General features: G+C 35.5%; 5 protein-coding genes and 1 long non-coding RNA gene across 6 annotated transcripts; 2 read left to right on the top strand and 4 right to left on the bottom strand.

Moving 5' to 3' along the window:
* Positions 1-16,077: 16,077 nt before the first annotated feature.
* Positions 16,078-16,842, bottom strand: LOC115956440. The gene has a single exon (XM_031074819.1). It carries the CDS (start codon positions 16,840-16,842, stop codon positions 16,078-16,080), a length of 765 nt encoding a protein of 254 aa, XP_030930679.1.
* Positions 16,843-29,511: 12,669 nt separating this feature from the next.
* Positions 29,512-38,757, top strand: LOC115954988. Its single transcript, XM_031073001.1, has 3 exons — positions 29,512-29,701; positions 29,953-30,161; positions 38,390-38,757. The coding sequence occupies exons 1-3, from the start codon at positions 29,603-29,605 to the stop codon at positions 38,610-38,612; spliced, it is 531 nt and encodes a 176-aa protein (XP_030928861.1). The 5' UTR covers positions 29,512-29,602; the 3' UTR covers positions 38,613-38,757.
* A 6,110-nt stretch (positions 38,758-44,867) lies between these two features.
* Positions 44,868-46,155, bottom strand: LOC115954768. Its single transcript, XR_004083953.1, has 3 exons — positions 45,721-46,155; positions 45,561-45,613; positions 44,868-45,433 (listed from the first exon to the last, which is right to left on the bottom strand). It is a non-coding gene; the product is annotated as an uncharacterized LOC115954768 (long non-coding RNA).
* A 4,107-nt stretch (positions 46,156-50,262) lies between these two features.
* LOC115957836 (probable histone H2A.3) lies at positions 50,263-51,565 on the top strand. The gene is made up of 2 exons (XM_031076166.1): positions 50,263-50,586; positions 51,009-51,565. The coding sequence occupies exons 1-2, from the start codon at positions 50,398-50,400 to the stop codon at positions 51,222-51,224; spliced, it is 405 nt and encodes a 134-aa protein (XP_030932026.1). The 5' UTR covers positions 50,263-50,397; the 3' UTR covers positions 51,225-51,565.
* A 10,652-nt stretch (positions 51,566-62,217) lies between these two features.
* On the bottom strand, positions 62,218-63,458 carry LOC115954757 (F-box/kelch-repeat protein At3g23880-like). The gene has a single exon (XM_031072687.1). It carries the CDS (start codon positions 63,453-63,455, stop codon positions 62,256-62,258), a length of 1,200 nt encoding a protein of 399 aa, XP_030928547.1. The 5' UTR covers positions 63,456-63,458; the 3' UTR covers positions 62,218-62,255.
* Positions 63,459-67,175: 3,717 nt separating this feature from the next.
* LOC115956439 (probable transcription factor At1g61730) lies at positions 67,176-68,048 on the bottom strand. The gene has a single exon (XM_031074818.1). The coding sequence runs from the start codon at positions 68,046-68,048 to the stop codon at positions 67,176-67,178; it is 873 nt and encodes a 290-aa protein (XP_030930678.1).
* Between the last annotated feature and the right edge of the window lie 4,041 nt (positions 68,049-72,089).

Raw genomic sequence — 72,089 nt, 5'->3', positions numbered from 1 at the left:
AATGATGTTCCTTATAGTTTAATTTGATTAATTTTGTGATTTTTAAAAAATTGGAAATTCTAGGTTTTTGAATTTGATCCGAATTGGAGATTTTGTCTAATTGGGTGAAATTGATGATATTGGCTTATCAAATTGATGTATTTGGTCATTATTTTTGTTATTATATCATGTATAATGATCAATTCGTCAATATTTTTCAAATTGATCAAGTGGTTTTCCAAATTTTGAGGTTTTTGTGTTAAAACCTTAATGTTCAAGCCAATTTTGTAAATTTGAACCTTTTGGACTTAATTCACTGCATTAGAACATGCATCATGTCACTTCACTTGTTCATGCATCATATAGATTTTTATTCTATATTCTGTTTTTGTGCTAACTTGTAGTCTGCCCTTGGTTTTGGTTTTGTGTTTTTGTTCTTGTGCTCTGTGTTTTGGTCCTTATCTTAGCACCATGCCTAGGAAAACTAGAGCCAATAGGACCCCTTCCTCTTCCTCTGTGTCTCCCTCTAAGGTTGAGAAGTCTAGGAATGAGAAGTGTCGTGAGGTCTATGAGACTTTGAACCGTAAGCGTAAGATATGGTTTGAGCGAGCTGTTGTGTTGGATGAGCTTGATCCGGCTATTAGGGCCAATTTTGAGTCTAGAGGTTGGTTGCCTCTCTTAGAGATAGATCATTCACCCCCGACCGCCCTGATTAGAGAGTTCTTCTCGAACCTCTCTTGCCACATCTATGATTCCAACACCCTTATTAGGAGTTGGATACGAGGTGTAGAGTTCACCATTATCCCTCGGGTAGTGGCTGAGGCTCTTGGGGTGCCAGTTGTTCGGGATGCTGACTATCCCTATGATGAGTCACCTTCATTAGATGTTGTCATGTCTTACATCACTGGGTCATCTATCCAGTGGGGTTTTGATCCTCGGATCACGTTCGCTAAGCTTACCAAGACGGCCTATCTCTTCTTTAGGATAGCGTGTCATTCCTTGTGGCCTATCTCTCACTTCCACACCATCCCTTTAGAGCAATGTGTGTTTTTGTATGCCTTTGTTTCTGGAGCGTCTATCAATTTTCATCACTTGTTCCTTCGTTCTTTGAACGAGGTTTATAGGAGTTCTGCCGTAGGGCATGCGCTGATTCATTCTATTTTCATTCATAGGATTTTGCTCTTCTTAGTCTAGATGGTTTTCCGTCTGGTGAGCCTGTTCATATGATTACTCCCATAAGTGCCACCTTTCTTCGTCAGAGGGCTGCTCAGTTGAGAGTTGCTCCTTCTCGTCCTAGAGGTGCGTCATCTAGTGGTGTTCCCCCTCCTCCCTTTTCTACAGGTACAACTGCTGCTGAGACGTCAGGTGCTGCTGCTGATGCTGATGTTCCTCCACCGACTGCTTTGGATGATTCAGACATTCGTCGCACGTTGGATCATGTCTTGACCGTTTAGGCGGCTCAAGGACAGATTTTGGTGGACGTGCTCGATGAGATCCGTGCCTTGCGTGCGGAGTTGGCGCAGTTTAGACCACCTCCCTTTTGATGATGGTTATCTTGTTTGCCCTTTGGCATTCCGTCACAAAAAGGGGGAGTACTATGTAGAGTTTTGCTTTCAAGGGGAGTTTATTTGTTTTTGGTTGGAGCTTGTGGAGTTTAGATTGTATCTAGGTGCTTCACTTTGTACTTAATGTTTTTAGCTCTTACTTTGTTTTTGATGGGATATTCATGTTAGGGGGAGTTTTATGTTTTGTTGGTACTTTATTTGTTTCTTGTTTCAAACTGCTTATTGATTTCTATTTATGAGTTATTCATTGATATATGTCTTTATTTGTGTGTTGTTTGAAATCAAGAAATTATTTTGTTTACTTGTATTGTTTCCACACATGCGGTTATGTATTTTGTTTAGTGTTTCAGGAAATATACATGTTGATTCAATTGAGCTGCTGTCTACACTTGCAACTGATTGGATAGTAGTTAGGATTGAATTTGCTTTATGAGTATTATTTTGTAAATGGCTTTTTATTTTGTAAACTTTGAGCTTCTAGTTGTGTTTTGTCATAGATTGCCAAAGGGGGAGTTTGTTAGGTTCTAAAGTTTAGGATTTTATGTATTTAGAACTCTAATTTGTATTGTTGGCAAACCATGATCAAAACAATGTGTTTAGAAGTGTTTAAGTCTAGCTCAAAGTTGTGCGTCTATGTAAAGTTGGAATCGAGTTAAAGTAGGAAAGGATTGTGCCTTTCGGCCTGACTCGATCGATCGAAAGACAGGCTCGATCGATCGAAGCTCGGGCAGAATTTTTTTCTGCAGATTCGTCCAACTCAGCCCTAAGTGTTTTAAAACGTTTTTAGGGTTTCTTATTTTTCCTAAGTATAAAAGGCAAACCCTAGCCACGTTTTAGTGTTGCTCATATTTGCGGTTTGTGTAAATCTCTTATGAGATCTAGAGGAGCTTTCCTTTACATAAACTTAGGGTTTTCAAGGAGAAGATTTATCTACGCCTTGATGATCAATTCAATTGCTGCCATTAAAGCTTAAAGAAAATACAAGCGGGTGTGCTTGTAGCTGGTGGTGAATCCAAGAAAGAAGGAGTCCGTGGATTCGGAGCTTGCACGTGGTCGTGTCAGTAAGTTCTACTGGTTGGTAGAAATAAGAAGTCGAGCGTGGGGGCTTGTAAGTCTTATTGTATGAACTTCGATTCTTTCAAGATAGTGGATTCAAGTTTACCTTGAGGATAGCTAGGTCAAATCCTCCCCAGATTTTTACCGGTTTGGTTTCTTGGGTGATCATTTCTTGTGTTATTTATTTTCTACTGATTTGCATGATTTGATATTTTATATTATGATAACCTAGGCTTGTTTAATTGGACTAAGTAATAACTTGGCAAATTACCTAGGTTTAATCTATTGTTTAAGGGGTCTAAAAACTATCAAGATGAATTGATTTAATTGTTACCTTTTACACTTACTTAATCCTATAAATTAAATAAATAATGTATTCACTTACTTTAAAATTATGCATTGGTTTCCTTGTTTGTATAAAAGTCCTAGCAAAAATCAATATATACCATCCTACTACACACGAGGGTCGAAGAATTTTATTACAATTTTTATTCTTTTCTTCTTCTTTGATAATAAAACAAAAATGATGCTTATGAGTTTATATATGATGCGAATCTCAATTGACTCGCTTTGAGACCCAACAAATAGTATTGGAATATTTGCAAAGCTAAAATTTAGATTTTGATAGAAACCAAGACCCAACGTTTATGATTGAAACGCAAACTAAAGGTATAAGTAACAGATCTCGACCCAATGATTATAATTGAATCACGAATTGAAGGTATACAATTTGAACGCCACAAGGGAGAATCCCTAATAAGTTCACAGTTCTTGAAGAACCAAAAGAAGAAGCAAAACCTCACTTTTTTTTCTTCTTCTGATTTTTGTTCAATAATCCTCCATTACAATGAGTGTATGCTATTTATAAGACATTACTGAAAATAGGGAAAAAAAAAGTACTAAATAATAAAAGCTTAAATTAAAGTTGATTTGGTCTGAAAATAGCAGCTCCAGAATAGAAAAATTGCTAAAAAAACGTTCTAAATAATAGAAGCCTAAAATTAATGTGGATTTGGTCTAAAATTAGAAACTCCAGAATAGGAAAAATATCTATTAATTGGTATGGAGTTGGAAAATCAATCAGCCATTAATCCACACCATAAATTACGCCCAATCAAGCTAGATCAACTCTTAATAGCTTGGATTAAATTTATTACGCTTTCATCTTCTTTTGGGCCAAGCTTGGAATGTCTTGTGTTAGAAGTAGCCCAAATTTCCTGAATCAACCCATTAAGTACTTCTTTGATCTTCTTGGATCTTGCTCTAGTAATAGGCCCAACTGGAACATGCAATGAATCCTTTAATGCTTGTTGATTCTCATCAATATAAAAACTAGCATGTGCATTTAATAGTAAACAATTTTTGTTAATCCTAAAAATATCCACAATTGATTGAATTATTAGGAAAAATAAACATAATTAGATGCATTTTAAAATTCCTACCTAAGTTAAATATATTTATGATAATTTTTATGCTAATTTTTAATAAGATAGAAAGTGTGGTAATTTTTGTTGAGTAGATATATGATTGGTTTTTTTTTTTTTTAATATTTTACTAAAATTGGATTCTTAGTTTTTTGTACTCATTAATTCACTTGACACAAAAATTAAAAAAATTTGTTGGACACATGACACAAATTAGTCCACAATTGATATTTAATTTGACATCTAATTGAATTTTCTTTTAATTTTGAATTTAAATGTATATAGATTATTTTAAATTTCATAAAATATCGATTAATTAAAGTAAACAATTTTTGTTAATCCTAAAAATATCCACAATTGATTGAATTATTAGAAAAAAATAAACATAATTAGATGCATATTAAAATTCCTACCTAAGTTAAATATATTTATGATAATTTTTATGCTAATTTTTAATAAGATAGAAAGTGTGGTAATTTTTGTTGAGTAGATATATGATTGGGTTTTTTTTTTTTTTTTTTTTTTTTTTTTTTTTTTTTTTAAATATTATACTAAAATTGGATTCTTAGTATTTTGCACTCATTAATTCACTTGACACAAAAATTAAAAAAAATTATTGGACACATGACGCAAATTAGTCCACAATTGATATTTAATTTGACATCTAATTGAATTTTCTTTTAATTTTGAATTTAAATGTATATAGATTATTTTAAATTTCATAAAATATCGATTAATTTTCTATCCATTATTTAATAATTTGTATATATCAAAAAGTTCCATTCATAAATTGATTACTTTGAGTAAATACACACTGTCAACAACTATATAGCTTTTAGTTATTAGTGATGAAAATGTACTTTATAGAACACCAAAGTCAACATGGGAGGAGTGAGGACACATGATAAAACTTAAAAATTCAATAGCTACTTTAAACAAATATCCTTATAGTAAAGTTAGATTCAGAACCAAAATTTATGACAATACCTAATTTGCCTAATACCTCATACATGAGTTAATTAATGAAATTTAAATTATAGAATGTGGTGGCCCAAATGTGAGATAATAGACAATTATAAGGTGTTATATAGTAATTGCCAAGATCTTTGTAGCTTAACCAGATAGCACCTCCTGGTATTTCCTATAGAAACATCCACGGTTTAAATTTCCTCTCCTTCATTATAAGTACTATCAAATTATTAATAAATAAATAAAAAGAGCTGTAAGATAATTGCTGTGAATATTTTTTGACAACCCTAACTTTATTGATATCCTTATTATAATATGTGTATTTAGAGAGATCGCGAGCTTAGTTGGACTTTTTCTTTGGTCCAAGTTAAAACCCATATTAATGAGTGAGATCGTGTTAAGTGCCTCTCAAAATATGCAGTTCAAATAAGAGTCATTTGACCCACTAGATCAAAGGTTTTATACAGAGTTGTCACTTATTTTAATTAATATAAAATAAGAAAAGCTCAATTTAAAAATAAAAAAATCATTTTATTGATAGATAAATGTTTAATTTACATCTTATTGAATATAAAAATGATGGTTACACTTATACGTGCACGAAATGTTAATTTCAAGAATGGTTTTTGTTTGTTCGTTTGGACCCCTTAAACTAGATTGTTTAACCTAATTAATTAACCAAGTTGATTATTAGATTTATTATCCAGATCTAGGTTAAACAAGCATATATCATATCATGCACAAAAGCGGAAAAGTAAATAACACCACGAATGATGACCTAGGAAAACCGATGAAACGAACCGTTTTAAGGTAAAAACCTGAGGAAGATTTGACCTTACTATCCTCAAGGTAAAGTAAATCTACTATAAGAGAATTGAAGGTTTTACAACCCTAAATCTATTACTACTTCATATAGTAACTTACTGACACGACCACGTGCAAACTCCAAATTCACGGACTCCTTCTCTCTTTTGGATTTGCTTTGCACAAACTCCCATGTTTGTCACTTTGAGATCCCACTCAAAGATTTAGCAACACAAACTCTCCAGTTTGTGACTCCAAGACCACCCTTAAAAGTTTAGATCATTAGTAGTTGTTGATCTTGTTGTAGCAACTTCAGATCTATCGGATCTAATGATAAGAGAATGATTTCCGGCAGTGACTTTGAAAGAGGAAGGCACAATACTTTTTAGATCTCACAAGAGTACCTCCAAAGTCTCTTCAAAACGTGCCTTAGGGTTTCCTTTATATACTATGTGAAATATATCTGAAACCCTAATCACATAATGGGCCAATGGGTTGTAGGGCTTAATTAAAATTTTGCAGAATCTGATTTTCTGCGATTTTCAATCGATCGAATCTAATTTTTGTTCGATTGGGCTTCATAGAATTTGAATTCTTCTTTTTTGCAACTTGTATGTTCTTGTGTTCTAACTCATAACACCTTGAGCATTGTCTAATCAAACCTATAGATCTAGGAATCTATATCTTGACAAGTTTGTGCTCACAGTTTGCCAATTGTTCTAAACTTTTAGAACCTAACAGTTTTAAATGTTAAATAGGATTGAATAAATTTTATACCTACATGCAATGTTGATTTCAATAATAGTCTTAAATGTTCTAGAGGTTTTGGATCTTTGTGTTGTATGCATTTCCTTCAAGGTTGGAATATGGGCAATGATGAAACGTGACTTCGTCAGTCGAATTGGATGTGTTCAGATGGAACCAAATGCACGCCTGAGTATCTATGTAAGTGAGGAGGCTGCCCCTATGAGAGTGGTCACCAGTGTGGTGCCTGCCACAACGCCTCCGATACTTAAGTTAGAATAGGAAAACACTTTGTGAAATGAAAAAGACTAGCAAGATAATAATGAGTATTTCTTAGAGTGTGTATGTCCCTTCTGTTGGTAATGTGAGGGCTTTATATATGTGGCTTTGGCTGTTAGCCGTTGTGATCGTTAATACCTTTCTCAGTAACGCCTCCTGCCTAATAATGGGGCTTTTAATAGGCTCCCAACGATCTGCATGGCTGGTTTTGTAACTGCCCAAGTCATTGATTGACTATATTGAATGATTTCCATATCCTCATCAGTCGTGATCGGTTTCTTCGTCTGTCAAGATGATTCCGTCATGATTGCTGGCTTCGTCTAGGGGACGTAATCTCGTCATTCCCATCAGTTTACCCCCGAGGTTCTGTGGTCATTAAAACGTGTCATGAGGACCATAGAAGATGAAAAGTTTTCCTGAGCTGTCCATGACTCTTGGGGTTTTGCTCCAAATTTAATGCATAGTGGCGGTGCTACACGCGATGTGGCCACGTGGCGCGTGCTGATCAATGGAGTTAATAGCATGACCCTTGGGTTTCCCGTTGTTTTTCAGTTTTCTTAGGCCTTGGTTTTAAACTTTCCTCTCCTTCACTTTAATCATTTGCTCTGAGTTTCTTCTTTCATGTCCATTCTTGCGACCGTTCCGACTCTGTTCCGGTGAGATCCTTCGAATTTTTCTCGATTCAATCGTTCGTTCTTCAAGGTATGTTCCTCTTTTCTTCTCCTATTTCCCTTTCCTTCATAATCTATTACAAGTTCCTGATTTTTTCTTTGCCCTTTGCTTTGCTGTGGTTGTTTTTTATTTTTAGGCTTTTAGGATTTTATTCCCTTTTCATGGTCAGTGCCTCTGAGGTTAGGGTAGCTTGCCCCTCGGTATCTTTCTTTTTCGCTCACTTAGGGGCGGCTTTAGGTGTTTCTAGTGACTTCTTTCCCTTGGTTAGGGATTTTATTTTTGAAGGTTGTGGGTTAAGTGTGGTTTTAGTAGAGCTATCTCCAATATTAGGCCAATCGCTTACTTGGTTTGAGAGTGAAACGAAGAGGATGTCAGAGGTGAGATCTAGTGAGCTCGAGACTGGGTTGTCGTCTAGCTATGACCCAGTGGAGGGCGATATGGCCGTCTCTGCCCCTCGTTCAGTTAGGGCGTTTTACGCCCTCGAGGAGGTGTGCGGGCTGGACACTGATACTGTGGGTAGGTTCAAAGATAGATTTCAATTTCTGGAACGGGTTCGTGTTCGTCGGCCCAGTAGTGAGGACCGAGCTTGCCACTTCTTCCCTAGTTAGGTATGCTTCTACGAGGCTGCCTTCACTTGTGGGTTTAGGCTTCCCGTTCATCTATTTATAATGGAGCTTTTAGGTTACTTTGGTATTGCTCTTGGTCAGCTTATGCCCAATTCATGAAGGGTAGTGGTTAATTGTATGGAAATATGGTTGGCCGCTAACGGGGATATGATAAAGGTGAGTGAACTCGTCTATCTTTATCGTTTAAAGGAGTCAAAAGAGTATGGATATTATGAGTTAGTACCTTGGGCGAGGAGTACTAGGATTGTTAAGGGTTTACCTTCGTCATTCAGGTATTGGAAATCCCGTTTCTTTTTTGTGTCTGGGGATGATTTTGAGACCCCCTCTAGCGAGGCTTAGGGTGATATCCCAAGGTTGCTCCGTTGGTGGGGAACCCCGAAGTTAGGTGCGTCAATGTTTCTCCTCGTCTGTTAATTTTCATTCTGCTTATATGGCCGTCTCTAACTCTTTTAGTTGTTTCCTTGGCAGTTAAGAGACGACCCAAGTTAAAAAGCAAATACCAAGATTGTGTTGAAAAGGCGATAGAGTACGCCAGGACGATTGAAAGTTGGGAGGACCTTGTAGATCCGCGGACCCTTGCATTCTATTGCCTAGGCCCAAACCCATCTCCGTACGTCTTGTGCAACATTGAAATCGAGGGAAAAAAGAGTAAGTATTGACCTCGTCAGTATTAATTCTCTCGTGTACACTTGGATCCTTCTTTCTTCTCCTCTCTTTTTATTTTTTTATTAAGTGTTTTCTTCTTGTAGAAATGACGACCAAATTCAATAAGGATATGTATGCAAAGATGAGGTTCAAGAAGGACGAGCCTTTGTCGAATATTGGGAAGAAGGGGGCGCGTGTCACGGGGAGGGGTCCGTCCGTTGCTCCAGTTACAGATGCCACTCCCATTGTCCCCGGGGTTGAGAATGTAAGGACAGCTTCTCTGGCTACTTCGGTTGAAGAGATCCCTACTCCTTCTTTGAAAAGGCAGCGATTGTCAGGTAAGGAAAAGGAAAAGGCTGGTTCTTGCCCGCCCACAGTCTGGGACGACGAGGGTATGGCCGTGGAACGGGCACATGGGGTCGTGAATGCTGAGGACCTGAAGGTCTTTTCCGGGGTGTCACTCAACGTGGTTGCGAGTCAACACATACACAAGATCGTCCAGGTAAAATACTTCTGCATTTTTCAATGCCCATTTTTTTTTTTTTTTTTAACTGACGGGCTCAGTTTCCTTTCCCAGGTGTTGGGAGAGAGTCTCCACATTGCTTCTGAATGCCTTACCCAGGAGGCCAAGGTGGCGTCTCTAGTATCCAGGATGGAGGCTTTGGAGAAGGAGAACTCCACGCTGAAGAAGAAGCTCATCGATTCTATGGACGAGGCCACCACTTTAAAAGAAAACATCAAGGCCTTGAATGCCGATCTCAGAGTTAAGCGTCAGCTAAACTTGGAGAAGGACGACCAACTTCAGGTGGCCAAGGAGAAGCTCAAAACTATCGTTGCTAGGTCCGTTGAGGCTTTCCAGCAAACTGAGGAGTACGCCACAGTGCTCTTCAGTTGGTATTTCAAGGGCTTCGAGCTATTGCGGAGGTACCTCGTCAAGCATCCCACTGGAGTTGACCTGCCGAACCTAGATCTCGAAGTGGTGGATCAGGAGATGACGATGGATGAGGCTGCCCAGTCTTTGGCTCCTGAGGGTGATGCCCTTGAGAAGGTTCTTGGTGATGATGCCCCTTCTAGTGACACCCCTGCTATTGACGACCCTGTCGGTGACGCCCCTACTGATACCCGGACCTGACAATTATGAAAATTTTTCTGTTGTGTGTGAGCCCATTATGTTTTGGGCTTTTTGTACATCTGATTTCACAGCAATTTCTTTTGGCGTAAATGCACTTTTAGTCCCTATATTTTGGCTTTTTTCCATTTTAGTCCCTACATTTTATTTTTTCCACTTTTAGTCCCTAAAACCAATTAACGCGTTCCATTTTGGTCCTTTCCGTCAGTCAACCGACGGAAATAGCTGAGGTGGCAGCCAGAGGAATAAAATGTTATTAAAAATGCCACATCACCCATGACACATCAGCATATAAATTTAAAAAATTAATTTATTAATTTTAACAAAATTTAAAAACATAAAAACAAAATTTAAAACATAAAAATACATGAATTAAGATTTGAAAATTTCTTGAACAAAGAACACCAACCCAAAAATTTTAAAACCCAAAAAATTAACATAAGATCCAAACCTGAGCACACCAAACTCAAACCGGCCACACACTTTCATCTCAAACTCAAACTCTATTCTCTCATCTCAAACTCTCTCTTCCATCTCAAACTCTCTCTTCTCTCACGGCTCATACCCGAGTTCTCTTTCCTCTCATGGCCGATCCATGGCCAAAGACCCATGGAGAAAAGCTTTAACACGGAAGCTGAAAACGGAAGAAAGCGAGAGATCTAGAAGAATCGAACCTGCATATTGCACTTGACGAGACCGAGAAGAGTGACGGCCAGAACAAATATTCAAACCCAGAAAATCAAACTCAAAAATCAAACCCAGATCAAATACCAAAAAAATCAAACCCAGATCTGCTTACCCAAAAAATCAAACCCAGAAAAAATACCCAAACCCAGAAAATCAAACCCGAAAATCAAATACCCAAACCCAAAAAATGAAACCAGAAAAAAAAAAAAAAATCAAATCCAGATTACGGGGGCTTGTTGTTCGTCTTCTTCTTCGTCGTCGGTGGTTCCAGATTCAGACAAGCCAAGCATTAAAGATAACAGCACCTCTCTCTCTTTGTCTAACAATGTTGAATCTGTTGGAGTTGTGGGATCTATGATAGCTGATTTGAGTTTAGATCTGTTATGGATTGGTTGGGCTTGCTGTTGTTGTAAGCCGAATTGGCTGGGTTTTTTTGGGTTTGTGTGTTTGTTTGATTCAATGAGCCGAGTTGGCCAAGTTGGTTGATTTTGTTGTTGATTGTTTGAAATAAACTAGGTTTTGTTTGAGTTTTTGGGTTTCTGGGTTTTTGAGTGTTTGAGATTTCTGGGTTTTCTTTGATTTTATGATTTTGGCTATGAATCTTTGGGAAAGAACGAGAAAAACTTATGGGCTTTCAGCATTGGTCTTTCAGCATGGGTCTTTCAATGGGTTTAATTTTGAATTCGTGTTCTTGGGTTTGATTTTCTGGGTTTATGTTCTTGTGTTCATAGGCATTTGATTTTTATGTTTTAAATTTTGTTTTTATGTTTTTAAATTTTGTTAAAATTAATAAATTAATTTTTTAAATTTATATGCTGATGTGTCATGGGTGATGTAGCATTTTTAATAATATTTTATTCCTCCGGCTGCCACCTCAGCTATTTCCGTCAGTTGACTGACGGAAAGGACCAAAATGGAACGCATTAATTGGTTTTAGGGACTAAAAGTGGAAAAAATAAAATGTAGGGACTAAAATGGAAAAAAACCAAAATGTAGGGACTAAAAGTGCATTTACGCCATTTCTTTTTAATCTGTTTTGAGAAAAAAAAAATTTATTTTATTTTATTGTTTTTGGGCCCAGCGTTTATGGGTCTATAGAAAAAACAATGGTAATTGCCCATTGTTTTTGGGCTTTAATTAATTTTATGATTGCGTACTTACTTGCTTATGTGATTGTACACTTTATCGGCTCTTGATATGCTTGTGGTGTTTTGCACTCGTCCATACCTTGCACTTAGCAAAACTTTAGTTATATCTTTTCCTCTTCCTTCATCACTGTTCTGCTACCCGGTCTGCAAATGACAGCCTTTCGAGGGAGCTTAGATTCAGCCTGAGCTTTGTTTTGATTTGTTGCAAGGCTCTTGTCCTTTGTAATTTTTTTTTTTTTAAATGACCTCGTCAGTAACCCACATCCGTCGAGCGGAATCTTGCTACTTAGTCGTTTTGTCATTTGACTTACACCCATTAAGAGATTCTATCTTGTTTTTGGCCTCGTCAGTAACTTACATCCGTCAAAGCGGAATCTTGTTACTTGGCTATTTGACTTAAACCCATTTAAGGGATCTTGTCATGTTTGTGGCTTCGTCAATAACTTACATCCATTAGGACGGAATTTTGTTACTAAGCCGTTTGACATACACCCATTTAAGGGATCTTGTCAGTAACTTACATCTGTCAAGGTGGAATCTTGTTACTATCTCATTTAAGGGATCTCGTCAGTAACTTATATCCGTTAGGGCAGAATCTTGTTACTTAGCCGTTTGACTTACACCCATTTAAGGGATCTCGTCAGTAACTTACATCCGTCAGGGCGGAATTTTGTTACTTAGCCATTTTTAGTTTTACTACTAACTAGATCTATTTGCACGAAGACACTGGGTGAATAATTCTTTTATTAATTTCAGGAATGAATATATTCATTTGATACATCTATTGATGGTACTTCTTCAAGTGCTCAATGTTCCATGGCCGAGGGAGCCTCTGACCGTCTATGGTTTCCAAGTGATAACTGTCTTGCCTAGAGTAGTGGATGACTCGGTAAGGTCCTTCCCAATTGGGGCCAAGCTTTCCTTGAGTAGGATCTCTAGTTGCTGTGGTAACCTTGCGCCGGACAAGGTCGCCTATGTCAAGTCATCTGAGTTTCACCCTCCTATTGTAGTATTCGGCCATCTTCTACTGGTACCTCGTCATTTTGCTGGAAGCTTTGTCTCTTATTTCGTCCAGACAATCCAAGTTGAGTCGTAGTTGATCGTCATTGCCTTCTTCGTTGAATACCTCTCACCTAATGCTGGTTATTCCTACTTCGACCGAGATCACTGCTTCAGTGCCATAGGTGAGCCTGAAGGGAGGTTTCTCCCGTCGAGGTTCTTGCTGTAGTTCTGTAAGCCCACAGGACATTGGGCAATTCTTTTGGCCAGGCACCTTTCACATCGTCCAGCTTGACTTTGATAATTTTGAGTAGTGTCTGATTAGTTACTTCCGTCTGTCCATTCGCCTGAGGATGCTCGGGGGATGAAAATTGGTTCCTGATGCCTAGGCTTGAATAGAAGTCCCTAAAGCCTTGGCTATTGAATTGCCGCCCGTTATCTGATAAGATCGTCAATGGAATCCCAAACCTGCAAATTATATTTTTCCACACAAAGTTCCGAATTTTTGCTTCAGTGATTATTGCTAGAGCCTCTGCTTCGACCCATTTTGTGAAGTTGTCAATAGCAACTAGTAGAAATTTTACTTGACCTTTACCTTGGGGTAGTGGACCGACAATATCGATTCCTTATTGCGCAAATGGCCATGGGGAGGCTATCATTGTCAGTCTCTTTGTTGGAAGTTGCTGGACATTCCTGTATCATTGGCACTTGTCACACCTCTTGACGAGCTCCACTGCGTCCACCTACATAGTGGGCCAAAAATAACCTGTTCGAATGACCTTGTTCACCAGGGACCTATGGCCGGCATGGTCACTATAAATCCCTTCGTGGATTTCTTCCAATATGTACTTAGCTTCTCTTTCATCGACACACTTCAAGTAAGGCATGGAGAAGCCTCTCTTGTATAAGGTGTTATTAAGGATCGTAAATCTGGCCGCCCTCTTCTTGATCTTTTTGGCTTCTTCCGTATTCTAAGGGAGGTGCCCGTCCTAGAGGAAAGATATTATTGGTGTCATCCAGCTGTTTGCGCTCTAGATTGTAAATGTTGGAACTTCTTTAATGCTGAGGTATTTCTGGACTTCCATTGCCAAGCCCATGCTTATCTCCCCTTCTTCTAACGATGTTAGCTTCAAGACTTCGTCTGCCTCCATATTCTGGCTTCTTGGGATCTGTACGCATTCCACCTTATTGAACTCCTAAGTCAGATATTTCGTCAGCCTAAGGTATTTCTGCATTCTCTCTTCCTTTGCTTCGTACTCTCCCTTGATTTGCTCGATCACTAACTTTGAATCATTTTGGACTAACAGGTTCTTAGCTCCAAGTGCCTTTCCAAGCCTCAATCCCGTCAGTATCCCTTCGTATTCAGCTTCGTTGTTGGTAGCCGAAAATTTCAGCTAAACTCCATATTTGAGCATCTCACCGTCAGGGGTGGTTATGATGACCCCTACTCCCCTCATCTTTTGGGCTAACGAACCATCAGTTTATATCGTCCATTGTTCGGCTTGACTGTCCTCGTCCGGAAAGGTGAACTCCGCGATGAAGTTTGCCAAAGCTTGTGCCTTGATTGCTGTTCTGGGATGGTACTCAATGTCGAATTGACTGAGTTTAATTGCCCACTGGATCATTCTTCCGGCTGCCTCAGGTTTGTTCATGGATTTTTTGATAGGTTGGTCTGTCATCACCAGGATGGGATTCGCCTGAAAATATTGCCTTAGCTTGTGTGAGGCTACAATTAACGTAAATGAAATCTTTTCAATCCTTAGATACCTAGACTCAGCCCCTTGGAAAGCTTGGCTGACGTAGTTAATTGGGAGTTGTTTCTTGCCTTCTTCTTTAATCAGGGCTGCACTAACTGCTGTAGCTGATACTGCCAAGTACAAATATAGGTCTTCCCCTTCCTTGGACGGACTTAAGAGGGGTGGATTACTCAGGTAACGTTTGAGTTCTTGGAATGTTGCTTCACATTCGTCGGTCTAGGCGAAAGCCTGCTTCAAGGTCTTGAAAAAGGGTAGGCACTTGTCCGTAGCTCTAGAGACGAACTTGTTTAAAGTTGCAATCCTTCCTGTGAGCTTCTAGACTTCCTTGACGGTCCTGGGCGATGCCATGGTGATTATGGCTTGCACTTTCTCCGGGTTTGCTTCTATTCCTCTCTGGGACACCGTGAATTCCAAGAATTTCCCTGAAACTACACCAAAAACACACTTACTAGGATTCAACCTCATCTGGTATTTTTTAAGGGTGGCAAACATCTCCTTCAGGCCGTCCAAATGCACGAGCTCTTCCTTACTCTTGACGAGCATATCATCCACGTATACTTCTATATTCCTGCCAATCTGTTGGCTGAACATTTTGTTCACTAGTCTCTGATACGTAGCTCCGGTATTCTTTAATCCAAAAGGTATTACCTTGTAACAATAGAGTCCTTGACTCGTGATGAAAGCAGTCTTCTCTTGATCTTCTTCAGCTATCCTTATCTGCTTATATCCCGAGAAAGCGTCCATGAACGTTAGTAACTTGTGTCTGGCTATAGAATCCACAAGCTGATCTATTCTCGGTAGAGGGAAACTGTCCTTCGAGCATGCCTTGTTCAGGTCCATGAAGTCCACGCACATCCTCTATTTCCTATTTGCTTTCTTCACTAGGATAACGTTTGCGAGCCATTCAGGATAATACACTTCCCGGGTGAAGCCTGCCGTCAACAGCTTGGTAACTTCATCTGTAACTGCTTGGTCTCGTTTTAGGGTGAAGACTCTTCGTCTTTGCTGGATGAGTTTTCTTTCCGAGTTCACATTCAACTTATGCTGGATGACTTCTGGAGCTATGTCCGGCATGTCCTCGTGGCTCCATGCAAAGACATCTAGGTTTTCTTTGAGGAACTGGATGAGCCTTGTTCTCATCTCAGGGCTTAGCATCGTCCCTGTCTTTGTCATCGTGTTTGCTTCTCCTTCGGCCAGTTCCACTGTTTCCAGGGCTTCCATTTTATCTTCTTCCTTCTCTTCAATCATCCATGTGTAGTTCTCCTTTGCAGCCAAGACAGCCTGATAACACTCTCTGGCTAAGACTTGATCTCCTTTTACTTCGCTGACACCGTTATCTGTTGGGAATTTTACCTTTCAAACAATAGGTGGACATGGCTGCTTTCCATTTGTTTAGCGTGGGCCTCCTAATGATTACATTGTAAGATGAAGGATAATCTACCACTAAGAAGTCTAATTGACGGGTCAACTGTATCGGGTAGGTCCCCATTGTTACTGTCAACGTCACTATGCCCCTGGGATATACCCTGTCTTCGCTGAAGCTGACGAGGGGAGAGTCAAATGAGTGCAGTCTCCTTGGATCTAACTTCAGCTGCTAGAAAGCAGGGAGGTAGATAATGTCTACGGAGCTGCCGTTGTCCACGAGGATCCTTTTGGTGTTGAATCCCTCTATAGTCAGCATTATAACCAAAGGATCATTGTGAGGCTGCTTCATTCCCCTGACGTCCGCTTCATTGAAGGATATATCCTGGTCCGTTCGTTTCTGCTTAAACAGAGGTATCATGTGGACGCTATTCACCTGTCTTTGGCATGCTTTCTTGAGGGATTTAAATGACCCTCCTGTGAATAGCCCTCCTGTAATCGTCTTTATCTCCCTGATCACATCCTGTGGAGGTTGGAACGGACGATCGTCACTCCTGGAAGAGGACTCATGCTGGCCCTTATTGCCATCTCTGAACTTATTATATTCCCCATTTTTCACATATTTCTGTAATTTTCCTTTCCGTATCAACTCCTCTATTTGCTCCTTTAGGTCCCTACAATCTTCCGTGTTATGGCCGTGATCCTTGTGGAATCGACAGTACTTGTTCTTATCATGGACGTTAGGGGATGAGTGTAATGGTCTTGGCCATTTGAGATAGTGCTTGTCCTTAATCTGCGTTAAAATTTTGTCGACAGGCATAATTAGAGGAGTAAATCTTACCGTCCGAGGACCTTTATCTTCTTTTCCTCTGTTCCCGTCATTGTTCTGACGATCTGGGCGCTCCTTCTTTTGACCCCTATGCTCGTCATCCTTCTTTCCCTTGTTTCCTGGCTTCTCTACATCCTTTATGGCTGCTAAACCATCTTCAGCATTCATGTACTTCTATGCTTTCAGGAGCATCTCTGCCATCATCTTTGGAGGATTCTTCGCAAGTGAAGCCACGAGATCTCTGGATCTCAGTCCCACTTTGAAGGTCGCCAGCTGTGCCTTATCATCAGCTTCGTCCACCTCCAGGGTCTCCCGAGTAAAGCGTTTCACGTACGACCTCAGGGTTTCCTTCTCTCCCTCCTTAATGGTGAGTAAGTGGTCCACTGGCCTCTTTGGACGTTTCCCCCCTATGAAGTGACGCAAGAAGGCATTGTTCAACTGCTCGAAGTTGTCAATGGACGATGTTAGCAACTTTGTGAACCATTCCCTTGCAGCTTCTTTGAAAGTGGTGTGGAAGGAACGATACAGTATCTCGTCGGGGGGCTGTTGAAGGCCCAGAGTCGTTTTGAAGGTATTAAGGTGATCCTGAGGGTCTCTGAGCCCGTCGAACGGCTCAAGTTGAGGCAGACGAAATTTTGACGGCATTGGACATTTTAGGACTACTGTAGTAAAAGGCGAATCTGTGGCCCTTACCATTCTATCCACGCTCCGATCCCTTTTCTCCTTGATGGCATTCCTCAACTCGTCCATCTCTTTCCTCATCTCTCGAAGAAGATCCAAATTCTATTCTTCCGGTGTAGTAGGTCTTTGATGAATACTCCTTCTATAGCTATCTCCTTCACCCTCCAGGTTGTCCCTGGACCGATTCTCCTTTTGTTGAACTTTTTGAAGCCGTAGCTTCATTTCCTGATTTTGTTTGGTGAGTTCTTCGACGGCGGCCGCGAAATCTTGGACTTGCTGAGCTAAGGCTGCGGAATCTTGATTGGGCTCCATCTGAATATAGAAGTTGATGGAAACAGCGTTTTCGAATATGAATATGAAAATGTCGTTCCCACAGACAACGCCAAACTGATGAAATGTGACTTCGTCAGTCGAATTGGATGTGTTCAGATGGAACCAAACGCACGCCTGAGTATCTATGTAAGTAAGGAGGCTGCCCCTGTGAGAGTGGTCATCGGTGTGGTGCCTGCCACAACGCCTCCGATACTTAAGTTAGAATAGGAAAACACTCTGTGAAATGAAACAGACTAGCAAGATAATAATGAGTGTTTCTTAAAGTGTGTATGTCCCTTCTGTTGGTAATGTGAGGGCTTTATATATGTGGCTTTGGCTGCTAGCTGTTGTGGTCTTTAATGCCTTTCTTGGTAATGCCTCCTGCCTAATAATGGGGCTTTTAATAGGCTCCCAACAGTCTGCATGACTGGTTTTGTAACTGCCTAAGTCATTAATTGACTATATTGAATGATTACCATATCCTCGTCAGTGGTGATTGGTTTCTTCGTCTGTCAAGATGATTTCGTCATGATTGTTGGCTTCGTCTAGGAGACGTAATCTCGTCATTCCCATCAGGCAACATTATTGGATCGTCTGTTTTCTTGGTTAAGATTGACGAAGTTTAGGCATTCCTTGTATCGAGGTTCGGAATGGCATAGCTTGGGCGGCACTTTCTTGGGTCAGGGTTCGGAGTGGCGAAGCTTGGCTAGCTAGTACTTCCTTCCTTTGAAGTGTTCTTTGGATATTCTTTGTGTTCTTTGAAGAATTTGGTAGAATAATAACACATCTTTCACAGTTTGTATATGGATAATGGGTCGAACGCTTGCTTTGAGTCAAGTTATGCTATGGAGTCATAAATTTGAGACCTTTGAGAAGTTAGAGTGTTGTGATTGAAAAAATGGATTGGTAAAGGATTTTTGGGTCTTGCAAATGAGGAGGCCTTCTCCATTTATAGAGGAGGGAAAGCCTTAGGTTGATATGTTGGAATGAGTTTAGGACTCTACAAGGCTCGAATTTTGGAAATAATGAGTTAGACAAATCACGAGTGGGAACTGAAAATCGAAAAAAGGAAAGAAAGAAAATGATCGAAAATCAAGGGTTCTAGAGTAAAGTGCCAAAATGGCACTTGGACCAAGAGTCCAAATTTGTGCTTGTTTCGATCTTTTTTTTTTTTTTTTTTTTTTGGGCATTTTTGAGTAGTTTTTAGAGTTACATTTGACTTTGGGAACGATTTTTTAGCCTTTATAAGAGTATGACCATGTTAGGGAATATTTATTAATTTCAAACAGTAATTAATTGCATCTAATTACAAATAATTCAACTAGTTGTTTAAAATCACTAAACTTACTCAAAAATTGGACTCTTAGAATTACTTGGATGCATTCATCACTAGTTTTCTACCATTATTTTTTACGCTAGTTTGTAACTTCATGCATATACATAGATATACTTAAAAATAATACATTAAGATACATAGTATAATTCTTATATATATATATATATATATATATAATTTAAGGGTCATTCTACCATACCCTCCTATTTTTTGGGGGTATGGTACCCACCTAAATCTAAACCATTAATTGAATAAAAATTTGATCCGGACCGTTCATTTTATTTGGAGTAATTTAGAGTGAATACTGGTTACTGGTCAAACAAGTTATATATATATATATAAAAGTAAAAAAACAAAAAGAACCCAGTATTCACTGTGTTAGCTTATATCATGCTTCCGATTCGATTTATCTAAAGAACCCAAAATTCGGCTTCTTCTATATTAGCTTCTTCTCTTACTAATCAACCACAAGAACCCAAGGCTGCTAAACAAAACCCAAAGAAGAAACAGTATCGGCCGTTCTCTACCTAGCGACGATATTTGAAATAGGTTTGTCTTTGTCTTTCTCTTTCTCTCAGACAAAGTTGATTTTACTACTAATATACAGATTATTAAAGTTTCTTTGACTATCAACGCATGATTTGTCTTTAGTTTTATTCATTGTTAGTAATCCCTAATGCTATTAATTGATTTGGGTTTTTATTTTTATTATTTTGATAGGAGATTTGGGTGTTGTTTGTTAACTTTGTTTCGAAAGTTGATTTGGAATTTCCCCCTTAGAGACCTAATCAAGGTTGATATACAAAAAGATAGTATTGGGTAAGGCAAATGCCTACACATTGAGTCTTTTTAGATCTGATAAAGCCATTAATGCTAGTGTGTTGAGTTAGGATGTATCAAAGATTTACTATTAGTATGGGTGAGATTGAAATATGAGAGATTGCCATTATTTTGTTATTATTGTGGGTGCATTGGTTGTGGGGATAAGGATTGTAATTGCGTTGAGTTTATCAGCTTGCATGTGTGTGTGTGTGAGAGAGAGAAACAAAATTTCAATACCCATGATTGCTTTACCATAATTCTCCCCCACTAGGACCACCACCACCAAATAAATAATATAAAAAAGCATAATAATAATAATAAAAAATAAAATTTGCTGTAATGGGAGGGTCTGTCAACTATGCTTGTGACAAAATGTAATAGAATGGCAACTCAGTTGGTAGATTGGGTTGGTAGATTGGGTTGGTAGAGTAAATGAGTTTCATGTCTGGCTAGGGGAAGGCTTTGACTTCTTCAAACATTTGTACAACAAGAACTAGTAGTCTTGTTCCTTAATACAAATATTGCTATTTTAATTAAATTAAAATAAAAGGGTTAAGAGATTTTTATAGCATTATGTCCCATAAGTCCTCTCTCAGCTAAGTTCTTTTCATCCATGGCATTCTTTAACATGGTACTGTAGCTTGAATTTTCAAAATATTGTCAGTTGGTACTGTAGCTACTCAAAAATAGCTAAATTGAAATTTAGTGACTGATAGAAGTCAGTTCTTTACATGGAAGGAAGAAAAAGAGATAGAAAGTCATGCCCCTGTCAGACATCCAATTTATCTATTTTTTTCCTTTCTCTAGTCTTTTTACAAATCCTTTGCATGTGGATAAATAGCTGAAAAAATTACAGTGGACTTAAGTGGTGCTATAGATGAGAAGTTCGAATTTTAGTTGGTGGATTGGGAACTTGCTTGTTGTCCTTCTAAGTTAAAGTGTTTAGAATAAGGAAGCTAAGTAAATATAACCAAGCTTCGCTGGCAAATGATCGTAGTATTTGGGGAGGAAAGATCTTTGGAGGCATATTATTGGGATGAAAATGGGGTTTCCCAGGTGAGCGAATGACAGATATAGTGGGGAGCACTCACAGTTGTAGATGTATGCTTCTGTTAATTCTTGGAGTACACAAAAGATAGTGATCCATTCTAGGAATCTCATGTTTGGTCAAGTTTGCCAAGATTGAGAATCAGAGTTAGTTGATTTACTGATGAGCCTATTATATTTCAATATCCTGATGGATGAGTGGGCTGACAGATAGTTAGTGAAGCGTAACATAATGTTATATATATGAGTGGGATGATATATATATATTTGGAATTATAGATCTTTTTGCTGCACTGTTCTCCTCTTCCAACCTTTTGATTGTCTTCTCTATGTTAGCAATGATGTTATCTTTTCTTTTTATCTTGTTCATTTCTTTCAAATACTGATTTTTCTATGGCACTTCCAAGTGCTAGTCATTGCAATGTTTTGTAACAACTACAAATTAGATATTCTATATATATTTTTTTTTTCGTCACAATTTTTTTTCGATCTACAGTTTTTAGTTTGTTTGTTGGTTTTGTTGCTAGGGTTTACTCCCATGGCAGCTGAATATGACTTAGGAAGCCTAAGTTGATAGTTGCTTTGCTAATTTATGGAGTTTGTCAAACAATTCTGTATATTACTTTCAGTTCAGTCCTTCACATTTTTTTTATTCTGTAATTTTTTTTCCTTAGCTAAGTTGTTAAAGTTGAGTTGGAGCTAAAGCTCATTGGCATCTATGTTATTTGCAACTTAAACTTCCTGGATTCATATATTTTTCTAAACCTTATATATATATATAAATATATATATATATATATTTTTTTTTTTTTCCTTTTCAAATTCAGTTTAGCTTTACCTATTGAGGGGGAGGGGCAACCAGGTTTTTTGTCTATCTTTTGTTGGGGAGATAGTTGGGAGGAGGAAGAAAGAGTGAAATATTTTCTGGTAGAGAATATAAAAATTCCATAGAATTCTTACTTGCAATGAGGATTTTGATTTTTTATAATCAGAAAAAATGAAATGAAAGTGTTCATACTTCTGTTGTATACCTTTTTGAAATTATTTTTGCTCTATGGTTGGCATATTGTTAGTATCCTCTCTTATTAGATATATCATATATGAAAACTACGACATTACATGAGTCCAGCACCTTTCGGTCTCAATTATAGAAACTCATTCAATGACCCTTTCGAAAGTGTTAGTAGATGATCATTAGCTGCCTTTTTCTTTTGACCTTGCCCTGAGATTCTTTAGACCAAGATATAACCATCCTTTCTAAGACTGCTGTATTCTGAAGCAAGTACTCACTACAAGTACTTCTTCTTCTTCTTCAGTTCCAAGAAAATCACCAATTTTGATACTTTTGCAGGCTCTCCCTCCCCATTGGTTCCTCAAATGATCCTTCAACTGCATAGCTGATACCAGATGAATAACCAAGTACTCGATGTGCAAGAAAAATTAGCCATGGTTGCTTTTGCCTATCAACTGATGCAAGCAATGCTCAATGAACTTGTATTGCTTGGTTCCTTCCCTCCAGTCATGTTTAGTGTCAGCTATAAAGTTTATTCTTAATATCTTTGTTCACATGTCAAAGATATTTTACTCACCATAAATAAAAAACAATTGTCAAATGAGTAAAGCATCAAATTACAGGGAATAAAGAAACAAAATGCAGAAGTACACATGTAGAAAAGATGCAAGGGATCTAGAAGTCATAGAATCCTTGAATACGTGAAAAGCAGATGGATCCCCAGGCCAAATAAATTTCCAACTTCTTGAAAGTCAAATTTACTGAGTAATTGAGAATAAAGAAGTATACTGTTTTGATGTGCTCAAGAATCTCCTAACTTTTTTTTTTCACCATCACTAACAATTTTTTTCCTTAGAAAAAGAAAAAGAAAAAAAAAAAAAGCAGGAAAAAAGGTAAGGATTTATCATCACATGTTGTACATGATTGATGAGGTCCATTAAGTTTTAACTTATTACTCTCATTTTGAAATTTAATTGAATTCACATCAATCATTTTCATGAAAAATAATGTAGTGCAGGGGTGGACTCAAAATAGAATAAAAATTTATGACCAGTTACTAAAATCCAAGAATGTACTCCGAGATGATACTCATAACAAGCCCATGTATAAATTAAAATTCTTTATCTTCACTCCCATCCGACCCAAAATAAATAAATAAACAATAGATCAACACTATTTTTTACAAATGAACAAACTTACTTATTTATAATTTAGGAAAAAAATTGACTATTGTCTAAATTTGCCTTACATAATGAACAGGAATCAATAAAAACATCAACCAACACTGCAACATAGATAATCATAGAAGTTTCATGATTTAAGTATATTCAATCATCATAGTTTTCTCATCTGCTAGTGACCAAAAGGAATAATAGAAGAATTAAAACCTGCTGGGTTGTGTTCCTAGCAAACCTGCAAAACCAAAAGGGAACCAAAAATTTGAAATATATATAATAAAAAATAAAAACCATATGGAAAAAGGAATGAAAAAAAGGGATGTACCGAAATTTAGAGGCGATAAACGGCAGATATCGCAAACAAAGAGAGATGCAGAGAGAGATAGAGGAAACTGTATCTTTTATCATCGACATTGAAGGGAAGAAGATATGCTGCTACCAAACTGAGAAAACTGCGGAATAGAAAAAACTTTAGAGCTCCGTGGCTTGTGGGATTCTTAGAGCTCCGTGGGTTTGTGGGATTCTTTGCTTACAAAAATTTTGAAATACAACCTACATTTTTTTTCACGGGAATTTCAATATAAAATTTTATTCTTTCTTTCAAATGTGAGAAAAAAAATAAAGGAACCATCAAATGTGACAAAAGTACAGTCATATGTGATGTTGATACTACATAATGTGAAGATGGTACCATCAAATGTGAGAAAAAATAAGGAAACCACCAAATGTGACAAAATTACAATCACATGTGATGTTAGTACTACACAATGTGAGGATGGTACTATCATATGTGAGAAAAAAAAACAAAGGAACCACCAAATGTGACAAAAGTATAGTCACATGTGATGTTAGTACTACACAATGTGATGATGGTACCATCAAATGTGAGAAAAAATAAGGGAACCACTGAATGTGACAAAAGTACAATCATATGTGATGTTAGTACTACACAATATAAGGATGGTACCATCAAATGTGAGAAAAAAAATAAAGGAACCACCGAATGTAATAAAAGTACAGTCATATGTGATATTGGTATTGCACAATGTGAGGATGATACCATCAAATGTGAGAAAAAAATAAGGGAACCATCAAATGTGACAAAATTACAATCACATGTGATATTAGTACTACACAATGTAAGGATGGTATTATCAAATGTGATGTTTTGGTAACCTGATATAGCAGGTTGCCTACTAGTGGGTACCATACTCCCCCCAAAAAAAAGAGAGTACTATAGAATTACCCTTTCTATAGTATTGATATAAAGTCATTCTTATATTTTGTTAACTCTTTAAAAAATCTTGTAAGAATATTATTAGGTAGAAAATGTAAATTGTTCATATTTTTATTTATTTTTATTAATTCTCAATTTTCGATATTGTAAAGCACTTTTTTTTTTTTTTTTTTTAATGATTCATTAATTCTAGACTCTTTGGTTTTTGTATTCAATAACTCACTTAGATGAATATTTATGATGTGGTCCCACATTTGACTCCAAAATTAAGAAATTAAACTCTCTAAAGATAAATAATTTAAGACACATGGTGCAAAATTGTACTTCAATTGTAGAATCTAGTTTGATATTCTCTAAGCTTTACTTATTAAAATATATATATATATATATATATATAAATGAATCATAATTAATTATAGTTCATTCTTTTAAGAACCAATCATAATTTAATCGTAATCACATGTGATCGGCTTAAATTGTGAGGATACACATTAACCATTGAATATTGATTCAACTAGAATTTTTGATCAAGTGGTTCAATTTAAGCATATGATGTGTCGCTTTGATTGTTTGAATTTCTAGATCTCTCTTCGATCAAGTATGTGGAAATCAAATGGTCAAAATTATGATTTTGTCTTTATTTTATGAAATAACTGTTTTGCTCATGATGTGAGGTTAAGTAGAGGTTGCAAAATTTGGTGTCTAAAATATAATGTTATTCATAATACAAAACTTGCATATTATTCAAGTAGTACTCATATTTAAATTGGTGCATACATGAAGTTGACACTCAATGTCTTGTTTTTGGAACCAAAAGACTCTCTCTCTCAATGCATGTTAGCAACCGAGCCTATATTGATTTGCGTTAGCATTTGGGTTGTGGTGTTGTTTGGGTTGGATTTTGGATTTTTTTTTTTTTTTTTTTTTTTTTTTTTTTTGTGGAGGGGGGCCAAACTTTTGAAAGCAAGGGGGCCAAACTCTAATTTTTCTTGGGCTCAATATAGGTATATTATATATACTAATTTTTATTTTGGGGGTAATGTCAAGGGGGCCCGGGCCCCCTACCAGGTTCATCCCTACTCCTATATGAGACTCATGGTAGGTCTTCTACACTCCTTGTGAGAGGAAGGAAGACATCCTCTAGGAGTGAATAAATTCTCAACAAGAACATGAAACATGAAACATGAAAAGGTCAAAGAAAAAATAATAATGAAATGAACCTTGTTGATCATGAGATCTATTATTAATCTTTGTCAAATTTTGGCACAGAATATTCTAACATCAAAAAATATCTCAAGCAACAAACTAACCTAGAAGGGGCATACCATATATTGATATGGTAGAAAATAGAAACATAATAAAAGGTTGAGGATTTCAAAACTTCCTAGACTCTAGCTATGAAGTGATGCATAATTGCATATCATGCCCCATTGACTCGAATATTGCATAATGATCATGGTATGGCTAGATAAGTTGCTTTGATACTCAGTATGGACACACCAAATGAGCAAATATAATGTTCTTTCTTTCTTTCTTTATTTTTTGTTTCTTCTTCTTCCTTTTAATTTTTTTTTTCAATGGAAAAAACCTGAAAACTAGCACTTTCTCGCTTTGTATCCAATTCACATTTAATATATATATATATATATATATATATGTAAGGACTAGGATACAGGCCCAGACCCAACTAGTATAGTAATTCCAGCTCTTCATGCAAAGTATATTAAATTTGTAAGAGAGTGGGCTTATGAGTCAATCGCAATGCTAAGGTGGTTACAAGTTATAAAAAAAAGTATTGACAAGACTAACGTAAACGAAAGAAGCAAAGATTCAATATAAACTCTTCCTCGGGCAGGTTTGAGGAGGGATTTCTTATTAACAGTCGAGGCTGATATTTTTACAATTAGATATAGTTTTCTCTCTCTCTCTCTCTCTAGTAAAATGTTCATCCATTTTTTAGAGGGATTCCTTTCCTTATATAGTCCTTTTCATTGCATTTTAGCCCTCCATCTATACGTCTTAGGGGGGGCCATTTGGATGCTTGTCCCATCAGGACCCTTCTAGAGGTCGTAGAGAGAGTGCTGTGAGTTGTGTAACTACTATTCAGGTGTTTTTTCTTCATAAATGCAGCCAGTTCAATTGGTGTAGAGCATTAAATGTGGAGGTGGTAGTCACCTTCCCAGATATTTCCCCTTCCATTTCTTACACGACTATATTGTCTTCCTTAAAACTTTACTTTTCGGTGTAGGGAGCCATATATAGTACTCTCGAGGTGTTTTTGCTCCTCAGGGTCCTCAGTCGACGGGCTAGTTAGCCTTTTCTCCTCAAACTTCTTACTCTCAGTTTCAGTTCGATACTGAATGGTCCTAGCATCTTCCTTCCTAGGTCTTGGCACATGTGTCAAACCTTGGCTTACACGTGTGGGCCTTTGATCGTCCTCGAATAGGGCCCATAGCCTTAGAATGTCCTAAGACCATTTGCTTCCATATATATATATATATATATATATATTGTAAGACAGCATATAACATCCTCATTTCTTTGGTTGTACTATTTATTTGTGGTTTATTTTTTACAAATCAACTAGATTACATTTTCTTTCAATATATTTCATAATAGTAAAATTTGAAAAAAATTAAACATCAATATTTATATCATCAATTAAAAATTCTATTTTAAAATTTTTGTAATATAAAATTATACATAAAAAATAAGTTAAGCTTTTAACGATATAGAGTTGGAGGCAAAAAAAAAAAAAAAAAATCTCAAAGTAAAACTGCGGATGGAAATGCTCATACCATGGTTTCCCAAAAATTATTGTTTTTCAATGTTCAATCAGCTGTATGGCTTTTGACATCATTGATCCAAACGAAGAGCACTTTCATGTATATTCCGTGTGCGTCTGGCAAAAATTATTTTTGCCAACTTATTTTACTATTTAACTTATTTTTGCTACTATTCATGAGTCTCACTGCACTTTTTGTTACTATTCATGGGTCCCACTGCACTTTTTGATACTATTCATGGGTCCTACTATACTATTTCAGCTAACTTTTATCTTTATCTACAGTACTTTCAACAAAAAGTTTTTAATTTTAGTAAAATAAGCGAATCCCAAACGGACCCTCCATCAAATAAATTACAAAATTATTTGGGTGTAATTTAGTAACATGTCTATAGTATGAATATCCATTTGCGTGGGGTTTACACTTTACAAAAATACAAATAATGTTCCCCAATCAAGCCATTGAATAATTAACCATGAACAAAACACAAGCTTACAATGAGTGATAATAAAAGTGGTGGGTTGACAAAGAAGTTGTTGAAATTTGATGGGTTGACAAAGAAGTTGTTGAAATTTCTTTGTCACATTAATCGCTCTATTTCCTTAAAAAAAAAAAAAAAAATTGCTCTAACAATACAAAAAATACTAGCGTCATACAAAAATCCACAATTTGTCCATGTGACGAGTTGTGAGTAGTGGAGTTGTGGACTCATTAATATAATTTACTTCATCACTTACAACTTGTCATGTAGGTAAGTTGTGGCAAGGTTGTGGGTTTTATTGTGGTCCTAGCATTTTTTTTCCATACTGACTTCACTTACTACTTAATGAAGCAGAGGCGTAGCCTGGATTTTTAACTTGGAGGGGCCAAGCTATAGTATTTAAACAATAATCATAATTCATAAATATATTGAATAGAAAGTTATCAACTCTAATATGTCCATAAATTGTCTAGTTCACTATAGACATGCATAATATCCAAAAAAGAATATTTTGCATGAAATTTATGTATGACAATAATCTTTCATAGAATAAAATTAATCTATTATCATCAAATTATGAATTCTAAATGTTGCTACAGGCATCTTAAATTCATCAACCGTCATCAAATCATTAAAGAAGAACATTTTGCATTAAAAAAAACATTTGTTGTTACAAGTGTCTGAAATTTTAAATTACTAATATCTTTTTTTTTTCTTAAGGAATGCATCAATTTTTTTTTGGCTTTACTCATATTTATTTTAGCTTTAATATGAGTCAAGAATTATCCTAAAAATAAACTTAATTTTTTTCTCAATTATACAGATGTTACAATAAATTCCACTATTATTTTAAGCAACGTCCACTTCATCGTTCATATTATTTATTTTAAAAATATTTTAATGAAATGTCCCGCAACACAAACCCACATCCTCACACACTTCCAATTTCACTCTACTATAGCAGCAATGAGATGGAAAAAAAAAAGGACAGATTTGTTTCTACTAGTTGTGAGGGCATTCAGTTTTGTGTGAGGACATTCAGTTTTGTGTGGCTATGTTGAGATTGAAGAGGAAAATGCAAAAGTTTTGTTTTTAAATGGGTTGACATCTATTCTATTGGTAGAGAGTAGGTCATCCGTCATTATCCATTAAATTAATTACAAGTCTTTGGACTATTAGAGAGCTCAACTATTCTTTGATTTGAGGAGAAGTTTTACCTGTTAGACAAAGTTTAAGTCTCCCTAATAAATAGGGGGCCGGTTATAGTTTTTTTGAGGGGCCTATATCTTTTTGCTCTATATATATATATATATATATATATATATATACACACTATGGAGAAAATTTAAAATTGAGGGGCGGGAGCATGGCCCCCAAGGAGCAATGTGTCATCACCCCTAATGAAGCCCATCCATAATCAATTAATATGTTTGTCTTCTACCTTTTTTTTTTCTTCAAAGGGCCATATGAAGTTGCGGATGGAAAAGCTCAAACCATGGTTTCCCAAAAATTATTGTTTTTTAATGTTCAGGACAGATACTGTTCCACAATCAAGTCATTGACTAATTAACCATGAACAGAATCCAAGCTTGCAATGAGTGATAATAAAAGTGGTGGGTTGGCAAAGAAGTAGTTGAAATTTCTTTGTCACATTAATCGCTCTGTTTCCTCAAACAAAATAAAATAATAATAATAATAATAATAATAATAATAATAATAATAATTTGCTCTAACAAAGATGAAAACGGATACACCCATACAAAAAATATTAGCATTATATAAAACTTACAACTTGTTTATGTGATGAGTTGTGAGTGGTAGAGTTGTGGACCCACTAATATAATTTACTCCATAAACTCACAACTTTCCATGGGTTATAGCAAGGTTATGGGTTTTATTGTGGTCCTAGCATTATTTCCCATACTCGCTTCACTCACTACTTAGTGAAGCCCATCCATAATCAATTAGTATGTTTGTCTTCTACCTTCTTCTTCAAAGGGCCATGTATCTCTATTGGTAGCTCCAAAGTTGCAGACATGGCAAAAATAGTTGTTCTTATTGTTTGCCTAGTTCTTGTGGCTATGGACGTTGTAGCTGGTATTCTCAGTATGGAAGCTCAATTTGCCAAAAACAAGGTACACGATTTCTTTTTATAAGTCAACGTATAATAGTACAGTTAAGAGTTATAATACAAATTAAGTACAATACAATTGTGGCTATTGATTCATAACTTTGTAGTATTACTATTATATGTTATAACTATTTCTGTCTACTTTAAGATAGAATTCAGTTTTAGTATATAGATTCATGCTAGCTATGCTGTATTTTATTTTCTTTATCCTCCCCCTCTTTCAATTACACCAGTTTGAGCTTTGTTTCCATGAAGGTGATTACACTTAAGAGGCTACGAACATTTGAGTGTAAGGAATCTAGACGTAAAGCATTTAAGCTTGGATTAGCTTCAGCTGTACTTCTAGCTCTAGCACACGTTACATCTAACTTGCTTAGCGGGTGCATTTGCACTAGTTCCATGGAAGAGCTGGAAAGATCATCGACTAACCGGAAAATATGGTTTGCATGTCTTATTTCCTCATGGTACGTGTTTTTCATCATTACTTGCTTATAGTAGTTGTAAGGGTGGCGTTTTGGTTCTTGAGCCCAAAGGGTAGAAGGATTCAAGTCCAAAGAACTCAACACAATAAATTTGTAGAAAATAGGCTTAAAAGCTAGGTTTCAATAGATCATGCAACACACACAGTGGGTTAAGATATTAAGAAAGCAAAGAAAGACAAATTCTAAGCAAGGAAATCCTTCCTTGGTGAAGTCTGAAGAAAATGATTCTTGAATATAGTTCTTTTAGACTTGGATACAATTTCAGTTCTTGTTGTTACAGTGTTTTCTCTATAGATTTTCTGATCACCTCTCCCTGAAGGGTTTCTTACATTATATAGCTCCCTTTAGATGATCTTGACTCTCCATTTGTTGATCATCCAGGCCGCTACTTAAGTGCTTGTCCCATCAAACACATTCCTAAGCCCCTTGTGAGTTGGGGCAGCTAAGGCAGCATTATTCAGGGATCTTCTCCACATTAATGCAGTCAGGAGGTTTGGTGGGATGCATTAAATGTGGTGGCAGCCACTATTCCTTCAATCATATCAGAGCTAATCCCTTATTTGAGACTCTTTCTTTATAGTATGACATTCTCTGGTAACGTGCCACTAACATGACCATACTGTCCAAGCGTGTAACCTCCATGGCATGATAATGGCCCTCAGCCATGGGTACGACACGTAGCACAAATACCTTATTTAAATTCCTACACCCCACAATAGCCCCTCAAAACTTCGGGGCTTTTTTTTTTTTTTTTTTTTTTTTTTTTTTTTTTTTTTTTTTCAAGGAGAAAAGTGGGGTTTTGACTTTGGATAATTAATTTCACATGTTTCTTTGACTTCCACACGTGAAAGTGTCACTTTGCATGTCCCGCAACCGTTCTGGCGCTTTGGAATCCACAACATCTCATTAAATGCTCCAAGCGGCGCTTTGTTCCCCATGTCCTATGGTGAGATGGAGCTCCTACGATTGGCATTTCTCCTCAAATTTTGGACAGGATAACTCCCAGCCAATTCCGCCTTTATATAGGGCACCTAGGGGATTCATTCCTCTCACTTTACCAATCTTCGAACTCTCAAAACTTCCTAAATCTCCAAACTCTCAAGACTTCCTAAATCTTCAAACTTTCGAGAAGCTTCTAAAGTGACCCCTATCCTTATTTTTGTAAGTTTCTTCGTTCTTAGGCTATTTTCTCTTCGGCCAATCTTCTCGGCCTTCTACTTTTTACTTCTTCTTCACAAATATCCACTCGCTTCTTTTTAGTCTTCTTTAATGGGTAGATTCACCCACCTAGTAGATTCCCTGCTGCTATGGAGGGGTTTAGGGCCTTGTACCACATTCCCCGGGGTGTTTCCTTGCGATACTACTCTCCAAGTGATTGGCTCACTCATGGGAATGAAGGGGAGGTCGTCATTCCCATAATCGCATTCATAAAAGGTGGAATGACATTTCCCATGGATAGTATGACTAGAGACTATTTAATCACCTATAGGCTATGCCCCCACCAATGCACGCGTGTAGACACTCTCAATGAGCAAATGAGATTGAACCTTACCTCACACGACGTTGTTTGGATGTACGAGTGCCATCTATTGGCAAACTCGGGCTACTACCTTAAGCCTAGGTCTTCAGTGGTTAGACTCATCTCATGTCTTCCCAAGTCCAATAAGGGCATGAAGGATGACTACCTGATCGCCTTTGGTGAATAGCACGGCGGTCTTCACTGCCCAACCCGGAAGGAAGAGGCAGGTGGGGTACCCTAGGTTTAGGTCTTTCAACATGGGCACTAGTTCCTTAGTTTTGCTGCTCTTTCCTTTCCTTTAGTATTTCGTTTCTTTCTGATGGAAGGCTTCATTGTTCTGATCGTGGTTTTGCTTCTCGGCTATTTTTGCAGATAAAAGATACGTGGCCCCTAACATTAACTTCGTCAACATTGCAAACCTCAACAGAGTACTAAGGTCCGAGGTGTTCGTGAGTAAGGACAAACAGTTAAGAGTTGTCCATCTCATCCTCGACTTCCAGCCCTTATTCAACAAGTTCTAGGACATGGGCCATGTAATCAGGGCAGGCGATCCTCGGCTAGCTCGGATAGATGTCTTCGTGCCTAGATTTTTAGCCTGAGAAGATATTGTGCTAGTTGAGTTGCCCTTCTGTCACTCTTCTCGCGAAGCTATAGTCTTGAGAAAAGAGACAACTTCCTCGTGGCTGTCACTCGAGGCGGAGATAGGCCATTTTAGTCTCGAGGAAGAAGGAAGGGAGCAAGAAGAGCCTGTGATTTAGGTCTCAGATTTGGAGGGCGAGCCTGATAGGTCCTCCATCGTTCGTACCCCCAAGTTCATAGTTGCTCGGGTGGATGATAGTCCTGAGGAGGAAGAAGAAATGGCTTTGAACAGAAAGAAAGGCTTACGTGAGCTCCTCTCGGACAGAGCTAAGGGGTAGGCGCCCAAGGACACTTCAAGATCACAACCTCCTCTTGCTCCTCCCCCCCCCCCTCCTTTCTCCTCCTACAGTTAACTCATTTGCCATTGCTAATCTGAAGAAGAAAAGGAAGGAGAAGGAGGTGGCCGATGAGGGGGAATTGGTCCCTCAAAAGGAGCCCAAGCAGCAGAAGACAGCCAAGGGCCAGGGTAGGGCCTCTTCAGTCAAAAGTAAGATGGCCGAGCACGTTGTTAACGTGCGCAATCTAACTTGGAACCCCTGGCTGGAGTTGGATGGTGCGGCGATACCCTGGAACTCCTCTATCAGGGAGTTCCAGAGATGTCACGCCCATCACGTGGCCAATGCTCTGAAGTGTCCTTTCCTGCTGCCCAATGATATGGGCGCCTTGAAGAATATGAGGCAATAGGATCTCTTTATGTCCCTGAAGAAAGACTTGGCCTTGGTGAGCTTTTCGACTTGGCCCCACTGATTTCGTGCCAGTCTTTTGTTTACTTATCTCACAGTCTTTTGTTTACTTATTTCACCATCGAGGAATGGGTGAAAGACACCTGAAATGAGGCGAGGCTCGCGGATGACCTCCTCGCGAAGGCAAGCAAGTCCCTTGCCATCGTCAAGAACAGGAACAAGGAGTTGGCTTTGAAGCTAGCTATAGCGGATAGGGACTGGAGGAGTGCGGAAGCTAGCCTTAGGAACGCTGAGGCATAAAGAGAGGAGCGGCACCAAAGGCTCCATTACACAAAGATAGAGTTGGCCACGGCCAAGCAACAGGTGTTAGAGTTGAAGATAGAGCTGTCTAAGGCTAAAGAGGCTGCCCAAGCAATTGCAGACACTACAAGGCAAAAGTTTTATGACCTCATAGTGCAAGAGACCGAGGCCCAGCTAACTGAAGAGTTGGCTGGGGTTTGTAGGGAATACTGCCTCAAGGTTTGGAGTAAGGCCCTGAACGTGGTTGGAGCTTTTGTGGACACCCATAATTTAACAAAATCTTAATGGTAATGAATGGTTGCTAATTCAAATAAATTGCTCCCATGTAAACAGTGAGAAAAATGACTATGACCTTGATTAAGATATATCCTAACCCTTAAAGTTAGCAGTTACTCATGCAATTAACAGTCCAACTATTACCTTTCATGTAGTTAGCAGCATAGTTGGACAACTTTACTTTGTCCGTGGCACTTGGCATCTAGTAACTGAACCTAAAAAACAAACTTTGTGTACCTTAGGTAAATAGCTCAAAGGATGAAGTGTACTTCTGGATTTTCTTCTTGACCTCAAATGATAGTGAAGTCCATGTCTATCCAGGGTACATGATACAAGAAGGCCACCATACTTTGAATTTCACCTAGCACCCCATTCCACAGTAGGCTTGTATAATTATAAATGTTAATTTACTCAAAGCATGTGTTCCGAGGGACCCAACATTACCAAGGTTCTATTTAACACTTAGAGAAAAAATGGGAAATATTAATTTACCCAAGGCATGTGATCTGAGGAGTCAGTCATAACTAAGGTTCTGTTTGATACTTAGAGAAATAATGGGAATTATTAATTTACTCAAGGCATGTGGTTCGAGGAGCTAGTCATAATCAAGGTTCTGTTTGATACTTAGAGAAATAATGGGAAGTATTAATTTACTTAAGACGTGTGGTCCAAGAAGCTAGTCATAACCAAGGTTCTGTTTAATACTTAAAGAAATAACGGGAAATATTAATTTACGCAAGGCATGTGGTTCGAGGAGCCAGTCATAACCAATGTTCTGTTTAACATCCACACAAGTAATCAGGAATATTAATTTACCCAAGGTATGTGGTCTAAGGAACTAGACATGACCAACGTTCTGTTTAATATTCATACAGGTAATTAACGCAACACATAATCTCATAAATGAAAACGTGGTAGAGCTGCCTTTCATTAATAATAGTACCTTCATAGGTTATTTACATTCCAAGGTCGTGGTACAACTTTTTCATTTAGATCTTCTAGGAAGTATACACCTATGCCTGCTACCGAGGTGATATGGTATGGCCCTTCCCAGTAAGGGTCCTAACTTCCCCATGTTGGGTTTTTTGCAGTACCCACAACCTTTCTCAATACCAAGTCCCCAGGGGCCAATGGTCTTAACTTTACACTTGAATTATACCCCTGTTTGAGTTTCTGCTGATAATATGCTAATTGAACCATGACATTTTCTCTCTACTCCTCGACTAGATTTATGCTCTTTTCTAGTAGGTGGTCGTTGCTGTCTAAAGCAAATATGCTAGTCCTTAGTGTTGGGAATCCGATCTCTAGAGGAATCACAGCCTTGGCCCCGTAAGTCATTAAAAAGGGTGCCTCCCCCATCGACCTATGAGAGATAGTCCAATATGTCCAGAGGACATATGGAAGCTCATCCACCAATTTGTCCTTTGCATCATCCAACCTATTCTTGAGTCCATTCACTATGACCTCATTGACAACCTCGGCTTGCCCATTCCCCTGGGGTTAAGCTGGAGTGGAATACCTATTCATGATACCCAATTCACAATAGTACCTTCTAAAAGCTTTGCTATCAAACCGAAGTCCATTGTCTAAGATGAGGGTCACCAGCGTGTCACTAACATGGTCTTGCTGTTTAAGCGTGTGACCTCCTTGGCACAATAATGGCCCCCTCGACCATGGGTATGACACATGGCGCAAATACCTTATTTAAATTCTTGTACCCCAGAGTAGTAAAAGTATACAAATTATTGAAGCCCATCTTTAGAAATTAGAGTTCCCTTAATTTATCAATTACATTTACATATTGATATATCTTCATGCTTTGGCTAGCTAGATGTAAATTTAAAACACAATTAACATTTGCTTATTTACTCCAATTTTGTAGAAGAAGTTATCCTCCCTCTCATATGGGATAAAGTATACCCTGTTTTGAGTGTATGCTTTCTCTCCCTATAGTTGGTGGGATTCACCAGTAGTGAGGGAGAGGAAGCATACACCCAAAACAATGTATATTTTCCCTTCATAAATATGGGGTCTGAACTCCTAAGTAAAACCCATGATAGGGCCCACATCACTTATGAGAGGAATGAAGAAAATATGAAACACCAAAATGAAGATGTAAATGAATTAAGTTATTAAAGAAACCCCAGTTAAACTAGCACTTTCTCACCTTTTAACCAATTCGCGAGTGTGGTGGGAGGGTGCATTCGATTTAATGTTATCATGCGATGACAAAATTATTATAACAATGTTGTACTCTTTTTAACTCAAAAAATAGTTAGAAAAGTATACATGTTTATACAAAAAGTTAAACATGAGTGTATTTTTAAAAATATTTAAAATATATATGCTTTTTATAATTAAAAAATGTATTAAATGTTCTCTTTAATACTAATACAAAAAAAGCTCAGTTTGACTAAGTTTTAATACTCTCATCTCATTGGCAATATAATTGCTTAGTTTGTCAATGTTGCTCTATATCATGTATGACGATAAAATTATGATCGATATTTTAAGTTCTATATTTTATATATTAACATTTTCAAATTTTTATTTATATATTAGACATACCTAAGACATATTTTATATATTAGACATACCTACGATATTTTTGAATACATTTATTTGGTCTATATTTTTTAATACATAATATAATTTATTTTTTTGAATCTATATATACATGAGTGTATTAAAAAATGTATACCAAATATATTAGACACAAGTAAAATAAGTATGCTACTCAATTAGAAATTAATAAAAGAAATAATTTAATACGTATATATTTTTTAATTTCAAACATTTCCACATTATATCCTTTGATACGTGTATTCAATTTTTATGCCCAAATTTATAAACATTGGTATAAATAATTCAAAACTACATTAATAATATATTAGTGAGTTGTAGAAACTTTAATAATTTTACCCAAACTAAAATAACTATCTTAATGAGTTACATGATAAAGAAAAAATATTAATTTTATTATGTGTAATACATGTATATATTGAGCCCATGGGCGGTGCTAGCCATAGCCCAGGGGTTCAAATGAACCCTTGACTTGGCAAAAAAGAATATATAATATATAATATATAAAATTTTTATTTTTATTTTTATTTTGTTTTGACCCGCTAAAATAAAATTTTAAACACTCTAACCTTAAAATTTTTTTTAAGCACAACTAAAATAACCTTTAAATATGATCATCTTACCAATATCTTGGCATTTAAAAAAAAAAAAAAAAAAAAAAAAACCCTAACAACAAGCCAATGTAATCTAAAACCTTGAAAATAAAAATTAGTTGCTAAATCTTAAGTGCTTTTAATTTGTTAAGTGGGGACTTTGAGCGTGGGATAGGCCAAGAGTGATTGAGTGAAGACAAAAGCAAATGTTAACACAATAGAAATTTTTTTAATATTTGTTTAGAAACAACTTATCTAACTTTTTGCTAAAAGTATAAAATAAGTAGAAACTCACATGAGACTTGCAAATAGTAGGAAAAAAGATGAAATACTAAGTTGGCTTATAATTAAGATCCAAACACACTTAATACAATTACAAAGAACAATAATTGTTAAAATTGAGTTGAATTGTTAAATAAAAGAATTGTAAAGAGTTAAAACAAACTAATAGATAAAAGAATTCTGAGCAATAATAATTTAAGTTCACTTAGCAACAATAATTAATATGTTTACTGTATTTAGAAACAGTAAATGATTTACAAAATTTCATCTTAACAATAATAATTAGTATGTTCATTTTATAATAAAACTATGGGAAATGTTAACGGATTCCCTTATGACAATTGTTAACAAACCATTTTAAGAGGGTTTGTATGGGAAAAGAAAAAAAAGTCATAAATGTTTTTACAACTTTTTCTATTTCCCATAAAAGTTGTGTCAAAATTTTCCTAAAATAGATTATTAACTATTGCCCTAAGAGCACCCGTTAACATGATCTTAAAATTATATACCAAATGAACTAATAGTATATATTTTATTTTCTTGCTAGTACTATGGATAAATTTGTAATAACGAAACATCGTAGACCACAATATTCATTTCTTATCTAAGATTTATCGCTTTATTGACCCCCCCAAAAGAAAATTCTGGAGCAGCCACTAATTGGGCCAACATTAATTTTACCATGTGTAATACAAGCATATATCAAGCCACTTGGTGCAAAAACAATATCTAGTATGTAAATCTTACTATATTAGAACACAAAACTATGATATATACTCAAAATAATGAAAATAAATATTAAATTTTATTTAAAATTACTTGAAGCTATTTGTAATAGAATTTTAAAATTCTTGATTAAGGATAGACAAAAAACCTTAACAACAACAATTAAGGCTTTTATATTTATCCAAAAAATTGATAAAGCGTAGAGGAAAAGTTGATAAGAACAATTGAGTTGTTATTTATATTTAATAATAAATTGCTAAAATTTGATGTAACCACTTGGTAATTAAATAAGATATCCATTTGGCATAACCAAGACTTCTAAACCTAATTTTATTATATAATACATATGATGTGATTTAAAAATCTTATAAACACTATAGAATTTTAACCTGTGTTGTTCACTTCATGATGATTGTTTTTATCATTAGGTTAATACATCAATTGATTTTTTCTGTAAGTCAAATTTGAACCACCAGATTTCTTATATGCTTTTAAATTCTTTTATCGAATAAATTGTATAATGTGTATAATGTATCCTTAAATCTTTTGATAGTATACATTTACAATTTTTTTAGGAGAATATATTAAATTATGTCGTTGAATAAACAGGATTATAGTGGCCATTGGTCTTCCTACGCTGATTATGGGAATAGTAGAAGATTTCACATCAAGAGGTTCATGCCCACTCTCACACCTTCATTTTCAGTCCATTGGTGGGATATCATGCTTCATACATGGTCTGTTATGCATATCATTATATCTTTCTGCGACTTTCAACTTTGGAATTAATGAAAGCTCTACTACCTCTTCGGGACGTGAAGTACTTCCTTGACTGTCATTTTCTTCTCTCTCTTTTTTTGTATGGGTTTTTCTTTGAGAAATGGCAATTCATATCTCTTTCTCAGGCGATAATGATAAGACATCTATAATGTCTAATAGCTCATGATAAGACAACAGCAAATATTAATTGGAGACTACCATATTTATGCAACAAATCAATCAGTTACGTCTAATCCATTCTAAATGGCTCCTGATTGAATTACCTCATGAAGATAGAAGTGCATGCTAGAATAGAGGGTTTTTTTTTTTTTTTTTTTTTTTTTTTTTTGAATAACATTGAAATCCAAGATGCACATTACAAGGACAGTGGCGGTCTCAATCCATCGCCATCCAAAGAAGCAAAAGCATTATTATGCTTTAAAATGATACAGAATTTTGAGCCAAAATTGAAGTTCCTGTGCACAAAACAAAAATCTCAGCCATGAAAAGAATCTGAATCTAACATATAAACACAACAAAATGGTATAATATTTTCTCAAGTGAGGTGTCAACTTACTATAAAAAATAATAATAACAAAAATAATACAGAGACCCATCAGTCTACCACAAATCATAAATAAGAGTATTATGAAAATGTTTTGAGATTTTATTGTTTCTCTAGACTCTTTTCTTCTTATATTTGATACGATTGAGGAATTAGACCAAGCAAATTCTACACTATTAGAGCTAATGGTTTTGGATCGCAGTCAATACATCATCCTCAAATATCACAAAAGCATACCCAAATCTACTATTGTGTTCTTACCCTCTAGAGAGATGCTTTAGCCTCTACTCAAAGAGCATCAATGAGCACTTCCTTGATTCTATTTTTTTTTTTAAGAGAGTTTCAACCTATGACGTTCACTCCTGATGATAGCTCTTTATCATCAGACCAAGACATCAATCAGTTTTTGGTGTAGGCGGGGATTGAATCCCAGATCTCTTATACAACCATTAGAGACTTTACCAGTTGAGCTAACTGAATTCTTGAAAACAAAGAACATGGGTTATAATTCCAAAGGTCGGTCCAAGGCCCATGCCTAAGGGCTAAGGCCCTACTAAAAAAAAAGCCCAACCCCTACCCAAAAGATGCTCCAAAACTTATGATAATAATATTTTTAAAAAGGTTGTGCAAAATTTTTTTTTTTAATATAAGTGATGCTAAAGATACAAAAATTTTATTACATAATAAGATTTATAAATTAACGTGTTAGCAATTAAAAATAATAATTCAAACATTTATTAATTATAGGTTGTTAAAATTCACTAATTGAGTTTATTATTACATCCGTTTATAAATATTTTGTAATAACTATAGCATTTTCCTTTTTTCATCTCTAAAAAGATATAGTGTAATCACTTACTTTAAAACTAAGCATTGGTTTCCTTGTTTGTATAAAAGTTCTAACAAAAATCGATATATACCATGCATCCTACTACATACGAGGATAGAAAGAGTTTTATTACAATTTTTATTCTTTTCTTCTTCTTCTTCGATAATAAAACAAAAGAGATGCTTATGAGTTTATATATAAACCATAGTTGTCAAAATGTGAATCATATCATAAATCAATTTTTAATTTTTCTGTATCATATATCATATTGTATCGTGTATCATAAGATACACAAATACTTAATAAAATTTATAAAAAATTATAAATATACATATATAAAGGGTATATTCATTATAAATTTTAAATATATTCAACTAATGTCTAATTTATTCATCACTTATGTAATAATATTTAATAAGCTAACTAAATAAATCAAACTAGCATGTGTTTATAACATACACATCCAAATTACTTAAATTCAAAAGTGATAATATATTACAAATGACCCAAAAATAATAATTTATTTTCATCATTTTCATCAAATTGCCTAATCAACCCCATCTAAGTCAATGCCATCATCATGTTTATAATTTTGCAAACTTATTTCTTCATTAAAATTTTCCTCATTGTCATTCGTCATTAACATTTATTATCTCTTCTTGTTCTTTATTTTTTTAATAAATTTTTTTTTGGCATTCTAGTTTCTTGGGCTAATAACAATAATGATAAAAATAAATAATTTATATTGTCAATTAATATTTTATTCATAGTATATAAAATAAATTTGTAACTATTAAAGTGAAGGGTAAGTGTGTATTGTGTAGTCTAATTGTAGGAGAAAGATGAAAAAAAACTTATGAATATGTTATTTTAGTAGGGTAAACTAAGTAAACTAATAATTTTGTGTTAAAAACAAGTCTAACAACTTGTTAGATTCAAATAAAAGTACAAATTTTAACCAAAAAACTCATTTTAAAGCATTTGTTCATGTATCATATGATACTAACAACTATAATATAAACTAGCATGTGCATTTAAAAGTAAACACTTTTTATTAATCATAAAAATATACATGATTGATTGAATTATTAGAATAAATAAATGTGATTAGATGCATATTAAAATTCCTACCTAAGTTAAATATATTTATGATCATTTTTATTCTAATTTTTAATAAGATAGAAATTGTGGTGATTTTCATTCAGTAGATATATGATTGGTTTGTTTATTTTTTATTTTTATATTTCACTAAAATTTGTTCTTAGTATTTTGCACTCATTAACTCACGTGGCACAAAGATTAAAAAACTTTAATAGACACATGACACAAATTAGTCCACAATTAAAATTTAATTTGAGATCTAATTGAATTTTTTCTTAGTTTTGAATTTGAATATATATATATATATATATATATATATATATTATATAGACTATTTTAGATTTCATAAAATATCGACTAATTTTCTATCCATTATTTGATAATTTGTATATATCAAAAAGTTCCATTCATAAATTGATTACTTTGAGTAAATACACACTGTCCACAACTATATAGCTTATTAGAGCATTCGCATTTGGGGATGCAAAAAAGTTCTATTTTGCATCCTCAAAACTTACTTTATCTATTTTACAATCCCATTTTATAACTCACTTAACATCCCAATTTCTATTTTACATACACATTTTAAAAATAATACAAACTACAACATTAAATAAAATAAACAATTCATTCTCTCTTCTCTTCCCTTCTGTTTCTCTCTCTCCAGTAAACCCACAGTTTCCAGTTTCCACCAAAACTTAGCCACAAACACCAATTCTCCACCACCAAAATTACCACACAAAAAAAAAAAATGCCACTACCCACCACCACACCACCACAGTCAATCCCCATCCCAAAATCAAACCCCATAGCAAAAAAACTCACCACTAAAACCCAACCACCAATCCCAACCCAACCATCACCGAAACCCACCTAAACAACCACTACCCCACCACCACCACACATCCCAGCAACCACCAAAAAAAAAAAAAATCCAAAACCAAAGCAACTACCGATCTACCATGGTAGCAACCCCATAGTTGCCACCACCGCTGCACCATACATGCACCACCACCACATCTAACCCACAAAAACTCACAAATCCACCATCAACACCACTAGTAAACCCACCAAAAAAAAAAAAAAAAAAAAAAAAAAAAACTAGCAACCTACGATCCTCACCACCCTGCACCATACACATACTACCACCACCTTCATCCCACAAAAACCTACAAATCCACCATCAACACCACCGCTAAACCCACCACTAAATCCATAAATCCACCATGAACCACCAAAAAAAAAAAAAAAACCACTAGTGAGCAGAGAAACACCATGAACCACCAATAAATCCACATTTGTCAATTTCTTGGGGTGATATGGTGGTGATCTGATTTGGTGAGAAAAGTGGGTGAGGGAGGCGGAAGAAGGTGAGAGAGAATAAAGGGCAAGGGAGGCGGATGGAGGTGGAGAGGATTGAGAGGAGAAAAGGTGAGGAGCAGAAAGGAGAGAGGTAGAAAAAGTGAGGAACAGATTTGTGAGGGAGAGCGTTGAAGAGAGAAAGAAATAGACAGTTGATGAGAGAGACAATTAATTATAATATTTTAGTTTTACCCTCCAGCTATAGTAGGTTGCATATACACCATCTGACTGTTCATAGTTGGTAAAATATTTTAGGTGCACCTACCTGGATGTGGCTTACTTTGGGCTTATTGGTGGCTAAAATAACAATTGGGGGCTTTTTACACGCCCAATGCTAATGCTCTTAGTGATCAAAATGTACTTTATAGAAATATCAAATTCAATATGGGAGGAGTGAGGACACATGATAAAACTTAAAAATCCAATAGTTACTTTAAACAAATATCCTTATAGTAAAGGTAGAGCCACAACCAAGATTTACAACAACACCTAATTTGCCTAATACCTCACACATGAGTTAATTAATGAAATTTAAATTATAGACTGCGGTGGCACAAATGTGAGATAATAGGCAATTATGAGGTGTTATATAATAATTACAAAGAGCTTTGTAGTTCAACTAGATAGCACCTCTTGGTGGTTCCTATAGAAACATCAAGATTTTAAATTTCCTTTCTTTAATTATAACTATCGAATTATTAATAAAAAAAGAAGTGTAAGATAATTGCTGTGAATTTTTTTTGACAACCCTAACTTTATTGATATCCCACTACAAAAAAAGGGGTCTAAAGCTGCGTTTGAAAAACGCAGCTTAAGACCCCAAAAACGCGGCTATAGGCTGTTAGCCGCGTTTCCTATGGCCGCGTTTATAAACGCGGCCTAAAGGCCGCAGCTCAAAACCTATAGCCGCGTTTTTTGAAAACGCGGCTAAAACCAGACCTAGAGCCGCGTTTTCTAACCACAGCAGTAGACCCCTACCTATAGCCGCGTTTATTACAAACGCGGCTCCAGGACAGATTTGAGCTGCGGTTATGGACGCGGCTAAGGCTTCGGACCTATAGCCGCGTTTTTAGAAACGCGGCTATAGGTTCGTCCAAGCAGCTGAATAAAAGTCTATAGCTGCGTTCAAAACGCAGCTCAAACCTATCCTATAGTTTTCAAGGTTATGCCATCATTTTCCATGTTCTATAAGGCAAGTTGGTTAGCAAGTAAACCAGGCTAGCTGATATCATAACTTTTTTTTTTTTTTTGATAAGTTAGATGATATCATACTTAATCAGGGCAATAAATAGTTCATGGTTCTCTATAGAAAATCTAGTTGTTGGAATTTTGTGGACCAACACAGTTCAACCACCTAATTGTTCAGGCTTGTATCACCAAGCAACCATTTTGAGTTTCCAGAACAGCAAAACACATACATACTAGAAAGGATTTAACACATGTTGTACTTCTTGATGGTTAACATTTATTATGTCTACCACTTTGATTGAGAAACCAGATAGTTAAATTTGAAGCTTTCAGTCTCAAATGCTTCTTTTTAATTTTCTGATGAGTAATCTTGATGTGCGTATAGCAGGTGATTCATAAAACAGGTGGATTTCAACACTAAGCATATAATAACATCCAACAAATGCAGCATGAGCTACATATCAGTTGTTGGGACAAGCAAAAAGTTCGAACCTCAGGGAAAAAAAAGAAGCTTGGGCGGCATGAGCTGCAGCTTTAGCAAGGGTTGTTTTTGAGCATCCTGGAAGGCTTTGTCAGACTTATTTTTTACTTTGTCCTAGAGCCACCAGCTGCTATTGGACACAACTCTACCATTTTCTTGACTAAACTACCTCTGTTGAGTGTGTTCCCCAAATTCAATATAGTTTTATGGCACATGTTAATAAGCATCATGCAGTGCTTATTAATGTAGACTAGTATGGGTCTTACTTAATAAAAAAATTAGATAAATAGAAGAAACAAACATAAAGTTGGCCTCACAACCTATGTTAATATTTCTTTCTCCCTATGAAGTTAACCTTATAGCTTATAAGGCTACTAAAAAAAGGACATAAAGCCTGTTAACACAACCCTAGTTTTATATACGCACCATGAAAAAATTCCTTCACCCTCTAGATGATTACTGAAAAAAAAAAAAAAAAAACATGAACACAAAACTAGGCCTTTCACTTCTATCTCATCATACGTGTAGCTTCAAAAAAAACTATCAAACTAGATAGTCCCACAAGCCTCAATCACTAAATTCCATCAATTTCCCACGCATCAATCACATTCTCCATTGCCCTACTCTTCTCAATTATCACAAAAATCAAATATCTAACACAGAACTACAACCATTGTCACAAACCAAACACAGCACCCAGTAAACACAATCACAAAAATCAAACAGCTAACAAAGAACTACAACAATAATCACAAGCCAAACAGATGAGTCTCAGATCCCAAAAGAAACACATAGCACATACAAAAAGCAATCACTACACACTTACATCCAATATCAAATCTTTCAACAAAAAAACACCAAAAATTTCTACCAAATTAACCGCTTTTCCAACCGACCCATCAACCCACTCATCCACATATAAAGTCCTGTACATAAAGCTTCACATACACACAAATATATACATACTTTCAACCAGTACAAACAAACAAAAAATAACAACTTCATACAAATTCACCATTTTTACAACAGACCCATCACTCCATATTACCAAATGCAGAGTCCTATACATATATCATTAAACACCTTCAATCCCACACAGAGAAATCCAAACTATCAACCCGAACAAACAGGAAGAAAAAATCACAACTTTTTACAATTTCAGCATTTCCCATCAAGCCGAACATCCGTATACACAGTCCTATACATATAGCTATATATAGCTTCACACACACACACACACACAGATACATACTCTCAAGTTTCAATCAGAACAAACAAGAAACATGCGCATTTAAAACAGACCCATCAACCCAAATATCCAAATATCTCAACAAGTTCTCTAACTGTCGTGTAAAGGCATTTCCCAGGCTGAAATCCACAAAATTTACAACCAAAAATGATTGCTTCAGATTACATGGTTTTCAATTAGGAATTTAATTGCAAAAATTATTATTCACTACTCACATCCAATTTGCCCAAATTTCTGAATACTTACATTATCAAATCCAGCAATATTCTTGTTCTCCGCAAAGAACTCAGCTGGAGATTCTGCAAACAAAAAACCATATAAATTATTAATAAAAATACATACAAAAATCGCTTATATATATATATATATATGCAAGAGCGAGAGAGGGAGAGAGAGAGAGACTGACTCTGCTTGAGAACGCGATCCTTAGCCTTAGGTTTTCTGGGGGTTTTCGATTTGCCTTTCTTTGGCTCCGGCGAGCCTTCGCTGCTACTTCCGGTTTCCATTACAACTTTTCAGCTGTGAGAGAGAGAGAGAGAGAAAGCTAGGGTTTTCGAATTTCGATCTCAGAAATCACGAAATGAGTTTGTTGGATCTGCGATCGGTGAAGAATCACGAAATCAGAAATCACGGCGGAGATTCGACGAAAACAAAGAATCGCCGATCGGTGAGGGTTGTCTATGATCGGTGAGGGGATCTGCGATCGGTGAGGGGAGTTTGTTGGATCGGTGAGATCGGTGAGGGGAGTGTGTGCGATCGGTGAGGGTTTTGTGCGATCGGTGAGAGGGTGAGAGTGGTCGATCTGAGAGCGAGTATTTTTGTGGAGTTCAGGTTTTGTGTGTTTAGCTTATGAGGGATTTTTTTTTTTTTTTTTTTTATACTCAAATGTTTAAGCTGCTTTTTTTAAACGCAGCTCAAGCTATAATTTAAAAAAAAATATAAAAAAAATCCCGGACGGGACTGAAGCCGCGTTTTTTAAAAACGCGACTTCAGTCTTGGCATCTAAACGCGGCTCAAGCCTTCCAAAAACGCGGCTCGACCCCTGGTTTATAGCCGCGTTTAATAAACGCGGCTATAGGACCAGGGTGGAGCCGCGTTTTTGGAAAACGCGGCTCTAGCCTTTCCTTTGAGCCGCGTTTATGAAAAACGCGGCTCAAAGGAAAGGCTGTAGCCGCGTTTTCCAAAAACGCGGCTACAAAACGCGGCTTCAGCCCGCGTTTTTTGTAGTGTCCTTATGATAATATTTGTGTATTGAGAGATCGCAAGCTTAGTTAGACTCTTTTTTTGGTTCAAGTTAAGACCCATATTAAGGAGTGAGGTCGTGTTAAGTGCCTCTCAAAATATGCGTTTCCAACTTGAGTCATTTGACCCACTAAATCAAAGGTTTTATATAGAGTTGTCATTTATTTTAATTAATATAAAAATAAGAAAACCATAATTTTTTAATAAAAACATCATTTTATTAATAGATAAATATTTAATTTACATCTTATTGAATATAAAAATGATGGTTACACTTATGCTTGCACGAAATGTTAATTTCAAGAACGGTTTTGAATGTTAAATAGGGTTGACAAAATGTTATACCTGCATGCAATGTTGATTTCAATAATAGTCTTAAATGTTCTCAAGGTTTTGGATCTTTGTGTTGTATGTATTTCCTTCAAGCTTGGAATATGGGCAGCACTATTGGATTGTCTGTTTTCTTGGTCAAGATACATTGATGGAGTTTAGGCATCAGTTCCTTGGATCGAGGTTTGGATTATCATAGCTTGGGCGGCACTTTCTTGGGTCAGGGTTCTGAGTGGCGGAGCTTGGCTAGTACTTCCTTCCTTTGGAGTGTTCTTTGAAGAATTTGGCAGAATAACAACACATCTTTCACAATTTGTGTATGGAAAATGGGTCGAACGCTTGCTTTGAGTCAAGTTATGCTATGGAATCATAAACTTGAGGCCGTTGAGAAGTTAGAGTGTTGTGATCTATGAAGCACGGGTGCGTTTCGGGACTCGGGTGCGGGTGCGGGTGCGGGTGCGGGTGCGGGACTCGGCAATTTTTGAAAAAGTAGGGTACGGGTGCGGCGGGACTCGGCGATTAAAAAATTATTAAAAATATTTTTATTTATATTTTCTATATATTTTTACTATTAAAATATTCTTAAAAAACACATTAATATACTTGATTCACAAAACAAAGAAAGAATAAGGCAAGAAACGCATCTGAGGCCAGAATTTCGGCCTCTCCGGCGATTTTCACGGCCGATTTCGGCCTGTTTCGGCCGATTCCGGCCTGTTTCGGCCGTATCGGCCGTATCGGTCGCCGGCCGATATGGCCGATACGGCCGATACGGACCGATTCGGCCCGATTTCGGCCGAGTCGGCCCGATTTCGGCCGAGTCGGCCCGATTTCGGCCGCATCGGCGCCGATTTTGCCGCGTCGGCGCCGAGTCGGGATCTGCCACGTGGCGCGACGCGGGACGGACGCGCGGTCTGCGGCGTCCCTCCCGCGTCGCCGCGTCCCGCCGCGTCGGACGCGGGTGCGCTGGCCTGGGAGCCGCATCCGTGCATCCTTGGTTGTGATTGAAAAGATGGATCAGCAATCACCAAATGGCTTTTTCCCAAAAGCTCTCTTAAAGGATTTTTGTGTCTTGCAAATGAGGAGGCCTTCTCCATTTATAGAGGAGGGAAAGCCTTAGGTTGATGTGTTGGAATGAGTTTGGGACTCTTCAAGGCTCGAATTTTGGGAATAATGAGTTAGAAAAATCACAAGTGGAAACTGAAAATCGAAAAAAGGAAAGAAAGAAAATGATCGAAAATCAAGGGTTCTAGAGTTAAGTGCCAAAATGGCACTTGGACCAAGAATCCAAATTTGTGCTTGTTTCGATTTTTTTTTTTTGGTTGTTATTTTGGCATTTTTGAGTAGTTTTTAGAGTAGTTTCATTTGACTTTGGGACTTACTCTTTAGCCTTTATAAGAGTATGACCATGTTAGGGAATATTTATTAACTTCAAACATTAATTAATTGCATCTAATTATTACAAATAATTCAACTAGTTGTTTAAAATCACTAAACTTACTCAAAAATTGGACTCTTAGAAATACTAGGATGCATTCATCACTAGATCTCTACCATTATTTTTGACATTACCTTACACAAATGAGTCATATGTGGTTGGCTTAAATTTTGAGTCATCACTAGATCTCTACCATTATTTTTGACATTAAAGTTCATTCTTTTAGGAACCAATCATAATTTAATTGTAATCACATGTGGTCGGCTTAAGTTGTGAAAATATATATTAACCGTTGAATCTTGATTTAACTAGAATTTTTAATCAAATGGTTCAATTTAAGCACATGTATTTCGCTTTGATTGTTTGGATTTGTAGATTTCTCTTCACTCAAGTATGTGGAAATCAAATGGTCAAAATTATGATTTTGTCGCTATTTTATGAAATAACTGTTTTGCTTATGATGTGAGGTTAAGCAGAGGCTGCAAAATTTGGTGTCTAAAATATTATGTTATTTATAATACAAAATTTACATATTATTCAAGTAGTACTCATATTTAAATTGGTGCATACATGAAGTTTACACTTAATGTCTTGTTTTTGGAACCAAAAGACTCTCTGTCTCTCTCTCTGCACATTAGCAACCGAGCCTATATCGGTTAACATCGCAAGCGTCACTTTGAGGTGGGCCTTCCTGGGCTTAAATCGTGGGTTCTTGAACCTCTTTAAGTGGCCAACGGCCCAACACAACGTTTTCTCAAGGAGTTCTTTGTCTCATTATAGGTCTTGCACCACTTTGGATCTAGAGTCTTCAACATGGTTCTCTTGTTGCCTTGCTGGGAGCTTGTCTCTCTATATTCACGAGTTCACCGTCCATTGCTCCTATGGACCCAACAAAATCTCATAACCTTTTTACAGCACTCTTATTTTTAATTTTGAGGAATCTCATTTTAATATTTTATGATTTTATTTTGACATATGAGGGACTAACACTTCAATTGTTGTACAAAATGTTGTGACAATTTGTTAGTGTTGCACAACTCGATAAATTTTGATAAGGTTGGTTGATAAAAACAAAAGAGCCATGTATTAACAAATTGTTATTAAATATAAAACCTAAGCCATTTATTAAATTGATCGAGAAGAACAATTTGATAAAAGAAGTTGATAAGAACAAAAGATGTGTTTGATTAAACAAAATTTGTGTATTAAAAAAAAACTATTATAAAAAGTTAATATTAAAACTATGAATGAATTTATTTATGTTTAATTAATTTTATTTTGAAATAAAAAAATATATATAATTATAAAAATTTTATATAAAAATATTATAGTGTGATTTTATAAAATTTATATAATAATTGATAAATAGGAAATGTTATATCTTCAACATTTTCATAACAAATTTTAAATGATAAATTTTTACAGACTATTAATAATGGACAAAAAAATAATTTAACTAGTAAATTTAAATTAAAACAAATAATAATATACCACCTAAAATTTTGAAAGTTCTGCAAAAATATGGTTCAGTTAACACTTCTCTTGATAGATTGGGTAGAAAATAAACAATTGAACATACCACCTTAACACGCCACGTGGCAGCTGTCCAAACTTAACTTCACAGGTGCTCCTCCGTATGGAAGGAAAACTCAAATCATTGCTCGGCCCCAATCAAGTACCCGTAAAGCAGTAATTACATCAAAAAACGAGGGCATTTCCGTCAATTCAGAAGTCATCCCCCTCACCCAGAGCTGACTTCCAATCCTTTCACGCAATTGCCCAAAAGAGCAAAAGCGGTGGAAAACCCGAAAACCCAGTACTTTCAAATCTCCACCGTCCTTATCCACCCTAATCCAACGATTCTCATCCCTCGATCCGCGTACTTTAATCCCATTGGTCCAATTCAAAACCCCATCCACTATATATACCCCCCAACTACCGTTTCTAACCTCCTCATCTCTCTTCTCTCTCGCGCTTTGCCTCGCTATCTCTCTCTCTCATCGAACTTTTTTACCTTTCTCTGTCTAACTTCTCTCTGAGTGTTGTTGAAGTAATAATCATCCTTCAGAATCAATGGCGGGTCGGGGCAAAACTCTCGGATCTGGAGCCGCCAAGAAGGCCCAATCTCGGAGCAGCAAGGCTGGTCTCCAATTCCCCGTTGGGCGTATCGCTCGGTTCCTCAAGGCCGGCAAGTACGCCGAGCGTGTCGGTGCCGGCGCTCCGGTTTACCTCGCTGCTGTCCTAGAATACCTTGCCGCCGAGGTAGTCAATCTCTCTCTCTCTCTAGGGTTTCTATTTTTGTTTTTGTGATTGTTTTTGCGTTCGTTTTCCCCTTTGTGTTAATCTAGGGTTTTGAATTTGTGTAATTTGTGCAAATTTATAGGATTTGTGAATCTGTTTTGAAATCATTGGTTTTTGTGTTTTTAAGTAAAAGCCCCCGCAAAGATTTTCAATATGTTGTAAAAATCTCGAATTTGTTAATCTAGGGTTTCGTTTTTATTGAAAATGTTGCATGATTTCTTCCAAAATTTGATTTTTTCGATCCTCATGGAAAATAACATTAAAGCCCTCTTGAAAAAGCAGTGAATTTTGCTAATTGGGAAATCTAGGTTTTTAGATCGTTAGTGCAAATTGGGAAATTGGGGTTTTGAATTGAAATTTTGGGGTTTGCTCTGTTCTGTCAGGTTCTTGAACTCGCCGGAAATGCAGCAAGGGACAACAAGAAGACAAGGATTGTGCCACGCCACATTCAGCTTGCGGTCCGAAATGACGAGGAGCTCAGCAAGCTTCTTGGTGATGTGACGATTGCCAATGGTGGTGTCATGCCCAACATCCACAACCTTCTTCTTCCCAAGAAGGCTGGGTCCTCAAAGGCCACTGGTGGAGACGATGATTCTTAGATTGAAATTGAGAAAGAGGGCAGAGAGTTGTGGATTTTCGGGGTATTCTACGATAGTTGGTATCAGATTTAGTGTCTTTTTTCCTTTAGTTTTGGTTAGGGTGTGAGTCTTTATGTGATTGTTGAGTTGTAGTAGTAGTAGTTTAGGGGTTTCAGGCGGTAGTAGTTAATGTGAATATTGATCAATCTTCTACTAGTCATAGAAGAGATTGCTAAAACTTTGTTTTTTTTTTTTTACTTCTTATTTTTATTTTTTAATCTCACTGCTTGATGAAATAGATAATGACATTGATTATGCAACATTTAATTCTAGTTGAATTGAATTTTCAATGATTGCGACTACATGATTATTGTCTGTTTGTTTTGGCTTTAATGGGGAATTTGCCATTTTTGCATTGCATAAAAAGGTATATGGTGTTTTTGGTATGTGAAAATTTGGTTTAGTATTTTGACTTTGTGCGTGTGGCAATTGTCAGTGACATATTTAGTTATAATCAAAGTTTTCGTTTGTAGCTGTTGGTGATATACTAGTCTACGTTTTCTGTTTTTGATCAGAGTGCTGTGCTTGTAATGAGTTTTGCTGGCTTGGGAAATGTTGGTTTGAGATTTTGGATAGGAATGGGCGGATGTGTGCCTTAGGTGAAAAATTGAAGTAGAAATGTAATGTTGTTTCACCAAAACCAGGCCACAATTTGTTGACATTAGGTGGTGGATACTTCTGGGTAGGAGGACCCAATGTATGCTTGAATTGGTTTTGATATGCAAATTTGAAATGCCTTAACCTTCGCACTAAAATTGGAATTTTTTATCTCCAATTTGATAAAATTGATCTAAAATTTAGCTAGTGACTTTTGATTAAATAGTATATTCTGCTATTTTTAATAGAGGTACTGAAATTGTATAAAAATGAATTTGGCCTGAAATTTTAAGGGGCAAAGATCCATAGGTTAACGATCACTATTTTTGGCATTTAAGCTACTGTTTACGGTAGCTATAAAGTTATAAAAACAAATAGTTTTTTATTTGTAACTTTTCTCTCTGGCACTCCCTTTGTCTCTCTTTCTCTCACCTTGTTCTCCCTCCCTCTCTTTGAATCTATGGATTTTCTTCTCTCTTCTCTTCTCTCTGTCAGATGAAGGATTAAGAAGAAATGGGTTTGTGGCTAGGTTGGCTTTGTGTAATGCCGGCAGTAGTGGGTTTGTGGTTGGGTCAGATGAAGGATGAAGAAATGGGTTTGTGGCTAGGTTGGCTTTGTGTAATGCTGGCAGTAGTGGGTTTGTTGTTGGGTTAGATTTGATGTGTTTTGGTTGAATTAGGTTGCTGTGGCAGTAGGTAGGGCTATGGGTATTTTGTGGCAGTGATGGTGGGTTGTTGGGTGTGGTGGTTAAGGTGGGTTTTATTTAATTATTTATTTAAGTGAGAGTTGTGGTGGGCTGGTTTTGGTTGTGGCAGTGCGTTGGGGGGTGGGGATGTTGTGGGTTTGTGATTTGGTTTTGGCCAGGAGTTTTGATTTGTGAGGGTTGTGGGTGGCAGTGGAGCTGGCTGTGGGCTCGCTAGTGGAGTTAGTTGTGGGTTTGTTGGGTTGTTCTTGTGGGTTTGGGTTTGCTGGGTCGTTCTTGCTTTAGAGAGAGATTTTAATATAAAAAAACATTTAAATGAAGTGTTAAAAAAAGTAGAACTTTTGATGTTGAATGTATTGTAAAATGAGATGTTAAAATAAATAAAGTAGTTTTTTAAATTGTTAAAAACTTAATTTTTTAACATCATCACTATGAATGCTTTGATATCCCAAAACGTATAAAGTTTGGCTTTGAACATTGGGATTCAATTACTAATAAAAATTGACAATCCCTAAAGCTTCACTATAAAAGAACCCACCCACAATCAACTCTTAAGAAGACTATCATCTTAAAAAATTCCTCACATCATTTTCAGCTTATAGGTCCTTTAGCATAAAATAGCTTTAAGTCCATAAATGTTCAGATACCTAGAGATGTTTCCTTTCATCTCCTCAAAAAATCACAGCACCATAAATAGCCATGAACATCCCCTTTTATACCATAGCCAAAAATAGCTAGACATTACTTCATCTCTCTTCCATATTCTTATATATTTGCCCATACCTTTACATAAAGTCATTCCCACCACTTATTATACATATATATTCATCATTATAAACATGATATGACAAATTGAAATCTTGTTTAGATCCTTATTGTATTAGTTGGATACTCTTTCTCTCCCTTTATTTCACACCAAATATTCCTTGTTTACTTGTAATTATGAAGTCTTTAATCCTTGTTACTTTGGAATTTTCTCATTATATTGACTAGATTATTGAAGAAATACTATTTTTATGATGTTTTTAGTTATTTATGTATAACACATTTCTTAGTATGTTGGACGTTTTTCTTGTTTAATTGTTGGATAATTATTTGAGCACTTATTATAGTGGGCAATCTTTTATATTAGTTTATCTTTACAAGAGGTATTTTTGGAGCCTTATTATAATCATTGTTTGGTGTAATTGGGACCTTGAGAAAAATGAGCATTTTACATTTCTTTGTGGGCCATATTCTAAGCTCAATGTCTTGACTTCCAAATATTTTATTGCCAACAAAAATCCACCCCCAACATCCATCATTTACACTTTCTCAAAGAAAAAAACATCCATCATTTACATAAAAACTTGACAGATAATATTTTTGGCTCATAATGTAGCCCATGGTTTTCTTCTGCCGATTTTTTGTTGGGTCTTCTCCTTCAAGTCGTTGGTGCTTGCTTCTTTGCCCATTGCTGGGGTTTATCTAGCCTCCTTTTTTCTTCTTTAGGAGGTACGCTTCCTTTTAACATCCTTTCCCAGCTTATCCAACTCATAATGTAGCCTATTGGGTGTAAATTGTAATTCTATCTGGTTTGGGTGTAAACCCCAGGTTTTACACCTCAAATCAATAAAACGCCACATTTTACTAAAAATGAATAAACCTATCACATGTGTGCTGATTTCTTAGCCTGTGTAGGAACTAAGCAAGATAGGAACTTTGTTTTGTATAATGATCCGCCTGTGGATCTTAGGGAGCTGTTAAGCTCGGACAAAGAGGGTCTGTATCATAACAGATCCATCTGTGATCACTTCCTCCCCCCTTAATTCTTGGTTAATGCAATTTTCTATTTACCAAAAAAAAAAAAATAATAAACCTATCACATATAATAACTAATTTACACCTTTTGCCGTATCTCTCCCACCCACACTCTACCAGGTTTCACTCTCTGCTTATTCTAGTTCTGATCACCTCAAAGCACCGGCCCCACCTCCGTGCTGACCACCTCCAACCAAGCTCAAAATAAGGCAATATAAAATTTTCTTTTGCTCTTTTTCCATCAAAACTAGCAAACCCACTCGAATCCAATAAACCCAAACCAATCTAAAATTTTTTATTATTATTATTATTTAACAACAAAAACTCCTACCGTAAGAGTAACAATAATACTCATAAACACATGAGAAGACCCATATTTATAAGCAACCAAAATTCTCCAGTGATGAGTGCAACGATTTTGAAGACCCATTGTCTCTATTGTGCAAATTACGCTTTTTAATCACACCCTTTTGAAGACTGACCTGCGATTTTCGGTCCATTTGAAAACCCATTTGAATTCAGTCACACAAACTTCTAAGTTCTAACTCTTGAGCCTCCGATGCTCAATAGCTTAGGCCCTTCAATTCCTATGTTGTCTCTAGATCCGGGGTTTCCTTTTCTTAATACAAAATTTTCTATTGCTCAGTTCGAATTAATTTTTTTTTTTTTTTGATATTAATACAAAACTTTCGAGAGAAGTAGAATGAGGGTATGGACATATTCAATCACACGAGTAAACAATAATAAGTACAAAAAGAGAGAGTAAATTAACCAAAGAAGTAGACAAGAAGTATAAAACAATATCAAATTTCAATGGCATGTCATCAAAGCAATTTAATACTTAAGGATAAAACTTAGGCACATTTCACAAACAAAAAAAGGTAGTTAGTTTCAATTCCCTAAATGCAATATATCAAGTTCTTATTCAGAATCTTATCAAAAAAAAAAAAAAAAAAAAAAAAAAAAAAAAAAAAAGGTTCTTATTCAGAAACTACGTGGTAACGAATAAAATTAATAGATTTCAAAAATATAATAGATAAATCATTTTTTTCATTGGTTACAAACTATATAATAAAATTTGTAGTATTTCGCATTATTCATTTAATTTTACTTCAAAACTGCATGTACTTTCTCGTGTGTGTGAATTAAAGATTTGTTAATAGCTATTATACAACCTACCACACATTTTTTTCATTCTCTCTGTCACTCTCTCTTTCTTTTCTTTTTCTTTTCTTTTAAAATTTTTAATTTCTCCGTTCAAATGGTCAAAATTACTCTATTTTTCCAATGCACAATAAATGGATAGCAGTAGCACAATAACACAAGTTTTTTTTTTACTCTTGATTATATTTGTGGTTTTGCTATTTCTTTAATAAAAATTAAAAGAAAAATCACAATTATAGCACACTACAAAAAACGCGGGCTATAGCCGCGTTTTTTTTAGCCGCGTTTACAAAAAACGCAGCTATAAGGGATCTATAGCCGCGTTTATTAGAAACGCGGCTAAAGCCACATGCTATAGCCGCGTTTTCTAAAAACGCCACTATAAGCAGCTAAAGATAAGATGTAGCCGCGTTTTAAAAAACGCGGCTATAGGTCCAACCGAATAATTTTTTAAGGTGGACTTATAGCCGCGTTTTGTTGTTTTAAAAAGCGGCTAAAGGTTACCTACAGCCGCGTTTTTCAGAAAACGCAGCTATAGGTAACCTGTAGCTGTGTTTTTGTAATTTAAAAACGCGGCTACGGGTCACCTTTAGCCGCGTTTTTACATAGAAAAACACAGCTACAGGTTACCTATAGCTGCGTTTTTAGAAAACGCGGCTATAGGTCCCGTAAAAACCGTAATTAAGCGTCGACCTATAGCCGCGTTTTTAAAAAACGCGGCTATAGGCAGCCTGTAGCTGTGTTTTTTCTTTTTAAAAACGCGGCTATAGGTAGCGCTAAAAAAAAAAAATTTTTTCTGAAGCTTCCCACGTACACTACCTTTCACACCTGCACCCCACTTTCCCACCTACCCCCACTTGCTCTCATTTCTTCCTATTTCCTTTCTTTCTTCATTCTTCTTCAGATGGTACGTTCTTTCTTCTTCTTTTTTTTTTTTTTTTTTTTTTTTTTTGTTCCTTCCTTCTCCACATCCAGGTAACTCTTTTTTTTTTTTTTTTTCTTTTTTTTTTCCTTTTTCTTTCTTCCTTCCCATCTGGGTTCCTTTTTTTTTTTTTGTTCCTTTTTCTTTCTTCCTTCTTCACAGGTTTGTGTTCTTTTTTGATTCTGAGCTTGTGCTTTTGTTTTATTGAATGGAATTAGTGTTAGATTTGGTTGGTTTTGTTGAATGAGAGGAGATTCATGGGTTTGTGCTATATTTTGGAACACGTTTTGTTTGATTTTGAATTTTTTCGTTGTGTTTGTATTGTGAGAATGTTGTGTTTGTATTGTGAGTATGTTGTGTTTGCTTTTAATTTTCCGGGTTTGTGTTTGATTTTGAATTTTCTGGGTTTATGTTTGATTTTTAATTTTTTAGGGTGCATGTGTTTGTATTGTGAGTATATTGTGTTTAATTTAAAATTTTCTGGGTGTGTTTGTATTGTGAGTATGTTGTATTTGATTTTGAATTTTCTGGATTTGTATTTGTTTTTGAATTTTTTGTATTTTTGTTTAATTTTGAATTTTTTATATTTGATTTTTCAATTTTGAATTTTCTGGGGAAAAAAAATTCCCAGAATTTTTTTTTTTTTGTTTTTTAAAAAACCTATAGCCGCGTTTCAGACGCGGCTTAAAGCTGGTCTATAGCCGCGTTTCCAAAAACGCGGCTATAGGCCGAATCCTATAGCCGCGGTTAGAAAACGCGGCTATAGGTCAGACCTTTAGCCGCGTTTTTCAAAAACACGGCTATAGTCTTTGAGCTGCGGTCTTTAAGCCGCGTTATAAACGCGGCTCAAAGCCTATAGCCGCGTTTTTGGGGTCTTAAGCTGCGTTTTTCAAACGCAGCTTTAGACCAGTTTTTTTGTAGTGGCATCACAACCTGTCCAGCAAGGAGTTAGAGAGAAACAAAACTATATGAGAGAGAGACATAAATACTATATTGCTACTGTAGTCTGTAGTGCTGTTGTTGGTGTCTCTCTCAAAAGCAGATTTGGGGCGGTGGTGCCAAAGTGCCTTGTTGGTGTGCTGCTATGTTTTGGTCTCAATTGTCACTGTCTCTGCCTTTGCCACACACTTCAATCCTAGTCCTTCTCTCTCTTTTTGTTAGGCTCTGTTTGGTTGAAGGAATGAAAAAGTGGAAGGATAGAAAATGGTGGAAAAATAGAAAATATTTTAATTTCCCTCTTTTTTGTTTAGTTGGGAGTGAAAAGTGGAGAGATGAAAAAAGAGAGTTTGTATAAATTTATTTATATATTTTTGTTAAAAAATGATGCCCAATTAAAATAAAAAAGTGACAAGCAACCAAAAAAAATCAATCACCCAAATTTAATAAAAAATAAAAATTATGTCTAGTTAAAAAAAAAAAAAAAACCGCTCCAGGAAATCAAAAACAAAGAGAAAAAAAAAAGGAAAAAAGAAAAAGAAAAGAAGAGGCAAACAACCAGCAAAGTAAAAGATTTAAAAAAAAAAAAAAAAAAAAAAAAGGGAGGGGTGGGGAACTAGACAAAACTCATGTGCACCGCATATGGGCAATCTTGTCATTTACCCCTCAAAGTTTTATCTACCCATTTTTCTCCTCATTTTGGGAAGAAAATTTTTTGGTGAGTTTGGAAAAAAAACATCCGAGCCTTATCATCTTTTTTCCGTCTCCCTCTCCCAACCAAACACTCTCCAAAAAAAATTTCTCTCTCTCTCACTCTCTCTCTCTCAATTTGATGGAACTAAATGTCTAAGTTCAACCTTTTGAGATCAGTTTTGTTTCAAATTTTGTAAGGGCTAGTTTTTTTATTTTATTTTGGGTAAAATTGTTTGGTTGGGCTAAAGCTTTTATTGGTGATTTTGTTGTTAGACTAATTTGTTTGGCTTTGCTAATTTGTATTATGGGATTTTAGATTAGTAAATTTTTTATGGGCCTTTTCTTCTTGTTTAAGAGGGCTAATGATGTTAAGGGGGGCAAATGTAGTTTTATCGAGTAAAATTTCTAAAATTAATAATCTATATATTATAATTTTTTTTTTCCAAAATTTGGGGGGCCCTTGGGCCAAAGAATAGCTTTGTCCCGGCCTTTGATTGATGTGGATGCCACCTCTTGCTATCATTCTCACTTGCACTTCCACGACCATCATGGTTACAACTTCCATTATTTCTATTTAATTGGACATTTCTCTTAAATGGGTTCTAAAGTTTGTTCCTAAGCACAATATGGATATGTTTCCAGGAGAATGGTAGAGATCTTCAAGACTCCTATCTCCCAACATGGAAAGGAATCCATAAACTTAGATGTGACAAGATTTAGGGCTTATTTAGGATAAATTTCTTTTTTTTTAAAATGAATTCTAAATCAACCCTTTACATTATTGTCTTGTCTTTAAATTTCTTTTAATTCAAGTTTTTACATTATTGTTTTACTCTTAAATTCCTTTGAATACAAGATTTGACATTATGTCTTGCTCTTAAATTCCTTAAATTTTTGCCTTTACATTCAAGTCTTTAAATATTGTTCTCCTTTAATTTAAGCTTGCTTTATTTTACATATTCCCTTTCTCATGTGTAAAAGGGTTTAAGGGTGCTAGCTCTCTAACTAGCACCATAAACCCTAGATTACCAAATAGTAAAAAGCTTGGGTAAACAAACCTTTAAAGAATAATTTTTCAAAAGATAAAAAAGGCTCTAATGACCATCCATTTTTCTTATAAATGAAGGTTTTCAAAGAAAGTTTGCTTTTAAATTCATAAAAGCCTTCCAAAGGGAGCGCAATTCCAATCCCTTTTCTCAAAACCCTTTTTTTCCCTCTATTTCTTTCAAAATGATCTTTAACCTAAAGTTTTGGGCATCTTCTTTCAAAAATATGAAAATCATTTTTTGAGTTTCTTTTAAATGGGTCTTAAGCTTGTCCCTAAGAACAATATGGATATGTTTCCGGAAAACCGGTAGAGGTCTCCAAGACTCCCATTTCCTAACATGGAAAAAAATCCATAAGTTTGGATTTGATAAGAGTTAGGATTTATTTAAGTGAATTCTCCAAAAAATGAGATTCTTTTAACAAGCTTTTTACATTATGCTCCTTAAGATGAATAAAAAAACCATGGATTTTTAACCTTAAATTCCTCTTATTTTTAAAAAATAATCTTGGTCTTTAATTCTTTTCCCAAATAAGTTTGGATTCTTTTTTATGAAAACCCTTTCATTTTAAAAAACCAAACCCTTTTTCATGTAAAATCCATAGAAACCCTTTTTTCCCAAAAAAAAAAGGAAAAGGAAAAAAAAAAAGAGTGTAAAACCTTAGTTTCAAATTAAAACTTTCCCAAAAGTCATGAGTATTCCTAAAAGAAATTGCTCATCTTTCTAAAGGTAAGTTTTAAGGTCTCATTTTGTATATGCTATGTTTTGAAACTTTTGGAATTGCATTCTTTTTGAGGTTTGTGTCTATGGTTCATTTCCATTGAACCAATAGGCACCGATCAAGCTAACATATTCCCCCCTCCCCTTTGCACAAATGTTTCCGTTCATCATGTTTGTGCATGAGAATGAGAAATTGGAGGATAAATTTGCTAAAAGGTGATATATCTATTTCCTTCTCTTTTATTTTTTATGTACGTATTTACATGTTAAATATGTAATAAATATTACTCACATGTTAAATTATATGTATTATTTTTCCAACATAGTAAGTATCTTTCACATGTTACTTCCATATATTCACATGTTTTGCTTGTAAATACTTTTTGCTATAAATATTCACATGATACTTAATATGTAAATAAATACTCACATGATATGTGTGTGTGTGTGTGTGTGTGTAAAACCTTTTCAAAACCAAAATGCCAAGTATTTAATTTGTTTTCCTCAAAATGTTAACATTAGAGTTAAATTAAAATGGGGTACTATTCTCTGGATAGGCAGTGTGGGGTGCATAACACCTTCCCCACCTGTAATCGAACTTCTGACTCCAAGATCTTTGGTTCAAAGTTTTGGTTTACCTTAAATAATTAGTTACCCTTGTATTGGTCTTTAGTTAATTAGGTAACTAAAAAAGAATTAGATAAATAGGTGACCAATCACACCTAATACAAAACCAATGATTGGTGGCAACTCCTAAAAATAAAATAAGAAAAAGAGACTCACACACACACACACACACACCTCACCCTAGCTAGAAACACATGCATACAAAAGAGTCACGTCACCATGGATCCAATGTGTGACCAGCTAAGAAAGAAGAGAAAGCTTTAAAAGCTCTCCCCTCTCCTTTTTTGGGGTGTTCACAATGCCATTTTACTATACCAAAAGCTATTTTTCTATTTTAAAATAGTATTTATCATTACACCACACATCATATGTTCTATTTTTTAATATAACACATAAAAATAATGCATACAATACATTAAAATAAACTTAAAAAATCTCCTACAATTAAAACACACACACACACACAAAACCCACAGCTCACCCCCACCAAATCAGAAATCACTACCACCACCACAACCCCACCACTACCGCCAAAACCACAACCACCAACCACTAGCTCAAAAATAACCAATCACTACCAACCATCTCAACCACAACCACCAAGATCAATACACAATCATTGCAACCCACCAAAATCAAAACAACCCAAACCGCCAAAAAAATAAATAAATAAATAATAATAATAATAATAATAAACACAACTAGATTAAAATAAAAACAAGCTGGTAAGAGAGGTGGAAGATCAACCAGTGGTGGTTGCTTTTTCAACGGTGATTGCTTCAGATTGGAGGTATGGGTTTAGATTGATGGTGGTGGCTTTAGGCCTTATTTGGTTGGTAAAGGAGGCAGAGAGAGGAGAAAAGAGAGGAGAGACACTGTCATGATAAATCCTACCATAAATTTAATGATCGGATCTTACTATGAATGTGAAAGGAGTGAGTACTATTTACAGTGCTCCAAGAACATCTAAGAATTACTCAGAGGCATCAACTAGGATGGAAAGCAAATTATGTTTATTACAAATAAATTAAATAAAGAGCGAATACTACCTGTGTACTTTGCAAAAGCATGGGCTGCAGCATTACACGTTGTACAAACCCAGCTGAAAACACAATCTAAGAACTTTCTAAACTCTAGAATACTGCCAATGATAGGTTAAATAGTCCAATCGCTTGTGTCTCATTTGTTCTCAGCGGGTCAAAGCACACCCTCAATAATCACATTTTTACATTTTCTTGGAAGCTGGAAGCTGTATAGCCCAGTAAATGGTAGCAGCTTCTGCAACATAATTACTAACTAAAACGTAATGTTGTCCCTCAACACCCACAAGAGAAATAAAACAAAATACTAGATTAAATTAAATCATCATTGTCAAATTGTACTAATACATTAAAACTGTTATAGGTTCCACTAATGCTTCACAACCATACTAATAATTACTAACGGTTGGGTGTCAGCAGCCTCAAACACCACTATTCTAACTCAATCACCAAGGTTCAAACAACATATATAGGAGCTTTCACAACTGATTGAAATGCTAAAAGACAAAACCCGTAAGAAATTAACAATTTATTGAGCAATTAACAAAATGCAGAGATTGAACAAGAATAGGGAATTGAAATTAAATAAACACACCATCCATAAATATAATCTTCTCGAGATTACAAAATTCCATTTTTAAGGACAAATTAAAAGCAAAAAATAATAATAATAATAATAATAATAATAATAATAATAATAATAATAAAACCTATGCTGTACTAATAATTAGGAGTTGAGGCATACTAATATTGAACCACATTATCACCCTTGAATGAAATTAGACTCTCCACATAACTTATAGCTTCTATTGTTCTGAACGAGTTTGGAAAATCTCTAAATTGGAGAATTTTTATTTCTTGAGAACCAATGTTGTACACCGCTATTGTCTGTTCATCGTCACAAACCAGAAGAAGAAGCTCTCCATTCTTGGCAAATCCAAGTGGATTCCTAACTCCTAATAGGGGTCCTACAACAAGTTTTTTGGTCCAAGATTCCTGAACCCCAGATTCACGCATCACCCATATTTCAAGGTTGGCCTCCATCGTCGTCCTTCTTTTATTAAAAATGATCAAAGCAAGGCACTCATTGAAGACAGCAAAAGTCTTAATATGATGCGGAACATTGCGAAACTCTGGCAAACTAAGCATTCGAAAGACCTCGTTGGTCATATCAAAAGATAAAATTACTTCACAATTAAAAACCCGACCGTGTTTGTCTGTGTCCTTGAGGATACAGAACCAATAATAAACTCCATTCAAGTATTTTTCATCAAAAGTACTTAAAAAAGTAATATTTGAAAGATCAATAGTTGTGTTGATTTTTTGCCTCCATGAATCAGTGCTCAATGTGTAAACATGAACAAAAATGTTGTAGTCTCTCCCATAATTGACAATTCTAACTACCTTGTAATCATTAGAATTGTGATCATAACCAAATGCAAAGTTGATATCAGTGTTGAAGACATGAAGGGCAGGAGGATAATGAAGTGTGGGATAAGGAACGACCTTATATTGACGAATAGCTGGATTCCATAAGAAAAAGCCATCAAAGTCGCCACTGAAGGAACCACCAACGCAAATAATGCCGTTAATGCAAGTACAAATATTGGGTCGAAGGAATCTCATGCTGATGAGATTCGTATCAAATCGAATGTTCATGTCCACGATCTGTACTTGCGTATCATCAACATCATTATGAGGAGGGTGCAGTAAGGACATGATAATGATATCACCGCCGGAGTCGTCTCGACTCATAATGAGAAAACTTGGATTTGTTATAGAACAACGGTGGCGATGGTGTTTGGCAATGAAACTAGGGTTTTGGAAAAGACTGAACCATGACTTTTCTACGCACTTGAAACGTATTATAGATTTCACTGGAAGCCTTACAAGGATGTTTTCCAACAATTCAACCGCTAAATTGGTACCCCTCATTCTCTTCATTGAGCTCCCTCCTCACGCACTGAGATATCTCTTTACGCACTCTTTTTATCGACGATCGCTCGCTCGCTATGATTTGAAAACCCTAAAGTCCTATATTCAAGCTAGAAGTAAAAATTTTAAGTTTCTAGAAATCTATCCTAATAAAACTCTCCGAAAGTTTAAAGTGTCATTGATTTAAATCGTTCTTATCCACTTATTTTATATATATATAAAATGTTGTTATTAGAGTTGATATCATCTTAATTTATTTATTTTTAAAGAAACCTACTTTTTTTTTTCTACGTTTTGTTGCCACCTGCAAGAATCCTATTGAAAATAAATTCTAGATTATTTTAATCTTAATTACTACAAGAATCCTAGATGATCTTAGTTTTCTAAGTGTGTAAATTCTAGATGTTCTTAATTTTTTTTTTTTTTTTTTCCAAATAAGCGTAAATCAAGTTTGGAGTCCACTAAAAAGGAAACTCTTTGATTACCTATGAAAAAAAAAGTATACATTGTCCCCGATTCATTGGATAGCCAAATATCCAGCCCCTCTACCATTAGCATCTTAGCACACACGTGAGGATCTTTTAATTTTTTGGATAAAAGTTAAAAATTTACATCTATTAGTATAATTTAGAAATGTTTTTTATTTTATTTTTCAAACAAATAAAAATGATAAATTTTAGAGATAAGCAACGTAATTTCTTTTTTAGGAGTTCTCTTTCTGAATTTAAAATAAAATTTGTTATTTGACAACTCTATTTCTAAATGAAGTTACTCTTCATTAATAATGGTATTTTTAAACCACATAAAAGTCTAATTGAAAGAGATGAATCATTTTATATATAGTATAGATTAAATAAGTGGGAGAGCTAAATTTTGGAGATTATTAAGTAGAATTTTATAGTCCAAAATCCAAATTAGAGTTATGCCCGTGCTAAGCACTATTTAATCAAGAGTTATACGTAACTTAAACCAAAGATAAAAACAACTAAGTTTTTGTATTTATCTAAAAAATTGATAGAGACGTATGGAAATAGTCGATAAGAATAATTATAATTTTGTTTCTATCTATGAGGTGTTTTCAAAAAATAAAAAATAAAATTAATGATTGATATTAGTAGTTGTATACGTGTACTATGATTTTTTTTTTTTTTTTTTTTTTGAAAAAAAAAAATTGACATGATCAATTAGTGTGAAACCAAAATACTAATTCCCTAAAAGGCTAGAATTCTTAACAATCCCACGTGAAGGATTATTATTATTCCTTTTAATAATTTAAACAATACGTAGATGTACAAGCTCATTAGGTTTCCCTTGAGTATAAACAGAATGTAGATATAATGATATACATCCACAATGATAATCTCAATGTGAACTGACAAGACTATTTTGATCAAGTTAGAAATTAAGATTAGATGAAAAATTTGGACTATAATCAAATTAAGATTTTTAGAAACTTAGAAATTATAGATAAATTAATAATAAAAGGATTAGATAAAGAACTTGGATTGTAATCAACTTAAAATTTTCATCAAGTTAGAAATTATAGGAGAAGAAGATAAGAATACAAAAAAAAGAAATTATATATATTTTAAAATTTAAAAAAAAAATTCTGTAATTTAGTAAAACCACTTGACACAATCATAATATATGATATAATATATGATCATATGATCATATGATATGATTGTTTCTCTAAGCCTTAAGAACAATTGATTCAAAGTCCAACTCCATATTATAATTAGCATTTCATTAATTATCATCATCCTTCTCTTTCTTTTCCATCCTCTCTTATCCTTATGTGTAGAACGGCAGGTTTTTATTTTTTTAATATATTTTTTTAAAAGTATTTGTTTTGTTTTGTTTTGTTTTGTTTATTCTTTGAATTCTGTACGATATTATTGTTTTGATTTTTTTTCTTGGGGAAAACTAGTGGCACAGATATTGAATAATAATAATAATTATCCGAGTTAATTGTACATTTCTTCTTTTAAAAAAAAAAAAAAGTTAATTGTACATTGACATGTTTGGTGTGAAAATAAATCGTGATATATTTGATATCTTTTCCACTTTGTCAAATTCATTTGTACTTGGCCCAATTCCTGTTTTTATGAAGTGTTGTCTTCTTTATTGGCAGCTGATAAATATTTTTTAGTCACTGAAAATTTTGTTTATATATATATATATATATATATATATATATTTTTTTAATTTAGAGAAGACTATCAAAAGATGTCTCGCTTGAATGTTTTTTTTTTTTTGATAGACGCTTGAATGAATTAATTGGTGGCGTGTGAGGGCGAGTGTAGTACTAGATGTTGGTGATTTTTAGCCAGCAGGATAGATGGGAGAGAGGTCTTTCCAATGGTTGCAGCGGTGGCCTGATCGGAGATGCGGAAGTGACGACGACCATGTACAGTGGACTTTGGTGTACTGATGGCAGCAATGTAATTTTAACGATGGCAGCGATGGTCAGTGAGAGACACAAGAAAAGCCAAGACTGACGGCAATTAGAGTAAGAAGGTTAGAGAAGTGGCTCTGATCCATGTTAAAAATACTAAGTCAACAGTATTATGCTTTTTAAGTAATAAAATATACATGAATGTCTTTATTTATACTTATTAAATAATAAAATATATATGAATGTCTTTATATATGAGGTAGAGAGTATAGTGCAAGTATGTGTGCTATACAAGATAAATAAGATGTTAGAAATACTAAGTTAGTAGTATTATACTTCTCAAGTAATAAGATATACATAAATACTTTTATATATAAGACAAAGTATGTAATACAAGTATGTATATTATACAAAATAAATAAGATACGCCTAACGTCATATCCTATTACATGTTAACAACCCAAAAGGCCAAAACCTTCATCATACTGCTAACAATCTAAATAGAAATCAACCTTATATCGTACCTTGAGTTTCTGATTTCTTCGTGGGGCCAAAGCCCATACATTGACTTCTAATTTGACAAACATGTCCACAGGGTATGAGAAGTAGTCTCAATGCTTTGGTAGCATATTCCACCACTATAGATCCTCATCAATTAACTCCTGTACCATTGTGACATCTCTATCTCACCTCTTTCTTCTATAATAGAGTGAGAGATGACCATGAGTCATTCCAAAGCCTAATTCTGATTTCTCGACAATATTTTAATGTTATAACTGAATCCTAGAAGTCATTAAATAATGAAAGCATTAAGGAACAATCCCAAAGTATGTAATTAATAATAACTTAATCTGGATACCACAGATTGTTAAAAAATAAAATAAAATCCTGGATACCACAGAAAACCAGGAATAAAGTAAAAAGAATAGAAGCAAAATAAATCATAATGGAACAGATCAATCTTCAAAGCTTCATACAGTAAAAAGTTAAAGAAAATTAACTGTTTGTATCGGACTGAAAGAGAATTCACCACATGAGCACAAGAATTGAAAGAAGCTCTAGAACATATAATTTTTTATTCAAAGCTGAAGAATTGAATTAGTAACCATGTACACTTGGAAGATTTACCAAAACAAACAGTAGTACATCAAACTAGATTTCCCCTAGGTGCAAAAATGTGTATCTCAGCCTTAATTACTAAAGATGAGATGTATGATATTGGTAACCAAAACTTTCCTCAATCAGACTACAGAATAGGAAAGAATATTACTAAACTCCCTTGAATCACTGTTAACTTGGTAATAAAAGATCGATGATAAATTGACAATGGCTTAACTGCATCCGGGATCTCCACCTGCAGCATCAGGTTCTTCATCAGGTCCATGTAGTACTGGTGCAATAATCCCCATTTTCAGTAACTTCCAATCTTCTTCTTTTTCGTTACTCCATAACTTGTGCGCTAAATTGAATGCCGTCTGATCACGAGCATCAGAAAAATTCTCACTCACACCCATCTTGGTATTAGTCTTCATGTACTTCTTTCTTAGCTTCACTATTACTTCAAGCAGCTTCTGATTACTGGTTTCGATTTGAAGCCAATTCTTGATGAACTGTTCTAAAGAAACAGAATCAAAATATGGGTACACCATATATTTCTCGTGGAAATTAACTAGGCTAGTCAAGAATCCAATCTCATGATCGATATCTGTCAGCACCATCTCAAGAAACGGTCTTGGAGGAGTGTCATCTTCAGGGACCGTTGTCTTCTGCTTTTTCTCCATTCCCTGAGTGTTTTCTTCATCAGAGTCCTGGACTGGTCGTTTAGATGGTGACTCTGGAGGTGGTGAAACAGTCAGAATGTCCACAAATTCGTCATCTTCTTGTCCTTGTTCCTGTTCTCTGGGCTGTTCTGTAATAGCATGGGATGCATTGGGAGAAGCAGGAGTATGTTGATGATGTTCTTGTTGATGATCATCTTCTCTCTGTGGTTGTTGAGGGAGTTCTTGAAAGATCGGAACTTCTAGTTCGTGTCCTTGTTCGAGTGCTCTATTTGCATGGGATGCATTGAGAGAAGTAGCAGTATCTACTTCTTCTTCTGACAGGTTAGGAACTTCTTGACTGTGTTCATCTTCATCTTCTTCTTCTTCCTCTTCTTCCTCCTGGGTCGTATCTTGGATTGGAGATCCTTCACTTTCTTCTGACATTTTCGCTCCGAGAGATTGTGTATACAAGCAAGCAAGCCTTTTGATTTTCAGTTGAGTGTGTGTGTGTCAGTCATGCATAAAGTTGGTTGAAGAGCAGAGAGGGAGATAGACTTGTTACTGTAAAAAACGGTGGCAAACCAAGTCGGTTTGAGGTATATGTAGGCAATAGAAGAACTTATTTTGTTAACACAGCCCAATTCTAGTCCATTCTTGATGACACATCTCATCCTGTAACCCGTGACCGTGACTATAGTTGGTCTTCATCTTTTGGTCGTAATATATTTTTGGGCCTCTCTTTTGGGTCTGGGTTCTCGGAAAAAAAAAAAAAATACAACCCAATTATGTTTTGTGCGAATGAACAAAAATGGAACCCAATTCAGAAATAATTCCCTTCTTTTCGATAAAATGGTCACTTATTATTCAGAAATAATAATAATAAGTTTATTTTTGTAGCAAAGGGGAAAAAAAAACTTAAGTCGGTGGGAGAAAGCATTCTGACAAGATCGGTAAGAGGGTTTTGTGGATACGTAGGTTTAGATTGAGAATCATAAGACTCTATTTTATTTTCATAAAAAATAAAAATAAAAATCATGAGTAATGATAGTACTGATTATATGTTAAAGAATTATATGAATAAAAGTAAAGGTGACACAAATTGACAAAATTCAAATTTCAAACTTACAAGTTTAAACCTTAAAGTTCCAACACTAAAAATATAGATAAAATCCACAAATCTGTTATGAAAATCGTCCAAATTCCAAATTTACAAAGATTTTGCAAATGTTTAAATTGTATTAAGATAATGAAAAATGCCAAGCCCTTTAAAACTGATTGCAACTTGATGATCAATAAGGATGGACAATCCTAATCTCATCATAGAGCAACATAATCACAAATAATTATAATAACTTTAATAAATGTCAATTATGTTACTTAAATTCTATATAGGATCATAGGATCCATTATTCAAGATTGCGATACCATGCGATCCTACCTAATGAAAAATTCTCTCTCACACCCATATAGGGTAGGATTAATGTAGGATCTTAAGATTCTAAGATTTGAGATCGGGATATGTAAAACCTAAAACTGTGTTGGCCTTACTGCCATTAATTTTTTTTAGCATTAAAAAATTTATCACAGACATAGAGTTTGAGAATTTTTTTAATACAATATAATAAGATATATTATTTTAAAATTTTGGCTAAGGAATTCATATTTTTCCCCAAAAAATTGTAGATCAACTCCCAAAAACAAACACAATGCAAAAGCAAACGGAATATGAAAATGCAATGCACAAATAAGCACACAGACACTTGGGATGATTGATGAATGATGCAACATTAATTACAACTTTGAGAGTCAAATAAAAATGGATAATGACTAATGCACACAAAGAACACACATGCCAATGTGGCATGCCATTTATTCTCCACCAATTCCACTTATGTCTATTTCTCACCATTTATTTTGCCATGTTGTGTGTACGAATATGCATAATTCAGTAATTGGGTGTGTGAAATAGATATTGCCCAAAAAAAGTTGGCACTGCAATATATGGAAAATTGGAAAGAACTATTGCAGAGGACACAAGAAAAACGCTCAGTTCTTGAAATCCCTCCTCACTAACACAGTACAAGTCTTGGGCTGTAAAAAAAAATAATGATAAAATTTATTAATACCAAATCTTCAAAGCTTCATACAGCAAAAAGTTGAAGAAAATTCTGTAACAGTTTGTATCAGAATGAAAGAACATGCACAACATGTGCACAAGAATTGAAAGAAGAAGCTCAAGGACATGTGATTTAATATTTAAAGCTGAATCAAATTAGTCATCACCATGTACATTTAAAAGATTTCATCACACTGCTAACAATCTAAATAAAAATCACCCTCATTGCTTTGGTAGCATATTGTACCTTGAGTTTCTGAATTCTTCGTGGGGCCAAAGCCCATACATTGACTGCTAATTGACAATACATAAATGTCCACAGGATATGAGTAGTAGTCTCAATGCTTTGGTAGCATATTCCATCACTTTAGGTCCTCATCAATTAACTCCTGTACCATTGTGACATCTATCTCACCTCTTTCTTCCACAATAGAGTGAGAGATAACCATTAAACCATGAGTCATTCCAAGGCCTAATTCTGATTTTTCGACAATATTTTAATGTTATAGCTGAATCCAAGCAGTCATTAAGTAACTAACTTTCCATTCCTATTCTGTTTATTAATGCAAAGCATTAAGGAACAATCCCAAAGTACGTGATTAATAATAACTTAATTTGGATACCACAGATTGTTGAAAAAGAAATCTGGATACCACAGAAAACCAGGAATAAAGTTTAAAGAATTGAAGCAAAATAAATCATAATGGAACAGATCAATCTTCAAAGCTTCATACAGCAAAAAGTTAAAGAAAATCAACTGTTTGTATTGGAATGAAAGAGAATTCACAACATGAGCGCAAGAATTCAAAGAAGAAGCTCTAGAACATATGATTTTTCATTCAAAGCTGAAGAATCGAATTAGTCACCATGTACAGTTGGAAGATTTGCCAAAACAAACAATAGTACATCAAACTAGATTTTCTCAAGGTGCAAAGATGTGTATCTCAGCCATTCTAAAGAAGATATGTATGATATTGGTAACCACAAATTTCCACAATCAGATTACAGAATAGAAGAGAATACGAAACACCCTTGAATTGTTATTAACTTGGAAAAAGATGACAAATTGACAATGACTTAATAACTGGATCCGGGATCTTCACGAGCATTGGCCCCTTCAAAAGGTTGATCAGGTCCACATAACACTGGTGCAATAACCCCTAACTTCAGAAGCTTCCAATCTTCTTCTATTGCATCACTCCATATCCGGTGCGCCAGATTGAATGCCCTCTGATAACGTGGATCAATAAAATGCATGCTCACATCCGTCTTGGCTTTAGTCTTTATGTATTTCTTTCTCAACTTCACTATTACATCAAGCATTTTCAGATGAGTGGTATTGATTTGAAGCCAATTTGTGATGAAATCCTGTAAAGCAAAGTATTCATAATATGGGTATCGCACATTCATATCATGGAAGTCAATAAAGCCATTCAAGAACCCAATCTCATAATTGATATCTGTCAACACCATCTCAAGAAATGATCTTGGAGCGTCATCGTGAGAGTCTTCATTAGAGTCTTGGACGGGACGCTTAGATGGTGTCTCTGGAGGTGGTGAAAGTGAAACAGTGATAATGTCTTCGTTGTTGTCTTCTTTTTTCTCTTCTTGTTGTTCATGTTCTTCTGCATGGCCAGCATGGGATGCATTGGGAGAAGTTGGAGTATGCTCTTCTTCATGATCATCTTCTCTCTGTTGCTGATGAGAGAGTTCTTGGAAGTTCTGAACTTCTTTTTCTTCTTCTTTTGCCTGGGTCATGTCTTGGATTGGAAATCTTTTACTTTGTTCAGACATTTTTCTCTCAGAGAGAAAGGAAGAGAAAGAGAGAGGGGGAGAATTTCCCATTACGTTAGAGTACTGAGTACAAGCCCTACTTTTTTTCAGTTGAGTGGCATTCATTTCTAAGTTCGTTAAAGAGAGGGGTATAGTTGTAAGTTTAAATTAACTGTAAAAATTAGTGCTAAACCAATTCGGTTTGAGGAAACCAATAAAACTGGATCAGATTCAGGTAGACAGTCCATGATGGGCTTCTCAAGTTCTGAGAACCGAATCAGGACTATTATTAATACCTACTCAAGTTGGTTCCTAATTGGGTCAAAACTATGATTGAGCTGTAACAGTGGAACCTTGTTTAGCTGCTTTATGTAAAATTCACTGTGATTAATTTGAAACTTTTGTCAGTTTGTCACCAGTTGTAAGCTATTCTAAAGCAAGAATTCCATAAAATTACTGCCATTTGATGAAGGTCCTTAGCATTTCTACATAGGATCCGTTTGGATACAGCTGAAAACTGAAAACTGAAACTGAAAACTGAAAAACACTGTAGCGAAATAATTTTTAAATGTGTGAATAGTATCGTGGGACCCATT

The sequence above is a fragment of the Quercus lobata genome, chromosome 8 (genome assembly GCF_001633185.2).
Source record: "Quercus lobata isolate SW786 chromosome 8, ValleyOak3.0 Primary Assembly, whole genome shotgun sequence".
Taxonomy (NCBI): domain Eukaryota; kingdom Viridiplantae; phylum Streptophyta; class Magnoliopsida; order Fagales; family Fagaceae; genus Quercus; species Quercus lobata.
The sequence above is the reverse complement of the archived record's forward strand: the minus strand, read 5'-3'. Positions and strand labels throughout refer to the sequence as shown.

Bases quoted from the DNA above. Each gene is read 5' to 3' on its own strand.
- LOC115956440 (XM_031074819.1), bottom strand. From the start codon at position 16,842: ATGAATGCTGAAGATGGTTTAGCAGCCATAAAGGATGTAGAGAAGCCA.
- LOC115954988 (XM_031073001.1), top strand. From the start codon at position 29,603: ATGGCAAAAATAGTTGTTCTTATTGTTTGCCTAGTTCTTGTGGCTATG. The intron at 29,702-29,952 runs GTACACGATTTC...GTTTCCATGAAG, and splicing joins CTCAATTTGCCAAAAACAAG to GTGATTACACTTAAGAGGCT. The intron at 30,162-38,389 runs GTACGTGTTTTT...TTGAATAAACAG, and splicing joins GCATGTCTTATTTCCTCATG to GATTATAGTGGCCATTGGTC.
- LOC115957836 (XM_031076166.1), top strand. From the start codon at position 50,398: ATGGCGGGTCGGGGCAAAACTCTCGGATCTGGAGCCGCCAAGAAGGCC. The intron at 50,587-51,008 runs GTAGTCAATCTC...CTGTTCTGTCAG, and splicing joins TAGAATACCTTGCCGCCGAG to GTTCTTGAACTCGCCGGAAA.
- LOC115954757 (XM_031072687.1), bottom strand. From the start codon at position 63,455: ATGAAGAGAATGAGGGGTACCAATTTAGCGGTTGAATTGTTGGAAAAC.
- LOC115956439 (XM_031074818.1), bottom strand. From the start codon at position 68,048: ATGTCAGAAGAAAGTGAAGGATCTCCAATCCAAGATACGACCCAGGAG.